Genomic DNA, 72089 nt, shown 5'->3' on the forward strand with positions numbered 1-72089 from the left:
TACACCATTACGGCCACTGCTGTGTTGAGTTTGACTGCAAGTTTTGTCCAGAAGTACTTGTATTGTGATGGAACTGATAGAAATAAAATTTAAATGTTAACAACTTAAACAAAAGTTACACTGAACAAAATTATAAACGCAACACTTTTGTTTTTTTGGGGTCTGAAAACCAGTCAGTATCTGGTGTGACCACCATTTGCCTCACGCAGTGCAACACATCTCCTTCGCATAGAGTTGATCAGGTTGTTGATTGTGGCCTGTGGAATGTTGGTTCACTCCTCTTCAGTGACTGTGCGAAGTTGCTGGATATTGGCAAGAACTGGAACACACTGTCATATACGCCGATCAAGAGCATCCCAAACATGCTCAATGGGTGACATCTCCGGTGAGTATGCTGGCCATGTTTTCAGCTTCCAGGAATTGTGTACAGATGCCGTCTATTATCATGCTGCAACATGAGGTGATGGTCGTGGATGAATGGCAGAACAGTGGGCCTCAGGATCTCATCATGGTATCTCTGTGCATTCAAAATGCCATCAATAAAATGCACCTGTGTTCGTTGTCCATAACATACTCCTGCCCATACCATAACCCCACTGCCACCATGGGCCACTCGATCCACAACGTTGACATCCGGGTGGCTGGTCTCAGACGATCTTGGAGGTGAAGATGCTGGATGTGGAGGTCCTGGGCTGGTGTGGTCACACGTGATCTGTGGTTGTGAGGCCGGTTGGATGTACTGCCAAATTCTCTGAAACGCCTTTGGAGATGGCTTATGGTAGAGAAATGAACATTCAATTCAGGGGCAGCAGCTCTGGTGGACATTCCTGCAGTCAGCATGCCAATTGCGCACTCCCTCAAAACTTGTGACATCTGTAGCATTGTGCTGTGTGATAAAACTGCACATTTTAGAGTGGCCTTTTATTGTGGCCAGTCTAAAGCACACCTGTGCAATAATCACACTGTCTAATCAGCATCTTGATATGCCACACCTGTGAGGTGGATGGATAGGATAAGTGCTCACTAACACAGATTTAGACAAATTTGTGAACAATATTTGAGAGAAATGGGCCTTTTGTGTACATAGAAAAAGTCTTAGATCTGTGAGTTCAGCTCATGAAAAATGGGGGCAAAAACAAAAGTGTTGCATTTATAATTTTTGTTAAGTGTAGAAATATTGCATTGACAACTTACAGCAAAAAAGTAGTAAAATCACTAAAACTGCAGTAAAAATAAAGCTATATAAGAATATAAAAAAAGAATAAGATGACAAAAGCATATCAAATTACAAAAACTAAAATTAAAATTGAACATGTTTAGGCACTTGAGTGTCAAAAGCGCTATGTAATGAGTTATTAAAATACTAAAAAAGCTAATTCAAAATATTAATAAATTTGATAAAAACCTATATAAATATTAAAATAACACTTTAGAATGGTGATTTTCAATTTGAGTAAAACGAGACTTTGAGGAGATGTGCTGCTTTTTTTTTTTTTTTTTTTTTTAAAGTACATTTTGACTAATCCGTCAACTGTTGTAGTCCTTATATAGCATCTTGTTAGCAACTTGCATTTTATCAAAAACACGGCAGTTTGACAATCTCTTTGAATAATTTTAACTGCAGACCTTTTTAACTCATAAATCAAAACCAAAAAGGAATATTTGGCAAATAAGCCTTGCAGGCCCATAAATGTAAGGGTTTTGAGAGAACAGCTCCATCGTCTGCTGCATATCTGGATATTTTACACATTGAACAATAACAATTTGTGTCGGCATATAGTTATGAGTCATAAAATGGATGGTAAACACATTATATACTAGATAACTGTACTAGATACAGAATAGCAGTTAACAGGCGGTTGCTTGTGTACTTCTAAAAGATGAAAACTGCTATAAATAAAAACTATTAGAAAGACTGAAATATTTATTGTAAAATGGACTTTAAAATGTACTAACCTTTATTTAAAACTTAAAAAACACCACTTGTTTTAAAGTGCTAAAAATTCAAATGACAAAAATGAGTAAATGACTGAAGAGCGTGAGTGTTCAGAGTGACAAAACAGAGCAGACAAATCTGTAAATAGTCATTTTGGGTGAACTATCCTTCTAAGAATATGCTTTAAAATGACACAATGTTTTTCAGGTGACATTTTAAAAGTTTATATGACATGATATTGACATGCTAAAGATCTTCACAAACATGTTTTTCTCCAGAATGGCACAGATGGAAACTGTTTTGGCTGCTGCGTTTGCATCTGAAGGTTGTTGAGAAGGTCTCTGTGGTGTTATTGTAGAGCCAGAGAACCAGGAGGACATTGTTTTTGTAGGAGCTCTGAGGAGCGGTTAGATAACAGGCTCTTCTGCTGTAGTTTACACTTTGCAGTGTGCTACTGTGCGGACAGATGCTGAAGTGTTTAGGCAAACTGTTTGTACGGCCGGGGCACGTGTGCAGGAAAGGAGATCTGTTTAAGGCGTTATGCAACCATGTTGAAGAGTTATGCTGCGATTATTCAACTAACTGTATCCAGATTTCTGTTCTCTCTATCTTGTCACTCTTTCTATGAGCACTCGCTCACTCTCGCTTTGTCTGTTTCTCTCTGTCTGTCTTTGTTGGTCTTTTGTCTGTTGGCAGAGATTATGTGTGACTGGCTGACTCAACAGGTGAGTAAAGCAGAACTGTGCTCCAAGCAATGGCAGCGCTCCAGTGAGGGGAACCATTCACACGCAAACCCTGCAGAGCAGCACTAAAGTGCAAAACAGTGTCACACAGGCTGCACTCACTGATCAGACAGCTCATACTACTCATTTCTGACCATTAATTCATTTATGGGAAATCAGCATCTTCATGCATACATGATTAAATGATTGTTCTTTTGATATTAAAGTCTCAAAAACATGTTGAGGTCACAAATAAATGTATGTATGTATTTTTAAATAACATTTATTTAAAAAAAAAAACTATAGATTTTAAAAATCACTTTTCACCCCTCAAATTCTCATTCCTCTAATTGTCAGTCATTCTCATAACCATTTTTTGCATTTTGTTTTCTATTGCCTACAGTACTTAAAGGGGTCATATGATGTGATTTTCAAATTTTCCTTTCTCTTTGGAGTGTTACAAGCTTTTGGTGAATAAAGATCTGTGAAGTTGCAAAGACTAAAGTCTCAAATCCAAAGATATATTCTTTATAAAAGTTAACACTCGTCCAGGCCCCCTTGAAACGGCTCGTTCTAACACGCCCCCACATATCTACGTCAGCAAATTTTAATATAACTACAACCACACCCACACGCAAACAAAAAAAACAAACCCATAACTCTCATTCTAGTATTATTATTGCCGCCGCCGCCATGTCGTATAGACGCTGTGTGTGTCACTGTGAAGGTGAAACTACTTTGTTTGGCCTTCCAAAAGAAGACACCACTAGAAATCATGTTTATAATGGGTTTTATGTTTTTGTCTCGTCGCTCTGGCTGGACAAGGCATCACAATATCACCTGAGAGTCTTAAGAGGCTTAAACATTTGTCGTCAACACGCTTGAGGCACCAAAAGAATCACAAAATCATGCTGGATAGCTGGCCAATCACAGCACTCCTCGCTCTTCAGAGCGATGAGCCTTGTAAAAATCGAAAAGTTTCAGAAGGCGGGGCATAGAGGAGAAACAATGTACAGTATGTGGAAAATGTGTTTGTTTGTTTTTTTTTAACCTTAAACCACATAAACACATTTCATTACACCAAATACACAAAATAATGTTCTTTTTAGCAGCATCATATGACCCCTTTAAAGAAATATAACTTTAAAATTGGTAAAATAAAGCAATATTATGGATAATTTAGCCAGAATTAATGGTTTGAGTTGGAATCAATGATTTGTTGCTTTGCAGCCTGCAAACGAAGATGGATAGTTTTCATTATGGTGTATGGAGTGTAGATTAATGTGGGAAAAAAGTTAAAGTAGTTTAACAGTCTGCAACATAAAACATGAATAAAATGAAAGGGTATGAATACTTTTAATAGGAACTACATATATATAATTAAAGCATTAGAACAAACAATTGATAAAAAAAAATATTTTCAATTGCATTAATTGGGAAGGTAAATTTTGCCAATTTATTTTGTTTTACGGTTTTGTTTTGTTTTTTATTTTATGAAACATGACCCAGGCTTGTTCTTGACAGGTTATGCGAGTTCATCAGTACATTTATTCTTTTTAGTGACTGTTTAATTGACTGTGGATTGATTGCCCTCTTTTTACCTCTCTCAGACCTGTACTCTCTGTCCTGTTTGATAACTCTTGCTCTGTCTCTGTTGGTTTGCTTTGGCCGTCTCTGTGTTTTTTGACCAGTTTGCTCTGCTGTGGTCACTGATTCATGGACAGAACAATTATGAATCTTATCTGCCTTCCCGGCAATGCATGATGGGAGGTTTATCTGAGAATCACTGCTGCAGGCTAAAACATTTCAGAGCACGGAAGATGACTATGCAGTTCAGCTAAATGACTGACCGCAGCCTCAACAGACACAACACTCACTTTCACACAAACATAAGCGATATAGTGGCAGATGAGTCAATGTCACACTGACAGTTTAGCATAACCCTTAATTCTCTTGGAAGACAGTGGATTTGCAATATTCTGCCCAACACCTCATAACAAATCAAATGGCATCATCTTATTAAACACTAGACCTTTAGTTCTTGGAAGTAACCTTACTGTCACTCTGATCTGACAGTAATCATCTCAGTGGGCAAATTAGATGACTAAATGTTCACTCTGTGTATTCTTAATGCACTATATAGGGAATAAGGAGTGATTTGAACACTGATCTTCAAGTAATAAATTTCTGTTCTCAAGGAACACAATCTCAGGTGTCATTAGTCTGCTAAATGCAGAGCAGTATGCTAGGAATGAGGAAAATAGAAGTATGAAACTCTGAGGACTGTTCATGCATGCATAACTATAAATGTGCCATTAGCTGTTAAATATTGTGGTTGTAAAAACACAGTCTCAAGGAGTTTGAAATCCCTGCTTTGTCACCATTATTAAAGAAATTGTTACATGGCCAAATGACCAAGCATCCAAGTTTTAAGTTTTAAGACCTAGGTTTACATTTGAGGTTTATGAGAAGGTTGTCATGATGAAGGAAGTTCAGGTCAAAGTGTCGGTCCGGGATGCAAGCTTCTGGATTAATTGAACAAAAACAACTATTTGTTTATTTATTTGATTAACTGATTTTGAGTTAATTTAAGTTGTTTATGCATTACTTAACTAATGGCAAAATGCAAATATAAAACTGATTCATTTTATCACTAGATATTCACTACTAAAATTACACCTAAAGAGATTTTCACTTAAAGTGAACATAACTAATGTAATTTCTGTACCACTAGTATCATAAAAATGGAATACAGCAAAAGTACATTATTTCAGTTCCATTCTTCCATTGTTCAGACAAATATTGTTTAGTTGAATCAATGCTGCTCTGTCAAGCTGGTTGGGAGTTTGATTAAAACTAAAATACTAAGGATAGTTTTAATAGTCATTTTATTTAGAGAGACTGTTTTGGGATGGAAAGATGGTGGAAGATACTCAATGTATCATGGCATTCTTTTAAAGGGAATAAAGAAATGGAGATAATGCTAGATAAGAATGTATAGAAAGACACTACAGCCAAACCCATTTAGAGAGAGATGAGCACCTGATGGCATTGCTGAGATCTGTTCAGTCTTGTCTTAGTTCTGCACTCACGTCAGGAACACATAATTTGAGCTTTAGGATGAATTCTTCTCTCTTTGATGTTTTCCATGAGACTGATTGAGAGTGCTGGCCTGGAAGAGGCTCTGGACCACTTGTGTAACACACCTTTAGATAGTTAGAACCATTCGTTTCTAACAGAGAGAAAGGGAAAGATTCCTTTGAGGTTGCTGTCTGTCTACGTAGTTGGGAAAAATTCCCTGATTGTGTAAACCTGCACAATTCTCTTAATTTTCCCATAATTTGTAGGCCCTCTGGGCCCTCTGAACAGACAGATTGGAGTCGGTGGATGCTGAGGTCACAGGAGAACAATAGTTCAGGGTCTTCATCACTGTTTAAACCCCTAAATCTGTTTCAACAGGAAGAGAGAATGATTCTCTTACAGGGAAAACAGACCCCCCAGTGCTGTGTGTGTTTGATTTGGGCCTGGTTCAATCAACAGATCTAGCTGTCCGACTCCACCCAGGCCCTGTGTCTCCCTCCTCTCCAAACAATTACAATCTCACCATCTCGGTTTTAAATTTTGCTCTTTATCCCAATCTTCTCAAGATATTGCATAATTAATGACTATTTTTAGATTCTAGGAATTGAGACACTCTATGGAATTGGAATGGGTGGTCTGGCAATGATCATAGTTTCAATCTTTTTGGTCTGCCTAAAAGCTTTGGTCTGTTTTATGGCGTGTTTTGTGCCAGAAGTACATTTAAGAAGAGCTGAATGTCTGCTGTTTATGAGCTGATGCCATCAGCCCTGCATGTGCACTTACATAATCATAACACTGACACAAACCATTTACATCAAACTCTTTCTACAAAGGATACAAATACACACAAGTGAAAAGGTTTTCTGTTGTTCAGCTACCTTAATTTTCAAAATCTGAATGAACTTTGGGAGGGTTATAATGGAGAAAAGTAATGATGAAAAAGACATTTCGTGATTTATTTAATCCATAAATTAAGGGACCATAAATAAGACGTACAATCTATTTGTGTAAAATGGAAAATTAAATGGTAATTTCCAGGACATTTCATATGATGAAATTAATGTACTTTATTTTGTGTTCTATTACTTGTCAGTTTGTAATTTTTATTTTACATAAATACATAACCTTGTGTGCCTTATTTGCTTTTGCATTCAATTAAATGAATATAATTCATAATATTAAAAGCTTCTAGATGTGATGTTTGTATAATTTGAGATATACATTTGTAGATATTTGAGATATATTCCTCCACAACTTTATAAAGAGTTCTGTTTTTCTCACATGAATAACCAGCAATTGTTATGGTAAACTTATTTTAGTCTCCCTGACCTTAAGTACATGTAATACAATGGTTTTTGGTTCATTTGGAGTTGAACATGACTGAATCTAATGACTTGTTGTGGTTCAGATCACAGACCAATTAGCTGAGTGAGCAAATCATTAGATTGATTCCAACTGATATAGAGAATTTAGTTTATAGTTGTAAAGAGTTGCAAAGTTTAACGTTAAACTGCCCACAAGTCTGGTGCACAGTGAAGATCAATAGGAAATACAGCACAGAGGTGGCCACATTTTGTTTTCTCCAATGAGTGTGTTTTTATGTAACTCTTACCAAAAGATAAGGCTCTACACAAAGTCTTGCAAGTCTAGAATCGCTAGCAGATGTAGTCCAAATCTATGTAGTATGCTACATAAGGCAAAGGTAACATTGAGGTAGATAGTGTGTAAGACGAGGGCTACGTGCGCATTTTGTTATTCCAGATGGAACACTGAGTGTTTGTGTACAGACATAGGAGGGTTATCCTCGTTTATCCTCGTGTCTTTAACTGATGGTGGATGAAAACACAATGTTAGGCCAAAGGTCCCACCCAAAACCAAAGCCACGGCTTTACAGTTTTCTAAGCCATCAGGTATTCAAGGAGGAAAGGAAAGTACAGCAGGATCTGGTTGCTTTTGTAATAAAAAAAAAAACATAATTCACTCAACTGAAGCCGCAGAACATTGTGTTTTGTGCAATAGTGTGTGATTAAAAAAACATGCACAAATTTGCTGATTTTACCTAACTGAAGGGGAAAAAAAGGCTAAAATTACAAGTTACATCGGCATGATTAATTTAATGTTATCTTGCACAGTATTTTTTTGAGCAAAGAGAATATCTAATACTTGATTTATTGGGCCCATAATGATCCTCTAATGAGTCTGTCATCTTTCCAGTGTAATTCTTTCAGAAAGAAAGGACTCCTCATAATTTGCATTTATTAAAATAAATGTGGAGGAAAAAATGGATCAGAACACAATATGAAATTATTATGATGCAATCAGTATCGGATTAATATCGAAGTGTTCAAAAAATAAAACAGTTAATCACAAATATCACACCTACATAGTACATCATTAGTTTTTGCAGTTTCAGACATTTTATAAATCTTGTCTCTCCTGTCCTCTCATTAAGTGCCTAAGTAATTCTGCTGTTTTAACTGGTGTATTAGCATGCTAATATACACACATTTACTGTAAGACTGAACTACATTATTCATTACGTAATTGTTTCATAAGTTGAGAGTACAGTAGGTGTGGTCCTGAGATTTGACAATAGTGCACAACAAAACAATGAGCAGCATTAATTATAGATAATGAAATATAGTTTCTACAACACGAGAACAAAACCAAGATACACATAGTTAAACGATGAAATAACTAAATGTTTTGTGTGTATATAAAATCATAAAAATGAAAATCATGTGGTGCAGCATGAAAGACCAGCATAAGTGTATACTAACTGTATAAATGTAATTTTATACATAACTAAACAATGCATACTGATGGAAATGTAGTATGTCGCAATCACCCGTGAAAAGAGATAACTGAAATTTGTAGATTTCCTGGAACGGTGTCCGCCTCACTGACAGAACTGACTCATAGTTTGGCTATAACTCCTGTCAGGAATAGATCTTCTTGCATAAACTGAAGATTTTGCACATTTTATGGCATCATAGCCTTTAAACAAATATCATAAATTATGCAATAAGTGATATTTTGGAATAATATATTCAAATACCATTATCTGTCTTGGATTAAGTTGGTTGTATGATTGACAAGAATGGCTCATTTTGCAATTTTGGATTACAGAAGGGTGAGAAGTTGAAGCCTTACTGACACCAGTGATGTTATAAATTCCAATTTGCTTAATGGCCTGTAAGCCAAAATGACCAGAGATGTTGTGTGTGTGTGTGTTCCTGATATTCCCTATGTTATGTGGACCGAATGTCCCCACAAGGATATTAATATTTGTACATTTTGTCCTTTTTTTTTTTTTTTTTTTGTCCCATGAGGAAAACATCTTATAAATCATACAGAATGACGTTTTTTACAAACCTAAAAATGCAGAAACTTTTGTGTGATGGGTAGGGTAAGAGTAAGGGGATAGAAAATACAGTTTGTGCAGTATAAAAACAGGAATGCCTGTGTGTATTTATTAATTTATTTATTTTTAATTTAACTTGCCATTTCATTCATGCATTCATTCATGTAGCTGCCTGTACTTCTGTGACTGTTGCCTGCATAGAAAGACGATGCAGAGGTGATGCCAAGATGTGACTGACTTGTCTTCATAGGGACTTTGAAATGACGGAAGAAATTGTAATCTAGCATGTGAACATTTTAATGTATAAGAAACAGGAAAGATTATTAAATAGGAAGCTAATCTTTGACTAGTATTGTGTGATTCACAGCATAAATAAGAAGTTGACATCAGTTCCCAGTTTAAGCTCAGAAGCTACGGTTTTGTGTATCAAGCTGTTCTTCTCTGTAGAACCTCTGGGTGAATGAAGTCATGTTCTTTCAACCATTCAAGTGTACCAGAGTTGGGTATCTGAGTGCTAAGTGCATGCACGCAAGCTTATGTCAGTCAGTCTTTAACACAAATTACTGATTAAAAACAGTAATGTAACAATGTATGCAGATGTGATACTAACTGTTAATTTAGATATGCCTCGATGCCTTTCTGCAACTATACTATGTTTCAATTCCCTTTTTTCAGGTTTCAGAAACAAACAAAAAAGATGTCCAAACATTAGCCTTTGTCGTTCTGCTGTAGCTTTAGGTTAATAATGTTGATGCTGTGTGAATATAAGCCATTTCAGTGCTTCAAGATCATCATAAAATTATAATTTTACCATTTGACTATATCATTGAAAACACCACCAAGATCTGATTTCCCGAATGAATTAAGACGTAATCCAAACCAAAGATCTATTACACCCAAGGTTTGTAGGTCTGGCTCCATCACTATCCATAACAATATAAAGATGTTGACCCGTCAGCTTCTTATTGCAAGATTACAGCTCTGTTAGTTTTTGTCAAATGTTACATAACCCCAATCACACAGTGAAGACACATTTACTTATGTAACCATAATGATTTACCATGGAGCCAAGAGTCCTTACATTTGTTTAGTGACTTAAGGGGGTAGGTGCTAATTCAGAGACTGTTCAAGAGGCTGTTTAGACAACATGTCTTCGTTAGTGTAATATCAGGTCATTTTCACACACAAAATTAGATCTAAACGTTGATAAATTAAGGATGGTTTTATGAAAAGGTCATCCTCTCCCAAACCCCTTCTGGATGGACTCAATTACTGGTAAATGTTTGGTCTGTTCACAGTTGAAAACTGACCATCATCTGTTTGTTTGACTTCCTCCCAGTAGACTCAATAAATGCTGTGTGTGTCCTCCCTTACAGTGAGGAACAATGTAGTGTTGCTTCACAATACAGATCCTCTTTATGATAACCCGACTCGCTCGTAAATGCTAACGCCCATTCACTGACCCTGAAAAGGATACGTGTCTGCATTAATCGTGTTTAATAAAGTAAATCTGCAACAGCAGGCAGCCTCCTCGGGCAAAATGAACGAACGTTTGGAGAATTCCGTTATCCCTAAAAGGCAGACATGAGGCAATTTCTCCATAAAACCTGAACCCATTAAAACGCGGCCTTGCCAAGCACAGAAAGGCCATTTTGAGCATGCAAGAGCCAAATGACTTAATGCACGTAAAATCAATCCATGAACTCACTGGTTGGGATTAACTTTAAAGAAGAACCAATCTCATTATTTAGACCCGTCGTCAGCGTTCACACACAAGCTCTCTGATTGACCGTCAGCCAAACAAAGCGATTGTGTGTTATTTGAATCCAGACTCCAAAGCGCGTCAACGGACGTGCTAAGTAACTCCTGACAGCCCATTTGTTTTGGGCCTCCCACTAAAGAGATTACCAGAGGCAAATACCATCAGTGAAGGGGGTTCACAGAGATAAATGAAGGTATTTGTTTAATACAGACTTGCTTTATACAGCTTCCAAGTTGTAGATGAAATGGAGAGGGGGTTTAGGGCAGTGGAGCTGGATAAGACACAGATTCAGGGTAGGAAAATCATCCAAATGCTAAAAATGGAAGATGATTTGGGCATGTTGCCAACATTGGGGGATTTGTTTAAAGCGCTTTTGAGTGATTCATTGTCAGTGGAGAAAAACACAGAAGTACTTTGACTAATTAACCTGTGTATGGGTGAATTTGTGGCTGTATGTTTATTGAATGCCTGTCTACCTGGAATTTATGGAAACAATTTCAAGATAGCTTTTTCATAATCACATCGGCATGTGTTAAGGTTAGGTTTTGCAATGTTTCACAAATGCCTTTGGAAAGCTTTGATGGGTTTATTAATGGGTTGTAGTGTAGAACAGCAATTTACATCAGAAGAAGAGAAGGAACTCTGTTGTCAGATGCAAATCTTACACAGACCTTTATTGTTCTTTTAATAGTTGATTTTTACACCACATACTGTACATACAGGCCACCGCAGTCCTTCTCAATAATGTACATCCTTTCTTCTAATTTACAAACATTTACAGTACTCATAACATACTTTAACCTTCTAATTTCTCCTAAAAATACTTTCATTTTCCTTCTCAAAACGACACCTTGGCTTTTAAACCAGTGTATCAAACCTTTCTACTTTATGAAGACACTACGAAAATAAAAAATAACAGCAAACCAATGTCAATGAATGGTTGCTAATTGTAGCGCCAATCATCAAGTCCATCTAGTTGTATCCAACTCTATTCCAAAGTTCCTTCTAAATCTCACATCATCATTTCTCAAGCCCTCATTTAACATTCAACTTTTCTTCTACCCAACTGTCCATTTCTACATCAACTTTGTGCTTTGACAAGCATGTACATGCACTGGGCCCTCATGATAATACAGGCAGGACTCGACAAGTAAAGCTCCATGCAAGATGCTACATTGAAATATTCATCCATCATTTTCAGGGGTGGAAAACATACGGCTCAGGTTAGATTTTTTTGCATTAACAAAATAGCAAATTTTCCATTTGGACAGTTTAAAATCATATTGCTACAAAACATATCATTTTGTCTTGATAAAAATGAAACCATCTGATTTAAATATAAAATGGAGCTGATAAAGCATCTGTTTTATGGGAATGTACTTGTAAGACTTGCCTTCCAGTAGGGCTAAGAATCAGACTTTTACAAAGTATTCATTGCTTTGGATATTTCATATTTTTTTCTCAGTGGGTATCTTCCCTTCTAAAAGCTAAACACAGTGCTTTTAATAAAAACAAAAAAGAGCTACAGTAAATATCTTATTGAGAATGTTTTTAAAAAAAAGTAAAACTTTAAATCACAAAAAAAATCAATATTAATAAAATAAAACAAAGTATTACCAAACTAACAGTAAACAAGACTATATGTGTGATCTTGCGCTTTCACACAAATCAGCATGGTGATTAAAAGTGTGCGGGATGTGTCTTCAATCCCTTGAGATCCACACAGTCGCCTCACAAATACTGTCTTTCTGGTACTGGTGCGGCCCACATGGACCTGGGAGGGTTTTGGGGGGATGGATTGGTAATAATAGCTGCCATTGTGGACAGTTACACAAAAACACTGCTGTAGAAACACACAGTCCATACACACATATAAATACAAGTCCTCTGCACCATGTGCACCCTGGAATAGCTCAGTCTTTACACCATGGTCTCCTTCCTCTTACCCAATGAACAGATTGAACGCTTGTCCTTTTTGGATTTGTGGGGCTGGAAGGGGGCGGAAATCGAAGATGATGAAGAGGACGAGGAGAGGGTGGAGGTTGCAGAGGGTGTGGGACTCGGGGGCTCCTCGGAGCTGGGGGAAGAAGGGACGGAAGCCGCGGCTCGTGGACAGTTCTCATCTGTCTCTTCCATATGATTGATGGCGGAGACAGAAGACGAGCGCCGTTTGGTGCAAACGTCATTACTTGCAGGGGTGGACAAGGATTCGTTCTCATGGAGTGGCGAATCTTTCTGGGTCGACATGGCAGTGCGGAGGCAGTTGAGCCATTGCTGCTTGTGGAAGACGTCATTGACCTGCAGTGTATGGGACTGGCCCTGAGATGGGTCCTGGAAGCGTACCCGGAAGATGTTCTTGGCTAAAGGGGGGAAAAAAAAAGATATTCCAATGAGCAAAAGGAAACAAAAAAATGACTAAAGGAAAATGTGTGATCAGCTTGACGTTGAGAGTTGTCAACCTTACCTTTATCGCCATTACTAAAAGCCCCTCGGAATGAGCCGCCCATGCGGACGTCTCCGTCCTGCAGGTCTTCCAATATGAGATCCTGCACTGGGATTGGCTGGCGGTACACCTGGAAACAATGCCGATCATTCCGCATCACAGGCCGGGTCAAGACCAGAACCTCCGTAAAGAGGAACACATGCAACTTCTAAAAAGAGGTCAAAGGAAAAAGAGAGATCAGGTTATTGACATTTTGTTTGAACGTTGGACTGATTTGCAAGTATTCACAGTTTCTCTCCTGGCGCTCTCAACAATTCCCCTGTCATTATGTCATGTGTCTGAGAGACAAAGGGAGCTAATTCCTTCCCTCTAATGGCCTTATTTGGAATATGGTTGCTTTTGTGTTTATTTTTCCAAAGATTAATAGACAGAAGTAATTTTCTCCCCTTCGGTTCGGGCTGTTATGGGTGTGTGAGTATGGAAGACAAAAACTCACCGTGCCACTTTTGTTGCGAAGTTCCCCATGGCAAAGCAGGCTCTTGCACTGCTCTATGTGAGGGTCTTTCTGTCTGTCATCCAAATATTCCAGCTTATCGATATAGTATTGACACTCGGACTCTCCTTTCTTCATGTTTATGTCAGCCAACACGGCCTGAATGATGCTTATCTGGAGACAAGGAACAAAAGCAGCATTAACACCAAATGTCACCTAAACGACTCCAGTTGAAAGTCTACAGTTGCTAGATCTGTGTTCGTAACTTACCGCCTGCTCAAGGCTTCCTGTGTCTGGGTGATCTGGTGGTGTGTGTCTTAAAATCTCTTTCAGAAGAAGGGGGTATTTGACCAGTCGTGAACGAGGGATGTCTAAGAAGCTCCACAAGTCTAGTTTCCTGCTGAAAGGTGACTCAAGGCAGCGCTGTAGGAAGTCCTGAACTCTTGGGTCCTGTTTCTTCTGATCAAGCAAGGCTTTGGCGGCCAGCTGGTTACTGCAATATTCCCTGTACGCATTTAACCTTGGCAGCTGTGGGGGAAAGCGAGAGTTAGTCTTAACAGTCTAACGATGCTCACCAGCTAATGTGTCTTTCATAATAATGAAAAGACTATAAAGAGAATAGATATTTACCCAGTCCACAACAATCTTGCCGATCTGTCCCACTGTGCCATCTGGGCCTGTAGCCATCGCCAACTGAGCGAGAAGATCTGATTGGGTAAAGAATAAGTTAGCACTACTTGTCATCATACATAATAAAATAAATAAGATGTTGTGTACAATATTCACCTTCATGAAGAGGAATATAAGCATCCAAGTCTCCAAAGATGGCTGTCAACTCCTCCTCGGACATGATAGAAAGTTTTAGCATTGGGTCATGGTAAGCCTGGACACACAAAATGAGAAAATGAGTAAATAACAGCAGCGTCTAATTTTACAGAGAGACATTTTTGGCTATAAATGGAGGAGGGAAGCGAGCCAACGTATCTGACTCAAAGCACAGCCAAGAGCTTTTTCAGTCTGTTTGTTTTGAATGTTCTAGCAAAAAAATTTGAAATGGACAAACCTTTCTGGCTAATTTCAGGTCTTCAATCAGGTCCTGTTCACCTCGAGACAGTTCAAAAATAGCCTGGAAAGACAAAATGATCACATTGACAACCAAGAAAATTGTTTGGGTATTTTTAGTCAAGCCCCTACAAAGCTGTCTGATTCCTCTCTTTGGTGGGAAATATTTGAGGGGCTCACAGTTTGCTGAAATGTCTGATTACTAGTTCTAGCTGTGAATGAGACGTGGAGGCTTTGTGTGTCAGACTGGCCAGTCTGTGTTAGCACTGTACGTCTGACTCTGAGCCGGACTCTCTCTGCTCCATTCCACTGTGTGCCAAGAACACATGGCAAAAAAACACAGCCAGACGGAGAGAGGTAGAGCGAGGCAGAATAAAAACAGAGTGAGAGGAAGAACAGGGCTCTTTCCAAGCCCCAAGCCCTTTAGGTTTAATAAGTCACACAGGCCTGATTCAGTAGTGTCTGGCAGGGGGACTGAAAGTGGATTTAATAGTCTGGGTTTCTCAGTGCTGTCTGGATTCCATAGCTCCGACTGTACTCACCTCTTGTCTCTTAATCTCTTTGGTGGAAAAGGTTCCTTTCTGATGGACGTCCAGGGTCTCGGACCAGAGCGTGCTGTTGCGTCGCTTGGGTGGCGTGGGAGCCGCGGCCTTGCTGCAGGGTTTCTGCTGGGGCACGCTCGGAGACCGCCCGTCACCCCGAAATGAGGCCTGGAGGGTCTGGCCGAAGCGACGGACGGCCCCATTCTTCACGGGAGAGATGAGGTTCGCCAGCGAGGTCACTCGGCCGAGAGGCCGCACACGCTTAGTACAGGGTTCCTATGAAACACAAGGATGGAAATAGATGTTAAAACTTAATCACCCACTACTGACCACAACAGATTCATTAACTGCACAACTGCCAACACGAGAAGGCTAAAATCAAGAATAGAGCACAAGTTGCTGCTTCATGTAAGCAGAGGCTATCGTAAGAGTCACTGTATACACACTCCACTGTTGCGGGTGTAAAGGGGTCAACCGGAGGTCAGGATGATTGGTGTTTCCTGGGTGACAGACAGCTAGGCGGAAGCTCCAGCCTCTGGAGTGAGCAGCTGTTATGCCAGTCATGTGAGATTGACCCCCTCAGCAATAAATAAATATATATAATATATATTTTACATACAAACATGAACAAAGAGCTCTCTATGACTGCGACCCTGGAGACCCAGGTTTCAAGAGGCATGACTGGAATGTAGGAGACTCCAGTCAGCTGTCCCACTCTGATGACCCACACACACTCGACATCATAGCCTAACTATAGCAAACAGCCCCCCTGATAAGGGTGGTTGTTCACTTAACAGAGATGAATTTGCTCTCTCAAGGAGAAGTTTAAGAGCTGTTCGTTGTGTGTATTTATGTGAGTCAGATGGACCACCACGGGGAGTTACAGATTTGACCCAGGTCTTTAAACAAGGTGCACTCTACTCCCCTCTACCCTGCTGCTCTCCCTCCTTTCCTCCATTTAGATCTGTTTATGGCTTCGTGTTGAGGCAGGCCCTCTAGCCCTTGCGTGAGAGAGACAGGCACACCTGAACCCCCTGGAAGAGGGGGAGGTGAGCAATCTCAAACCCTATATCCATACTGACTGGGCCTCCAGCCAACTTCAACAGACCTGAGATGGGGGGAAAAATCAAAGCAAATGAGATCTGAGACATTGATCCTACACTCTAGAAATCTGACTGAAAAATTCTCCTAGCATTCCTGGAACAATGTGAGCTTTGTCATCAAAAAAGTGTTTGCGTCTTTCAAATAGTGGGAACAAAAAGCACTATGTGCTTGCACTTTTAAAAAATGCACATTTCAATAGATTTTCCAATGCTGGATGGTTTTCCAGCTGCTGAAAGTATATAAAAAAGGATTTGTTGTTCTCATCTTGGCAAAGCAAAACCAAGGAACCATTTCACTGACCAGCGGACACAGCTGCCGAGCAGATCTACAAACTCATTTTAGCAGGAACTGCAACTGTGGCCCAAGCCCAACTGGACTTGGCCACCCAGATCCGCCTGCCCACCCTTCCTTTGCTGTAACATATGCAAGTAAACATGAAGACCACATCTGAACCTTCTCTACCGGTGGTCAAAAACACAAGATTTTGGGGAGACTAACCTCACAGGAAGCAGTCTGGCTAAAAATTTATTTCAAATGAGCACAGCAGTACCTGTGTGAGCCATCACTGTCTCTAAGCAAATAATCACAGTGTTGTTGCTGCCCATTGCACTCTTCCTGCTGTTTAGGGAAACCCTGCAATAATAAACACTCCTGCTCTCTCTCTCTCTCTCTCCCTTTTTTGAAATTATAGATTATCTAGTGGAAAGAGCAACATGTAGGCAGACAGATAGACTGATAGTGTGGCTATTTCTGGTTGTGCTGAGTCTTAGGGACCCCCTGGGAGAGTTGAATTGGGAGAACATAGCAGGGAGAAGCCTCCCCCACAGGAACCAATGTTTAGACTACTGCTGAAATGTGTGTGTGTGTGTGTGTTTGCTTAACTATATTTTGTGGACAAAAATGTTAATAGAAGTTGCCTAAATCTGATAAAACTTTCCATTAGGAATGACCTCCAAAAATAAAGGAAAACTGAGTAAAATAAGTCTTTTTTTTTTTTTTTTTTTAATTATTCTAAACATGCAAAAGATTTTATTTTAAAGGTGCATTTAATATTTTGTTATTATTAGCTGTACCTAAACAGGAGAAGTCTATGGTATTTTAACTGTTCTTTCCTCAAAATCCATATGATGGACATTAAATTAAATTCTTACTGGCAAGCCATGCAAATACCTGGGAGTCAAACAAAAATTTGTGATTTTAAAAAAAATGAACGAGGAGAACCAAATTGTAGTTGAACTGTCCCTGAGCCTTGAGCCACAACTTCTTAAAAATCTCCTGATTCATTCATAATTTGCTACTTCTGCTTTAGCCTTCCCGACAACTAAAACATTTCTGTGGCCACTTCCGAATCAGAGTTGAAACCGCAAATAGGAACAGCAGCCCGCTGAAGAGAAGTGAAATAAAAGCCTCTTTCTGGGTCTTAAATGCATTTCTAAATACTAAGAACAGGGCTCAAGCACACCTGAGCTATGGGCTGTGATTGCTTTCAGACAGCTGGAATGTTCTCCATCTCAGCACGCTCTCACACCTATAAAAACCAAAAAAAAAAATAACCCCCAAGGGGTCCCTCAAACCATTAATATACCTGCAAATCTTTTGCTCAGTTGTACAGCAAACCAACACAGGCTTTAAACTTCCTGTATAGGCACATTTAGCCACCACAATGACAAACTGACAAAGACCATTTCAAAAAAAGTTAAAATGTAAACCAGTAACCTCGATGACTATAGGTGAGAAGCCTTTAGCCTTGTTGATTTGCCGATCACTCACTCAAGTCTCACACCCTTGAGAAACACACCTGTGCCTTACTCCTTTAAAGGCAAGTGTGTGAACGAGATAACAACAGGGCAAGGTTCTGACTTGGCTGATAAAGTAGGTGAAGGGAACTCAAACGTTTTTATCAAGCAAGACAAGGAGCAAAAGAAACAAAAGGACAGAATTTGTGATTAATCGCCTTTGGGTCTCACCTCTAGTTCTTTGTAAGTCTGGTACTGGTAGTCTATCTTCTGTAAAGTCCGTTTGATAGGTACCACACAAGGTTCATCGTAAGCCACCATTTCTTTCAATAAAATCCACTGGTTGGTTTCTGTTATTTCCAAGGGTCTGCAGTAATCCACAAGTGATTCTTAAATAAATATGTGATTTAACATAAGGGGTCTGAAATCTTCACCTTCCCCCCAACTCGCGATTGTCCGCCTGAGCGGAGCTTTCGAACTTCTAAACACACTCTTGGTGTGTGTGCTCTAACAAGCTCTAACTTTGTTCTAGGGATGTGAGGGGTAGGGAGTGCTCATATACAGAGAGTTTTGAAAGGGGGCGGAGTCAGTGTGTAAACTCACCAATGGCAGAGGAGGGGATATGTAAAAGAATCTGAAGAAACAAAGTCTGAGAAAACCTGCCTATCTCTGCAACCTCAAGTCAACAAAGCAAAATTGTGTCTACTAGATATTACCAAATCAGAAATGTATTATCAAAACATTTCACGGTGCATAAAGCTGGAGAGTTTCTAAACCTTATGTAAAATCTTGTTTATTAAATAATCATTTTAATTTTTATAAACTCATTTTTTGTCTCCAAAACTTTGTTTTAAGGTCCAACATTTTTAAATTAAGGTTTTAATCTAACCAACCAACCAAACCTCCCATATTCCCCAGTTTACAGTAAAAGTTTTCAGATAAAATGGAGAACTGTCCAGCTTTGTGGTGAGTGAAAGCAAGTCTGTTTCTATTTGCAATGTGGATTGGTTTATGTATGTCTTTGAGTTGCATGAAGGGTGTAAAGTACAGGCATATTTGAAGAACTGAGTCGTTATCACCCACTCATCAGCATGGGAGGGCTGGGGGTGATCAATTACAATATCAATCAGGGCTGAGGGAGCCTCAGTGCACTGGTGGCTGTCTGCATAATGGAGGTGTGTGGGGAGGTGTGATAAATCCAAAAGTTTCACTGGTCCGAACCAGAAACTGACCCAGACCATGCCATGAACAAATCCTGCTTAACAAAAGCTGATTTTCTCTATTTTTCTCAGTGTACACAAAACAGCAAAGCCATTGACCTTCACATTTGGGTGACCAAAAAGCCACTTAAGGGGATGTTCACTACAGACCCAAATCTTTTACTGCTACCTTCCCACACTGTCAGCAGAGGTATTAACTTCTTCAGCTGCGCAAAGGACTAGCATAATGCGTCAGCGTGTTTTAGGAATGATTTGTGTTAAAAAGTGTGAAAGGATTGGGGTGCGTGCTAAGCAAATGGAGATGAACGATGTGCAGACTCTAAGCTCTCCCTCCTGTGTCAATACAAGAGTGTGAAACAGGACATGCATTAGTGTGTTTAGATCAAGACATCTTCCACTTCTCAGTGGACGGTCAAACGGAAGCAGGGTTATTTGCTAATAAGGCTGCATTCAGTTTACATGTTATGCTATTATTTAAAAACATTATACTACATATTTTCACAACTACAGTTTACAGTTGTGTGTGTGTGTGTGTGTGTGTGTGTATTATAAATAAGATTCAGATCTACAAATATAGATTACATATAACTTATTTTCAGATACACTGTGTAATAAATTGCACTATTCTGGACAACGTCTGAAATTGTATTGCCAACACATGTTATTTCCTCCTTATGATAAATCATTTGTATTCCTCATTTCTAAGTCACTTTGGATAAAAGTGCTAATGATTAAATATAAATCTCAAAAAAAAAAAAAAAAAAAAAAAAAACGGAAGAAATTAAACAAAAGTATATGATTTTAATAATACTTTTTTGACCCATCTTTGCCATAAGTATATTAGATGTTGGTGGAAGCAATTCATAGCTGATTTAGCAGCAGTTAGTGGCTTTAATCATGTGGCCACTCGGCACATAATGGTTGTGCACAAAAAACAACAACAAAAAAAGAATATGCATTGCTCAAAACTGAGATACAAATCAAATAACAGGGTTCCCTTCTTTACTTATCCCATATGGAGACACTTTCATACTGTTCTTGGCGTGTTTTGACGAGAGGTGTGGCAGCCATATTGCATGAGAGCTCAGCCTGCACCCCCTGCGGGCTAACACCTCGACACACATGACAGCTGGACATCTGGGTGTGAAGCACAAACACAGCACTCCTACTTCAGTGAAAAACACCATCACACAAGAGTGACTCACTTCATGCGGGCCGTGTGTGAGCTTGCCTAAAGAGAAAATATGTGCTAACTTGCTACAATCTGATAAACCTCTGCTGAATAGGCAGTGAGTGGAAGGTGTGCAGTGGATTGTGGTGCTGCCCCCTGGTGGATAATTCAATGGTACTTTAGACCAGATGACTGATGGCATTTCAAATTTTAATTCTTTGTGACTGGATGTTCCAGGACGCATCATCTATACTTGTACAGACTTTGATTATCAACATAAAGAACACCTTACGACAGTGATCCTCAAATCTGGCTCGCGAGATCCACTTTCCTGCAGAGTTTAGCTCTAACCCTAATCAAACACACCTGAGTTTGCTAATCAGTGTCTTCAGGGTCATTAGAAAATCACAGGTAGGTTTGTTTGATTAGGGTTGGAGCTAAACTCGGCAGGAAAGTGGATCTCCCGAGCCAGATTTGAGGATCACTGCCTTACAATAATACTCTCTAGATGATCTCTTCTGTCCAAGTTCTTTGAAAGTGTTCTGTTTCTCATCAGTGTTATAGGAAACCGTGTTTCACAAGGTACCAAGTATTCATGCACCTTAACAAAGGTGTGGCTACAAGACAAGCGTGTACTGGAAATAGGCTGTAGTAGCATGTGACGTCTGAGTATGCAGGTGTACACCAACACAGGAACACCAACTGTTTTTCTCTGGAATCACTCTATCAATTGCTTCATGACCCATCCGCCATTCATTCATCTTCTGTTTGGGATCTTATCTGTCTTTTTCCTCCACGATTCTTACAAAATGTAAATATGAAACCCATCATGTAAATGTAAAAATTCCACACCAGCATGGCATTCCAAACCTGTATAAATTTCTTCTGTGGAACGAAAATAAGACATTTTGAAGAAAGTAGTTGATTTAAAAGCTATCATATGGGTTCTGAAGACTTGGAATATAGCACAAAAATCATATGCTCATACTGCTTTTCTACCGGGAACTGTACCAGAGCTGGAGCCCAACTGGGATAAAAAATCCTGGTTCTGCACTGACCCCAAAACCTTGCTGGTCTTGAACAAGACAACATATGATTTCAGTAGGCAGAGCTTCCACTACAGAACGCAGTTTGAACGACGCTATTTTTAAAAGCTGTCGGAGTTCAGGTAAATTAATGACAACAATTAAATATGTCCACCCTTTGCAGAGCACCAGCTCCAGCCCCAGTGGAAAAGTGGCAGTTTTATATAGGCTAAAGTGAGTTTGACATTGTATTTTGTTGTTGCATTCAAGCATTTGATGCCTAATTGCCGCTAATGAACGGAATTAAGCTATTTAAAAGCAAAGGAAAGCAAGGAAAAGAGGGAAAATTCAAACAAACTAAAAACAATTGCTTTACGCCGATTTGAAAGTGAAAGTAAAATGCGCACGCAACTTTTACAAGCTATTTAAAAGTGAAAGAGAGGAAAGAGGGAATGCCCCTGCCCTGCGGTGGTACTGGTATTACCGGTGCTATCACACATTGATTAACCGGTGGGAAAATTGCCACACAACCCTAGTTACCGGAGAAACCACTATTTCTGCCGCTCTAAAAGTGTAACCTAGTTGCAAGAAATGAATTTGCATTTTCAAAAAGTCCGTTTTCTGTTTTTGTTCAGACCAATGCGAAAATTGACCATGTTTTCATGCAGCAAACACGTACAGTTGTAAATGTGATGTAAAAAAGTCATCGGAGAGTGTGCGCGGACATCCGCGTGCCTCCTATTTTTTGTGACCGTGTGGACAAGTACGATAAGTAGGCCTCAAAAGCACTAATTGCACATGCGTAGGCTGTGTGAAGAAGCCCGTTGCTACTCAAACCTGTACAATCCGTCGATATAAAGACAGCCAGATGTGCAATAATTTTTGGGCAATTGTTTGTTCACATGTTTGTTGTGGAGCAGACCATGAGCATACACTTTCGGTAGTATAAATACAAGTAGTCCGCGCTGTCCATGTACACGTCTGGATTGCTCATATGGAAAGTATAACACGGGCTCAAAAATCAAAACTATTAAGACAGTAAGATTTTTGTTTTAAATTTTAATATAATAATTAATATTTATATACAGCAGAAATGTGATGTTTATCATTTTTGTTTAGGAAAACCTGTCTCTGAACTGTAAATGTCCTTTTATGGTTTAATGTTACCACACATTCCCTACCCCACTCATAAATTGTTTATGCAGGTCATAAAAAGGGTCATAAAAGGCAGGGTTTCCCATACATTGATTTTTTTTTTTTTTTTGTGGCGGGCCGCCCCAATATCAAAACTGACTGCCACAAATAGATTTCCCAAAAGGCTTTGACTTCGTTGAATAAACATGAGCACTACAAGTAACAAAATCAAAAACCGTTTTCAGAAAATTTTCGATGTCATTTTCATTCCATCTTGCGAGTAATGCCCGATAAATCAGCTCAGCGCTGCTTTGTATACAGCCGTTACCGGAGAAACCTCTATTGCCCTGTCCCAAATGGCACACTCCGGACTTGTGGACTTCCTCAGAGTCCACACTTTGGTGACGTCATGTAGTGCAGACCTATAGGGCCCTTGGCGCGAGTCCACGAGGGCGCATTGAGAGGTATTTTTGGGACAGACTCGATCGTCGCGCCGGAAATAACGGTCTGGTTGTTTTTTGACAGGAACTGCAGGTTCGGGGAATATGCTGCCTATTTTTGTTGTCGTTTTTATGTTGTTGTTTTTACCATTGTGTTTGCGAGATGGCTTGCCATGCAGAGAAATCATATATTTGCGTTCACTATTTATTTAATGAATCAATGTGATCATATTATTCAACGATGGCTTCGCGGAAGACCGCTTCAAAGGTACAAAGGGGGCACTGCTGAGCACACTTCAGAGCATTAAAATGCTGAATGGGACAGCCTACGGACTCGTAGACTCGGCGAGCATGCGCAATTTAAGTCCACGAGACAAAAATGTCCACACGAAGTTCGCCATTTGGGACAGGGCCTGTCTCTCCTTTTCTAATAGCGCCTCCGGCTGGTAGAAAAATAATCTGCATATTTATGTATGGGGGTGGGGGAGTGCTGCCACAAATAGAGTGCAAGGCTGTGGGAAACACTGAAAGGCCATACATTTGAATAAAAATAAAAAATTAAAAAAAAAACATGTAAATAGTAAAATAAAATTCCTTCCTTGATATCTGTATTTTGAAAATGTTTTTGACTGATGTTCTGAGAATTTTTTTTTTCTTCTAAATTCGGGATAGTTAAATTTATTTCGGCCGAGGAAATGACATGGTTTTTCATTTTAAGGCACATCTCTATAATAATCCATCTCAGTTCCTGACAGTCACTTGCAACATCCTCTTATAAATACAGAAAATGAAACTGAAACACAACTGAAAAACAGATAAAAATCACATACATCTTTACCTCAAGTACATTTAACTACAATTGAGTCAATGCACCCTCAACAGAGGTGGTTGCCACCAAACAGAGCAGGTAACTAATAACACACCCCTCGGTCCAGACACAAAACAGAGTCAGGACACATCCCACACGCGTACAGCCTCTTTCCTTCCCATTCTCACAGACTTAAACAATATATCGCAATCTGATCAGACCTCAAGCTACGCAAGTTAAATTAGTCAGTCATGGAGTAAGACCTTTAACTGTGACCATTTAAAGACAACATTATGACACTTCTTAATTTGTGCAAATTCGGCGGCTGGATTAATCAGTCTCAGGATGACAATGTAAACTCATCAGAACAAGGCCCTGAGGGGGAGTGCAGACTGAATTAAAGATTGTACCTGCAGGACAGGCGATTGTACAAAACCCCACCTTCCCTAATCTCAAAGGTGTGCTGTGGGAAAGGGGAGTCGGGGAACATTTGTTTAATGGACTGTCTAGCGAAACAAGTTTCATTCTAAAATAGTCTGGGTCAGAATGAACAAGTGACTGAAACATTTGAAAGATGTGAATAGAAGGAACTGAGGCCTCATTCCTCAATTCATTCCTGGGACTTTTTTCTTTAGTTGATCTATCTGATGATTTATAATCTATTCTAGTAATATTATACTAAAAAATGGATTTGCCAATGCTGGGCATTTTGTTATGAGTTGTTGTTTGTGTAATAACCTTCAGCTTTTTTCCATTCCTTAAGGCATGAAGGCTCTGGTGAATCAGAGCTCTCTCATCTTGCAGGCGCAAGACTGATGAAAGTCATTTCAGTTATATTGTTCTCCTGTCTGTCAAAGTACAGAAGATCTGGGTGTGCTCTGTGGGACCTCCTACTAAACTGTAAAAAACACTGGGTTGCTATAGATGTGTATTAATAAGTCAACTGTTTCCTTTCAGATGGAGAAAAGTATGAAAATAAAACGGAGAGGAGTCAAGATCAGTGCGGAGTCAAATTACACAACTTTAGTTTACACATCAGCGCATCTTAATTAAGTCCTTACTAAAATGAGGATAATTGCTGACAGTAATCATGGAAAGTTTACGGGTTTGAGAGAAATGATCATTCAGATTATCAGTGAAAAGATTTTCTACGATTAAATTCCTCTAGTTCAAGGTTAAAAGGCTTTGATTTCTGCCACAAACAAGTGATTTCATCTAGGATTCTTGCTTAAAATGGCTTTGATTTTGCTGACAAATATGGCAGAGGGAGGCTTTTTTTTTAGTTAGGTCTTTCATGGTGGTGTTATCATGGGACTTTGTTGTTTTGAGACATGCTGAGGACAGACTGACTTCAGGGAGTAATTTTAAAAGCAAGACCTCTTGATTTGTGTTTTTCGATAAATCTGCTGTGCCAAATCTGCCCTTGCAAAACCCATGTTGTTTTGCTAGTTTTCTTACCTTGAAGTCAAAGCTGCATAGACTGACTGCATCTGCATCGTCCTTCTCTCTGCGCTTGCGTTTCTGCAAAAAGAAAACAGCCTATAAGAATCTGTTGCACAATAAACATTTAAACTAAAAGGGGAGATTTACAAAGAATATAAAAACTTTCTGGCTCTGAGAGGGGAAGGCATTCTTTTGTCAACTTCTACACTTTTCCTTTAGTTTCCTGAAGAATATACAAAGTGCTACCTCAAAAGCTGGCATTATTATGGGTTACTATAGCTCCTAAGGAGGTCCAGCAAGAGTCAGGAAGGACATCATTATCCTTGATGCCTTTTAGCACCTGTGTGTGTGTATAGTCGGGGGCTGGTGGGGCATCTGGCTAGTGAAAATTCTACCTGTGGAGTGTGTGCAGTGTGTGAAGAGGTTATAAATATTTTTTGCAATACTGCGGTGGCCACCGAGAGGCCTGCTCTGTTATTGTCCTAATGCTGTTTTTCCCGGACTTTTCCCAAAACCACTTTACAAAATCGCTCAATACAGGCCATTCAAGACAGTTTAGTTGGTAGCAGAGTTATAGCTTAATGAAACTCCCAAGAAGACATCAGCCCCTCCATATAACTAGGCCTACATGGAATCTGCATGTTTTTTTCTGCATGAAACCACATTTTGTATTTTATTTAATAATAATAATGTAATAGTAATTAATTACTTTGCATGTAATAGACAAAGTATCATTATTAAACCCACAACTCAAATGGGAGGTTTCTGAATGCTAGTAAATCTTGACTATTCATCCAGATTGAGGCTACATATTTAAAAACATGTAGTAGTTTTAACCCAAATGTGCCCATAATCTACATTGTCCCCAACATTTCCCAAACAGGGATAGTTTGTAAGTCGATTAAGGTTTTCTTTATAAGACCAGTATCAATTGAAAAACTCCTATTCATGATGTTGCTGTCGCTAACAGAAGTAATGTCTTGATGAGCTCTTTGTTTTCCTATAAGGTGAAAGCAATTTGTAAAGTCATGTGATCAAAACCAAACACCCTATAGCAAGCTCACCTCAAGTTCCACTGAAGCAATGTGTAGATAAGGCTAATTTAACATCATACCCATTCATGGCAAACAAGTTGGCAAACACACTAAAACAATAAATGACAAGCTATCATTTAGCAAATCCCCATTCACAGACAATGGGAGAGAATTAATCAAGACCTTGATTGGAGGGTTTTAGTTGACAGTAATGATTGCTGGCCAATCACAAGCTGAGCTACTGAGTGAATCACAGGTTACTCATGGTGTTTGGTTTTGAATTTTTTAATGGATAACGCAAAGAAGTGGTTGCTTTTGTGTGTTATCCGAGGGTGGAGAAAGGCTAATGGTCTGTAAGATTACAAGTGGCACCGATATTGCTAGTGTATTTTGATAAAAATTTATGTAAAATTAAAAATTAGGTCAACATAGGAAAGAAAAAAAATCACTCAAAAGAATAAAACTAAAGCTTCAAAATAAGAAAGAAAACTGAGAGCAACAGAGAAAAGATCAAAGTGATAGACAGGCCGTGTATTTTGGCTCCAAACTGCATGTTCCTGATGGACAAACCATAAATGGATGTTACTGCAAAGAATTTATGAGACCAAACAGCTGCTGGCACTGAAAACATGAGATTATTACAACAAGCTCAAAGTCATGTTTTTTTGGACACAATGCATATTGCAGGGGTCAGAAAGATCTAGGATGAAGAGTTTGTGCACATGATGGCCAAGACATGTGGTTTGCATACTGTGATTTTGAAAGATCTGGACAAAAATTTATATGCATGAAGCCCATCTGTTAAAGAAAGAGCACTGATTACCAAGCAATGAGGGGGAAAAGTCTAAAAGGCAAAAAAAAAAAAAAAAAAAAAAAAAAAAAAAAATGGATAACATGAAATGGTGTTTGCAACCCATTTATCTTCTGTAATGTGACTTTTCCAAGTAAAACTGGATATTCAATTAGAGAACAAGCAGACTTCCAATCAGACTGACTGGATATGAACAGTGGACTCATGGTGTTTGGTAGAAAGGAGCTGAAAAAAGTTGCTTCAGAGAAGAAAATGAAATCTTTAAAGTTAGAATTTGAAACACAGAATTTGAACAATTTTCCAAACGGGTTTCCCAAACACTCCTCAGTCTACTAATTGTTCAGGTATTCTCGTGAGCTCGAAAGCATGTCAATGTTACAAAAAAGACTTAATGGCACAGTTTTTATTTAAAATAAAATGAAAGTAGAATGTTCACTAGTCTCAAGCTGCTTCCTGTCTTCTGCAATCAGTCTGACTCACATTGTAACAGTAATACAGAAGCTACAGAAGCAAAACAACAAATCATTTTTATAAGAACAAGGTTAGGCCCAAAGGATTAGTTCAATAATCCTTATCCTTTTAATAGAATATCCTTTTGTTTTCAGTCACAAAGAAATTAAGGTTTTTGAGGAAAACATTTCCAGGATTTTTCTTACTGGAAATGACTTAAATGGTGGCCAACGGGTTGAAGGTCCAAATTGCAGTTTCAAAGGGTTCTACACAATCCCAGATGAGGAACTGGGTCTTATTCAGCGAAACAATCAGTCATTTTCTAAAAAAAAATTAAAATGTATATACTTTTTAACCCCAAATGCAAGTCTTGCACTAGCTCTTTGATACGCATCCACAAATTCACACATTACGTAATCACGTTGGAAAGGTCATGTCGGGTTAAAATTTAAACATTGAAAGTGCAGTTTGGACCTTCAACCCATTGGCCTCCATTGAAGTCCATTATATGGAGAAAAATCCTGGAATCCTAGAAAGACATGAACATCTTGGATGACATGGGGATGAGAAAATTATCAGAATTTTTATTCTGGAAGTGAACTGATCCTTTAATACTTAATTGAATTACTTGCACCTGTTTCACACCACAAGCTTGAGCTGAGTCACAGCAGTGGCTCCAAAGCTACATATTTTTTACAAAGACAACTATAAATTTGTTTTTAGAAGTTGGTCGGTTATAAACTTGAAAGTTTTAAAGTCTTGAAAGTTTGTTAACATGGGGATTTGCACGTTAAAGGGGTCACATGACGTATAATTTGGTGTATTTGATGTAATGGAATGTGTTTATGCATTATTGTTTCTCCGATTTTTACAAAGCTCATCGTTCTGAGAAAGCAAGGTTTATCCTGATTGGCCGAATGCCTCAAACGTGTGACGGAAATGTTACGCCCCTTAACAAACTGTGATGCCGTCTCCCAGCAGGACGAGACTCAGTCCAGCTGCTCTGCTCGTGCACATCCCATCCTCGGTATTCTTTTAGCAGTTCAGTCAATGTACTGTTAGGAGTAACTGAATAACTCGGGATATTGGTTTATTTCGCGTCAGAGGGAGTGTCAGGCACGTTTATAAACCGAATAACTTATGTAATTTGTGGATTAGTGCGTACTGGAGATGCGAACCGTTTTAAACAATTCAGTTCGATTTGGTTAACTGGTTCGACCGGTTCACTAAGAAGATCTGGTTAAATAGAAAGATTCGTTTGCAATCCGGACATCACTAGACGAGACAAAACCAATAAAACCCATTACAAACAAGGCATTTGTTGCATCCAATGGGGACATAATTACTGATTAAAATGACTTATACTGTCTTTTTACACGTTGCGTTGTGTATCGTGCCGTGTAAACATAAAACATGTCTGCATTTGTAATCAGAGAAACAACAAGCCTACTCTACACTGCTCAAAACTCATGTTTGAATCATCGACATGATTTAAATATTAAAAAAAACGTAACGTTACTTACAGGCTGTGAGTCAAAAGCACAATATGTCCTTGCAAAGTAGGAACTGCCCAACTTTATAGAAACAGCCTTTGTGCCACAGACGCATTGTAGGCTACTGGTTCAGGAAACAGTCCTCATCCTCCATAAAATGTGCAGCACACATCTGAATATTTTGGTTCTGGAACAGTGTTGTAAATACAACTTAACCACTGATTTCTAGTTGTGTCCTCTTTTGGAAGACCAAACATAGTAGTTTTACTTTCACAAGGAAACACAGCGTCTCCACAACATGGCGGCGGCAACAGCGATAATAAAAGTTACGCCTTCTTTCTTTGCATGAACATTTGGGTGGTGTTATGCAAATCTTCCCACATCGTGACGTCGACATGTTGGGGTCGTGTTAGAACGAGCCGTTTTAGGAGGGCATGGACAAGTCTTAACTTTTATAAAGAATATCTCTTTGGATTGAAGACTTTAGTCTTTGCAACTTTACAGATCTTCTTTATGCAACAAGAGCTTGTCACAGAGAAAGGAAAAAGGAAGAGAAAGGAAAATTTTTAAATCGCATCATATGACCCCTTTAACACAGGGAATTGCATGTAAATGGTAAACAACAACAAAAAATGAATACACCATACTTTAACCTAAACTGAATAATTAAAAAAATAATTAAACTGACTCTACATTTTCTTTTCTGACATACAATTCTTGTTAAAACTTATTCTGTGCAGTTTTAGCACTTTTTGTTTAAAACCATATTTATTCTGTCCATGAAAAGTGTTGTCACTTTAATAGAGCATGAGGGGCACAGCAAAAATAGACTCTGTGCCAAAACCATGGCTTCAGCGCTGCTCACGCGACGCTCCTGCTCCCAGTGTGAAACCAGCCTTAATGACATAACAAAAACCTTCAAATTATCCAACAAAAATTTACATATTAGAAGACAATGAAACCAGATGTCTGAACATGTCTGAGACTGATTTTTTTCAAATCGTCTTCGCATGTTGGCACAACAAGCTGTCAAAATTAAATCACAGAGGTCTGCAGGCCACTTCTTGCATAATCCATCTGTTGTTGCATAACCTTGTTCACCCTGCAGCTATGCAGACAGTCTTAACCGGAAGAACTACTTCCACATTAAAGACAAAGATTTTATGCTTTCATGTTCCAGGAGTCTGAGAAGGAATAAGAGAGATGAATAATCTCTCATCTCAGCAGGGTTTTGAAGGTGAGATAATGGTGCTCGGGCTGGAAGCCTAATGAGGCACATGTGCCTGCTAGATTAGCTAATGTGTGTGTATTCATGAAAAAATAAATTACATATCAAAGGAACATTCTGGCAAGGGATAAAGTGGTCCGTCGTCTCTCAAGCCTTTCCAGTTTTCTTACAGATGAGAGATGGATTGCATTTTGCTTGGCCTTCATAAACTTTGGAATGCTCTAATCGGACTCTATTCTCTCGTTTTCTATCACAAACTAGCTTGCATTTACTGCTTAACTGATTCAGTGGAAATAAGGACTTTAGATAGTTTGGTGGAAATGTGTGGGAGGAGAGAGATGCTTGGGGAATTGGGAGGCAATTTGTGCATCAGCTGAACCAGAGGCATACGATGCCATGAGAGGATTGACATGTCATCAGTTGGCAACAATGTGCTGGTTGAGTGGAAAACTTTTTCTGCCAAAATGTTCATAAAGGGCAAGGGAAAAGTATGCTTGCCAACTTGCGCAAAGGAAAAGGATGGAAGGTTTTAACAAAAATGACCTTATGGGTGTAGTATTAGAGTTTCTGAGGCATGAAAACTGGTGAAACGTAGCAAAGCACCATTAATGAGGCTACAGCATTCACGTAATTTAATATACAAAGGTGACCTGTTGTGTGTCCAATTTTTTATATTAAAATTTTGGTCCCGCTTACAGGGAGTAATGTGAAAGTGAATAGAACAGTCTAATTTCCTTGTGGCATTAATTGATATTAGGGAGATTACATCAATGAACACCATTAAAGCTGGGGTTAAAAATTACTTCTTGTCACTGGCCTTCAAGGAGCTGGGCTAGTTGGTGTGTATTTTTTTTTGTGTGTGTGTGTTTATGTATTGTATGTTGATTCTACAGCACTTTGGTCTGCAGGTGCAGTTGTAAAGTGCTTTATAAATATAAGGAAAAGGAATTAATTAAAAACAGTAATATAGTTAAACAGAATCGCCTAAAAAGATTCTGTTCAGCAATCTTCTGAGAAGGCAACACTAGAATGTCCTGCAATGAGTTATAAAAGACTGTGGCCAAATCAAGAAAAATCCTAGCTAGTAGTTAGTTCAGTATCAAAGTATTGATAAAGTATTGGTAAATTTAATCCAATTTAATTAAAATGTATTGTTTCAGCTAATTCTGGTTGAAACTAATAATTATTCAGATATTTCGGTTTATTACATCCTTGATTAGGCCGATTTAAAAAAAAAAAAAAAAAAAAAAAAAAGACAGCATTTTTCAGCATTTTATTTTTTAAAAGTTCTTACATCCTGCCCAATGTTGTCCTCCAAATAGTGTGCAAACTGAAGAGTGTAGGTTATGCTATACCTCCTACAGCTAATATGTGTTTGCATAATAATTATAGTGATGTTATCACAGCAACATGCTAATGTCAAACTCTACTTTCAGAATCCTACCAACCAGGATTCAAATCTGTCTTTTGATTTAATGGAGAGTTGCTGTGAAGACTGTGTTTCAAATCACTTATTCAATGACACTTACCATGCTACCTTAGTAGCTAGCTGCCTATATTGACAGAGGACAGCAAGGTGGCTAGAAACAGAGCTACCGGGTGTTTTGTATGCTTGAAAGAGTCATATGGATGTCATTAGCTACTCACCAGCGTGAAGTCCCACTGAGGTCCAGGTGTCAGGAAGATAAAAGAACTTCCTCGTCTCAAAGACGGCCTACAGCAAGAAAAACACAACATAAGATTCTCAAAACAATTCTATTTCTAAAGCCATTCGAATAAAACGAAACTAAACAAAAAAAAAAAACATGTAATCCCATCTTCATACAGAAACCCAGACAAATACAAAGCATTCAACCAGACCTCTGGTTGTGCAGTAATGTAGACTGTGCAGCCAAACCTTGTAGAACCATTAGTATGTCCATAACCCAACAATGTCAGTGTGTCCACAAGAAGAGCCCGTTAATGTAAAGACACATCCTGTACGTACCACACACCAAGCCTGGTGTTGCTCTGTCTCCCGTGACACTGCATCATGGTCTGCAGAACCGATACAGAGAGAGCGTCACTTAGCCCCGATCTCTCTAACTTGCACCAAGACACTCAGTTTCTGCTGTCTTTTAGCCACGTGCCCTTTCCTTTAGTCTCTATCCATCATGTCCTCTTTTACTCACAAATGCACTGCCCCTCATTGTTGGCTGAGCTCTTATTTGGGGACTGGTGACAACTGCCTCAGCGAGGTCATGTTTACCCAGGGTTCCTTTTTGAGAAGAGCTGCTTCTTTTTTCAGCCACTGTAATGGGACAGCCTCACCAAATCTCTTATAAAAAGCCTTTAAAAAATATTAAGATCATCTACAGAACTAGGATTAAATCATCATTAACAGAGTTATGTGGTATTGCCATCGGATCGTTCATTTTAGCAACACTGCACAGACTAAATGAATTACCCTGAAGCGTATGTCAGCAAATGTTGTTCTCTGCCTCTCAAATCACTCTGAAATCATTTTTGTTTGCTGATGTAATGAAGGAAAATTATTTTCAACAATATATTACATACACTATCATATGGCTACTGGCCAAATAAATACACTACTGATCAAAAGATTTAGTTTTTTGAAAAGTCTCTTACGCTCACCAAGTTTACATTTATTTGATCAGAAATAAAGTAAAAAGTTATATTGTAGAATACTAATACACCTTAAAATAACAGTTTTCTGTTTTAATACTGTACTGTATATGTTAATGTAATTCATCTCTGATGACAGCTGAATCTTCAGCAGTCGTTACTCCAGTCTTAGTGTCACATGATCCTTCAGAATTCATTCTAATATGCTGATTTGGTTCTTGATGAGAACAGTTGTGCTGCCCAGTATTTCTCTGGAAACAGTGATAAAATAAGTCTTTACTGTCACTGTTGATCAATTTAATGTGTCATTGCTAAATAAAAGTATTACTTTCTTTAAAAAAAAACTGTACTGACTCCAAACTTTTGAACGGTAGTGTAAATAAAATACATACATATTGGAATTTTCAACTCAATACTTTGAAAGGATATTTTGCATAGGGAAACACTACCAGTTTAGCAGTCATTTTTCAGAAATATTTGACACCAGGATGGCGTTATTGACCAATCAGAATAAAGTTATAAATTATTAAATATATATATGTTTAAATCAGAAATATTTAATATTGCACACATTTATTAGCGGTGAAAGCAGTCCTGAATGCATGAGGATGAGTCTGGGTTTATATTTAAAGCAAATTTCATCACATTGAATCATCACTAAAACTGTGGAAAACAAAATGAAGACACATTTATTCTCTGGTTGCCATCTACCTTAGGGTCTGGCAGAGGTGTGGGCACTTGTATGTTTGGGCAAATTTCTCTAATTCAGTCTGATGTGGTTCATCTCCCATCTCTCTCTCTTTCCATCAGTTGTCTATTATTTCTTGGAAATGAGTGCAGATGTCAGACTAATTTAAGACTGTATGTGTGTATGAGAGAACAGGTAATTACAGTAAAATAATCCTACAGAGAAAGAATGTTTCAGGGAAGTGAGAAGCTGGTTCTCAGAAAGACTTGTTCAAATGTGACTCATTTAACTAAGGCATTTTACAACTGAAAAATGTCTGAAGCCGTAGGGGGTTCAGTTGGATGTTTCTAAATAGCAATGCAATGTAAAAATACAGTGATGCAATGAGCAGAATATTGAGAAGCTGGGTGATGCTGTGTGCGATTGTATCTGACTAGACAGAGGGTGCGAGTGTGTTAACGGAGTACAGACTCTATATCAGTGTCCACTAGAAAAAGACTACTGTGGGTGGTCTCGACTGCTAAAGACAACAGGTGCCTAAAAATGTAGGACAAGTGACGCTGCCAATAGCATGATGGAGTGTCCTCCGTTCCATGCTGCCCTGCTGAGGAATAGGCCATAGTTACGACAAGTAGACAGCATATTTATTTTATACAGATAAAAACAAACCTGGTTATGACTGGGCCAATACATAATGTACTTAACAGATGACTGGGAGTAGCGCTCCAATATTGGGACATGCTGTCACTGAATAAAACACCATACAACCTCTTGTCACACACTGTTTGTGTTTGTATGTAAACATTAGCTAATTTCATTACCTTAAAATTCATAATAGAAAAAATATTAGATTTGGAAGCTTTTCTGGCCCCTTTCCTTCAACAGAAAATCTTCCAATGACAGCATCACAACAACTCTGCCGTTGTTGTAGGCAGTAATAGTCTAATAATTATTAAAAAGTAATATTGTAAAATATTTTAATTTTAAATAACTGTTTTCTATTTTAATACTTTTAAAATGTAATGACTTTTCTGTCACCTTTGAGCAATTTTATGCACTTTGGCTGAATGAAGGTATTAATTTACTTAAAAAAAAAAAAATCACTAAATTCAAACTTTTGAATGGTGGTGTAGTATTTATAACTTACTATTTAGATATACTCATTCTAATCCGTCATACTATTTTAGACCGGACAGCATGCGTGAATACAAACCAACCGTCTTGTTAAAAGGAAAAAATATGAACTAAATGATTGTGGTAATGACCTTAAGGCAGAATAAAACAAACCCCTGACCATATTATGTAAAATTCCTACAGCAGCTTTTCCCAAGCCTGAAGGCCCTCAGCAATAATCAAACACACCCGAATCCACTCATCAGCTCAATATCAAACACTCCAATGCCTGAAACAGGTGTATCAGATAAGAGAAGCATCCTAAATGGGTGCTATTTGGGAGCTTCAAGAACTGAGCAGGGATTCTGTGAGTGTGTATTGCTTCCAAAACATGTCTGGAATGCCGAGGTGTTGTCTGAAACGCTGGACATCGGCATGGCAAATATGGACCAAATAGCACACACACCCTGTGATGGTTACATCAACACAAACACCAGTCTCTCACGGGCAATGTAACAGACTACACAAATAGACCAAGAATGAGGCCTGCCCTGTTCTTAGAGCTCCACAGGACATTACATCACTGTTACCACCGTCGAGTGTCAGCTGATCCGATACAAGTGTGGGAACATGCAAGATGCTACTTTGTGTTCGCAGGTTGACGTCATAGTTGCGCTGGTCATTTTGATGTGTGGAAATTCATATAAACGCAATTGTACTTTGTGTACCGTATTCTGAATTTTGGACGTCCTAAGTAGTCACAATGTACTAGACAATCCGATATTTAGTGTTTAAGGGGACGGTCAATGTTTGTTTCAGGTGTGTTTTCATTTTCTTCAGTCACTGAGAACGCAATCCCTCTGACGTTAAGGTGGGAAAACATTGAAGGGGACTCAGGTTAAGATAAGTAGGTTTGGTTTCACCGTGCTTTACGTAGCAAACAAAGGAGAGGCCTTGGAGGAATGATATGTCACTTACTCATCCATATCACTCCACAGCGGCTTCAAAAGCTCTCTTTGTTGTGGTCTCCACTGTCAAATATGAGACATCATATATAGGAACCTGTAGAAGGCCATGCAAAGGGCTTGAGTGTCAAAACGGCACGGAGAATAGATAATCTGAAATTGGATAACGGTTGCCTTAAACACCTATGACGTCCTGCTATGAGCAAAGCGGTGACGTTGTGCTCTTATCTGAACTGTATCTGGTTTTCAGTGCGTATGATATTAAATGGGTTATTGTCGAATAAATCCTTGGGGATTACTGGACAAAACAAGCCATTTAATAAAAGTCTATTTTGCTTTTCCGTGACACAACACTACGTCAAAACCTATGGTGGGCTGTTCAAGTCACAAGCTTTTTTTTTTTTTTCGCTCATAGTTCATAAAAGGCAAGTATTACGGCCCACTTAGACCAAGAACTATAAAGATAAATAGATTAGAGTCCACACTAAGGGACGTTAACGTTCTATTTATTATGAGTGCAAGTTGCAGTTATGTCATCTGCCAATTTAAATGCTCAAGCACTTTAAAGCAAGATGGATTCTAAATGGCTGTTAGCGCTTTTATCGTTCATCAAATGAAAAAAAAAAATGCTTTGAATTACTTCAAGTTTCTCATATTATATTTGTGGTGTGTACTGTGCTATTCTTTAAAATTTAGAACAATTTTAAAAACCATCCTTGTTGATATTATTATATTTAGAATGCTTGATGTGAATGGGCCTTTACTGCTTTAATCAACTAGGGCTGGGTGACATTTCTTTGAGCTTTAATTTCATTCAACGATATATGTGTGTGTGTGTGTATGTATATATATATATATGTATATGTGTGTGTATATATATATATGGATTTACAATATATATTATATATATGTATAAAACAAAATTAGAATTGAAAAACTTAATAAAAGAAAAAAACAATAAACCACTTTTTTATAACCATTTGATGCCAAAATCAGAATTGAAAAACTTAATAAAAGAACAAATCATGCAGCTTCTTGTAAAGAGATGCTATTACATTTAAGCGATGACCTTTGACCTTATGGATGATAAATCAGGTGAAACAAATCCCCCAGTCTTTCATTAGAGTAACTGCGTACTATTACTCTCTATAAAGCGTTCCCTTGAAAGATATCCAATTCAGAGTACTCTTTGTGTCTGAACGCTTCCTTGTGAACATTGCGTATGATTCTACTTTGTCTATTTACAGGGTGACGTCACTGTCAGGTTGGTGCTGTAGATGTGTATTGTGTGTGGTGCTCGGGTAAGAATTTATTTAAACACAGTTATACTTCCTAAAAGCCATAGCTGCGGAGCAGTTAATAATTATTATAAACTGGTCCGCAGCTATGGCTTTCAGGAAGTATAACTGTTTAAATAAATATTATTAATATCTAGGAAAGGGCTCTTTTTGACTTCGGCCATGAAGCAACAGCCTCGCAACACCCAAACAACCACCCTGGCAACTGCATAGCAACACTCTGAAAACATTTAGAATATCATAGTGTCCACATAGCAATACCTTTGCATCATAGTGGCAAGCAGCACTCAAATTTTCCACAAAATGTAAAAATAAATTTTCCATGCCATTTTTGTTATTTGGGGTCACATTTCCCGGTGCTCCAATAAGACAGAAGGCTTGGCATGAGAGAAAGAAAACCAGACCCTCTGCCAAAATAAACTGTTGTTATTTTAGCCAGCGATAAAAGCGCATTTGATGCTCTCTGGCTTCTTTCTCTGGGTTTATGCGAAATATCTTGTATATATTTGGCATGGTCTATTTATATGTGGTACCTTGGACACATTATCAGATGTCCTCTTAGTATAATATTGGGGAAATGGCTATACACCAAGACTTGACTGTGACAGTCATCCATCCAGCCATTCATTCATTCTAACCTTAATTAAAACGATGAAAGAGGATTTGAAAATCAAAATCAATGTCTTCGAATATAATTAAATCACTGAGTGCACATCTGAAGCAGGTGTGTTGGAGCTATGAGCTGAACTTTTTTCATGTTATGAACGCCGCTCTCATTTAGTGTGAAACCAGCGCCATCGTGTGGTGGGATTAAACGTTGCAGTAATAACAAACTCCTCTGCTTGTCATGCTTTGTTTTCATAAGTCGACATATTGCGGAAGTTTTTCTCACTTTGAAAAAACACCAAACTCATACATCCGTACTCACCCGTTTAGATGCATGCTACAGAATAACTCATTAGATGTGGTTTATAATATATAGATAAAACAGCTTAAATCAATCAACTAATACATTTTTATTACCAGATCAAAGTGCAGTTCGCTCCACTGCAAAAAGAGTGGGATATTTGGCTACGGGTTACACAGGGATGCGAGGACCACAATAGTGCTAGCTATAAAATAATAATAAAGAACAACAACGACAAATAGGAAGTGTGTGATATGATCTTCCTGACCGTTTGAAATTGCGTTCTGGGGATCCGTCGAGATCCGCCACCGAAGACTTCCTCTTGTTCCTCCTCGGTCTGTCGTTCACCGGCTCTGCCACCGGCGCGGGAGATCCGTCGGTTTCCTCCATTTGGAAATGTGGACCTGGAATGCGCTACTGTAGACGGTGTATACAAAACGTAATACGATTAAAATGAGTTATTTTGGGGGGTGGATTGAAAGGGGGAAGTTCGCGATATTCAACGGATCGGACGGATTTTGAATATGGTGGAAATCTGAAGTTGTAGCCAATCAGGAGTGGGCAGGGGGGGCACGATTGCTAGGAAACGGGCGAAAAGGGAGGGATTTAAGGCGACTAGTGACGAAACACTTGCGCGACTGCTCTGTCTCGTGCAGTGTACTATGTAAAATAACAGAAAAGTATTTGTTTTGTTTTTTCTTCTCATTTTTGTATTCAAATGTATCCAAGTAATGTATTTTGCATCTAAATGTATTAATACAACTGAGCAGTAAACGATCTCTGCATCTAAAAAACAAAGATGTAAAAGCTAAAAACAAAAAACTAATTATATTTTAAATGTAAATATTTTTTCAACACTTGACTTTGTGTAGGCTACTATTAGATATTATAGGCTATCATTGTAATAGGCTATGTCTAAATAAAAAATATAAAGATAGATATAAATAAGTGCAATATGAAAGATGGAAAACCCTTCGACATAAGATTTTCATTATTAAATTTCTAAAGGTTGCTCACTGAATGGAAACGTTTATTATTGGGAATTTGGGACAGTTCCTGCTTTGTTAAAATTCATTAAATAATTGACATTCACTATGGATGCATCATTTACTTTTTTAGAAAACAGAAATGAGACTGCAGTCAGGAAATTCAAGTCAGATGGAAGAAATAAAACATAAAAAACATTTTAAATGTCCCTCTTATTTTTTTTTTTTTAAGCAGAATATAAAGCTGAAAATATGAATACAATTAAAGTTATTTATTAATAAAACATGGTTACCATTTTAAATGTCCCTCTTATTATTTTTTTTAGCCTATTTGTTGCTTGTGTTATAGTCACATTTTTAATATATTGTAGAGTTCATTTTTATTAATATTTTGATTTCTGAATATTCAGATTTCATCAAATTTAATGTTAACACATGTTCTTTCAGTTGTTTGGAATTTCACACATGAATTGAGATGAGGATTTACACATGATTTGTTTTACTCATAACCTCTAGGTTATATAATTTAGGGTTTGTTAAATATGTTGTTAAATATGTTTGTCTGATAACGTGTTAATATATCATGTGTTTTCTAATTAAAATGCAGATTTTATTTATAAATGAATGGCCCTCTTTACCTGAAAATCCATTTTTTGAAAAGAAAATGTTTGAAAAGAAATGAGTGCATGATCTCAAAATGTTTATTGGTATATAGCTTGCAAATAACACTTTATATGGACTGTATTCAAATTTTAATATTATAGCTCGACCTTAAAATTAACAAAAGTAATAAAGAAAAGATAATAATAATAAACATCTAGGTATCTAAATTACATGTTTTACAGAAAGTGTCCCTGAATTCTCTACCTGAATTCACCCTAGGCTGATATGTATACATATTGAGTACCAATATTCTACAAAAATGAACAATTCTGAAAATATTCTGGCCTTTGTGGGGACATAAGTAAAAGATGTTATGCTGTTCATGTAGTTTGTGTAAGGTCAGATAAGAGCAGTTAGTTTTGAACTTTTTGTTTGGAGGCTGATTTATTTCTCACAATAGTCCAGACCTCATTAGAGCTGAAAACGTTAAGCTTGTTTACTGCAAACTAATGATGCCTATTCTGTAAGGCAGTTCAAGCATTGTATATGCACAAAGGAAAGCTTGACAGTTCCCAACGAGTAAACTTTTTGTAACTATGAGTCAGTAAACCCCTTTTTTGTGTGAGAAATGCTTGCTCATTACTCATGGTAAACTTAAATACAAACAAATTCTTTGCTGTTGTAGGTCCGGTTTTATTTATTATACACCATACACATTATTATAATAATTTTATTAGTATCAGTCAACACATTCCATTCCCATAATGTTCAATATAAAGCAAATATAAACTGAACCAAATACCAGGCTCTGCACATATGCACAGAATAACAGGAAGGATACTTCACATTCACATTTGATGGTGAAACAATAGTTAATAATTCCCTAAGCGTACACATCTTTATCATGTTGTTAGTTCCTTTTGAACTATTAACATGAACTATATAATCATCACCCAACTGCTAAATGCGATTATTAGGCATGAAGATATTAAGAAATAAACATTTGATTTTCTTTTATATTGTAAAAAGTGCTTAAAACTTAAAATGACTTGACTTTAACTATTTTAATGACCATTATTCAGCACATATTAACTACAATTCGAAATTTTAGCTTGTAGTGTCTCCTTCCAACCAACAGAAGGCAGACTTAAACTGCAAATTAAGTCAGTTTGGGAGCGGGTATTCTTTGGAGTGTAGATTACAGCCTTTTTATTTGGTGATGAATACATAGCTGGGGCTCCTCAAAATAGCAACAAAGCTAATTGAAATTCAGAATTCAAACTCAAATTCAGTTGAAAAAGAAAACATTTCTGTTTTCCACAAAATTTGCAATAACCTCTTCAAAGGCCTAAACACACATACATACTGTAGGAAAAGGGCATTGGTGGTCCTTTAAATGCAATGGGAAGCCGAAGAATTGATCCCCAGTCATTATAACCGATTTCATATGGTGCTAGATGATAAAAGGGACTCCAAGCACCAGAGGAAATCAGTCATCCTTTGGTGGGGAGAGATGGGGGCAGGAACAGCCAGAGAGGGAGAAAGAGCTTCAGAGAACACGATCTCTCTTTACTAGCCCTCTCAGGCATAGTTAGCAGTTCAAATGAGAGAATGAAAAACAAATACACACCACAATTCATATAAAAAGACAAGCAGACCCATGCACACAAACTCTTTAACGATGTATTCATACAATAAATAGGCTACAGCCTACTCTGTGAGCAGTGTAGTTAGTAAATCAATCCTATATTTAAGACCTGTTAATGCAAAGTATTAAAAACTAAAGCTTGAACATAAATTAAAAAGAAAATAGAAAACAAAAGCTAATTTAAAGTATTAATAAATACCATAATTGCACATAAATACTAAAATAGCATTGCTCTTGCAGTCACACATTTATAAATTCATACCCTGTTGTAATGCAAGATATTGCATCATATTCATGTTGCATCATTCACGTACATAGCTTCATCCAAACACATGATAACATCTGAAGATAATCAGACCTCACCGAAACACTTAAAACAAGATTTAACACTGATGTTTTAGACTAAAAACAAAACAACTTAACATTAAACACTACACAATTACTAACAACAAATTAACTTTTATTAATATAAAATTAACTTATATAACAAGAAAAATATTTTTAATTTAAATTTTTTTTTTTTAAATTTTATGTTTAAGTGAAAAGATACATTTTTAAATTTTGAATTACATTTTTTTTCACGATTTATAGTAGAAAAACATACGCAACGTATGATTTCATGATTTCACGGCAAATTCATTTAACCAATTTTAACTTCATTTAAAAGTTAAAATAACTTGTACAGCATATTTGACCATACTTAAAAATAGGTGATTTTTTTTTTTACAGTGACTTACAGTTGATCATATTTTTACAGTATACAGCAGTATTTTCCTTGTGAGACCGGGCTGGCTTGTTCACACCACATTCATTTGAGGTCATCAAGCGCTAAGGGCAAGCTATGAGCACTATCTGGTTCTCCTGTGATTCAATAGATGCACTTCCCTCACTTCTCTTGAAAAGCCACTCCACCCACTAAAGATTCCTTGTCCCGTTTGTAATTGTTTGACTTCTCTTGGGATTATCCATCGCTGCGAAATGTGACCCAGTGGCAATTCCCTCCCCAAGAACACTGATTTCAAATGGTGCTAGACACAGGTAGAATACATCTAAACCACCATGTGAAACCAGCATCTGGAGGAAGCGTCCAGGAGTGCGAACGAAGAAGTCTCTGTGTCACTGGCTGGGTTGATGATTAACATAACAGGAAAGGCAAAAGGTCGAAACAGCAGTGGGCATGCTTTACCAGGAAGTGACTCTGTCGAAACAAATGTCAGGGTCATGGTCACCATGCCATTGTGGTTTTGAATAGTGAAGTCCAGTTTTCTCCATTGATACCAGACTTTGTAAAGCCAGTTGTTGATCAGTTAAATAAGAACATGCCTGCATCTTATTGCATAACACACACAGTGTGGTTTGATGTATGGTGTGTTTGTGTATAAATAGACCCTTGATTGCCCAGAAAGGATCCCTGCATTGGTTTTGTCTGTGGAAGGATGACGTCAACCCTTTTTCAAAGAAGGACTGCTGGGAGATGGAAATTATGAGTCACCGGAAGATCTCTAAACAGTGTCATCATTCAAAGTAGCCGCCAAATGTGAACAGGATTGGTCAATCACCTGCGGCCGGCCCACTGAAGTTCCTTGTAGTTAATTCGCATTCTTACCACCAACACAGCACTGATGTAATCTCAGACCCACTCGGAATTTCGGAAATGACTGATTTCATGACACGCTGTCTGTAAAAGTGTGAAAATGAACCACACCTTTCTGCTCCTCATTTACCACTCAGCCTATGGCTGATCGCGGAAATGATGTCATTGCTAGTCACCTCACCACCCATTAAATCATCGTCTCCATCAGTGCATATAAGTGCTTTTTTTATGTACTATGATGGAATTACTATTTTGAATTAGTTTTATATTTTCAGTTTTCACTTTAAATTAAACATTTTAATAATAAAAAAAAAAAAAGTATAGCCTGAATGCACTGTAAGTCGCTTTGGATAAAAGTGTCTGCTAAACGCGTAAATGTAAATTGTGGTTTAAATTTTTTTTTAGTAATTTGATGTGTTTTTTTTCTTTATTTTTATTAGCTTTATTTATTTCTATATAGCTTTTTCAATTTTAGTGATTTTAGTACCTCATCTTAAACTTTTTACAGTTAGCTGTCAAGGCAACATTTCTTATTTACTTTTAAGTAATATAATTTCAGATTCATTTCAGCTACCAAAAAGTTAGTTTAGTTATTATTATATTGAATTAGCTTTTATTTTCATATTTTCACTTTACACTTTATTTTTAGTTTTAGTCATTTTATGTGCTTTTGTCATTTTAGCCATTTAATTTATTTAGCTTTCATTTATTTTAGTTTTAGGAATTTTAGTACTTTAACTTTTGAATTTCAGCTTTATTCCAAAGGAATAAAGAAAACCGAAAGGAATCATTTCTAATTTGTTTTATGTTCCTGTTTTTCATCTATTATTTTATATAAATCTATTTTAATTCAGCTTTATTTGAATTAACAAAACTATTTTTAGTTTAACTAAAACCACAGAGACCGTGGTTATCGGTGTTAAAACTGATATTAGTAATATTAGTAACTGGCATCATATTTGACTCAATCAAGGAGTTCACCTAAAATTAAAACACTCACCATTATGTTGCTCCAAACCTGCATGACTTGTGAAACACAAAAGACATTTTTGTCCATACAGGGAAACCAAAACAACCTCATTAGACCCTATTGAATGTATGGACAGAAACATTTTTTTTAAAATATCATCTTTCAGTTCCACAGAAGAAAGTCATAGGTTTAAAACAACATGAGAATGAAAAAATGATGAGAGATTACTGTCCTTTTAAAACCTTAGGGTTAGCAGCTATATTTTGGCCAAGAAATATGTTGTTGACTGTTTGTGCTGGAGGCATGTATTTTACTTCCTTATATTTCTCACTAAGAATAATCAAGAATGCCTGTAGCAAAATGCTGTGCACTACTGTCATCCTTACTTTCTTCTAGCGGCTTGCATAATTCTCATGTGAATGCTAAGAATCCCACACATATTTGGCTTGCTGTGTATTATTACACCTTATTATCGGTTTCTCACACCCTGGAATCCACAGGAGGTGCCTGATTTAATGGCCTAAGTCACTCAGCATGGATAAGAGGAGAGAAATGTAGCCATGATTTTCACACAACGTGACAGTTAACTGTCTTCTGTTAACTGGCGCTAGCTTTGGTGTTCTGATTTGTCAGTTTAATTGGACAGAAAATATCATCTTGTATAACATACACTATTCAAAATAGCACAGCACTAGCAGCTGGCAAAGCTTATTAAAGGTCCTGTAAGCAATTCAAATTTTTTTTTACAGCTACATATTACTGAAATGGCTGTCCTGAGAAATCACATCTGTCTCTATAGCAGCATTAAGCTCTGAAAATGGCAAATAACAATGTGACTGTGGTCCACTGAGGTTACTCAGTTAGAAAACTTTGAGATGGCTCGTTGTAAACCACAACTAGTGGCATGAGTTTGGAACAGGACTACCTGTAGATGAGACAATGGCTGATGGAGGAAGCGTTTCAGAAGCTTGTTTGGAATTAACGATTACTTCTGCAATTCCATTAAATGCCACTAAAAAAAAAAGCTTAAACAGCTTTTAAAGATTTTTTTTTTTTTGAACAATAGAATAAAAATGATTAGCCCAGATATCTTCGGAAATTTTCCACTTTTTTTCCCTTAAAGAATATATAATATAATATAATATAATATAATACAATATAATATATAGATAGGTTGACTGTAAGAGCAACTTACCATATCCAATTAGAAAACCAGGAGTCGAACATTTCTCTGCATCTCTGAAAGCAAACAGAAGAGGGCAGTGTTTCAGTACATCTCATTCAGACACAAGCACCCAGCAAAAACAGGGCAGAGCTGAAGGGACTCCTGCCAATTCACTGAATACACAAACACACATGTGAGTCCTGCTTTCTAGTGTGTGTGTGAAAAGCCCACCATGGAGGCGTTGTTCTTTGCACCCTGTCACTCCACTTCCTGCTCTATTCAATCCCAGGAAGTGGCATGCAGAAGACAGAAACTCGCTCTTGTGCGCGCACATACACAGAAACCCACAAAAATGAATGGACTGCATGATTGCCCGTCGCTACCAGTGATGACATCACCCCCTCCCATCCCATTGCCTCCTAGGCCTGATTTTAAAAAGAGAATGACACAAGCTACTATTTCTGCTTTGAGCATGCTCTCCATCTCGGTTGCTCACTCGACATGTTTCTCTCTGTTATCGATTTATTTTTTACTAGCCAAGCCCTGCCACCAAAAAGGACAGCTGAATGTTTTCGTGTCTGTGAATGTGTTTGGGCGAAAAGAAACACCTGTCCTCTTTGGTGGCTTGGCTGGAGTGAGCTCTGTAATGACGTGGCCCAGAAGTGATTAGTCTGTCCAGCCACGTGAGTGTTTCTCACTGCTGAATCTCACTGCTGAAGAGGCAGTGTGAAGCTGCTTTATAGTGATTAGTCTTTGAGAAGTGAAAATGTGCAGCTTAAGGAGATATTTTGACCTGAATCTGACTTTTAAACATCTTCTCATTTCTTTTTTTAATAGAACAGTTTCCTAAACTAAGATAATATTAAAAACCTTAGATTAAAAATAATAAATAAATAAAATATTTCATATGTTTTGTTTGTCTATTTATGGTATAATATGTGTTGGTGCAGTTATTTATGACCAAAAAGTAAGATGAAATTCTCATAGCTTGAAATGCAAATCGATGAGATTTGTATAACTGTATGGCAGACTACTTACATAAATGCATATAAATTTCACTTTATATCTCCCAATTATGTCTTGGTAAGATGATATTTAAATGCTTAGTTTTATAATCAACTCTGTTATTTTAATTGTGGGGGACATAACATATAAAGCAATGCAATGCTATTATATTAAAAGGACTTGGACGGAAATGTATTTGATAGGGTTAAAATAAATAAAATGGTATCATTTATATTCTTAATAAAAAATATCGGTCCTTTGTGCACAATTTATCAATGCATATTATTTAAAATCATTTTTAAAGGTCTTTAATAAAAATAACTTGAATAACTTTAGTAATAACACACATGCTGCATTCTTATATCTAACATCATCTTTTCCCAATCCAATCGATTCCTGATGGATAAAATAAGTCCCACCCATAATTTTTCTTCCTTTTTCACTGACATATGCATCAGATAATGGGTGATTAGCTTTAAAAATTCATTTTGTTGCTCCAAATTGTTATATAATGACTAATAAAAACCAGTTGATAAACATATATTTTTAGGTTATCTGACATATTTAACAGTGTATCATCCATTAAAGTGACTGTGGTTTCAAATCTACAAGCTGATGGGGAAAAAACTAAAAACAGCAAGCACTACAGAACATGCGTCAAAGCAGGTCGTAGAGCATCACGAGAATCTGCCCACCACTGTACAGAGCCTATTTTTAATTTATAAATGTATACAACATAAGCACACACATACAGCTGTGGTGTATTTATTTCTCCATCAAACGTTTTAAACCCAACTGTGCGCTCTGCCCTAAGGGATAGTGACTCATCACATTTCCACCTCGATTAGTCCCACACACACTCTTTTCCAGCAGAAATAAGTGCTTCAGCAAACACTCTGCGACACCATTCAATACTCATATAATTAGTCCTTATTATATCAGACTCTTCCCAGTCCATTCTTTCATGGGGCAAGTAGTTTTAAACATTTAAAATGAGTCTGTGCTGGTCATGATGTGGGGTTAAGAGAGACAGAGCGAGAGATATGATGGGATGTATGGATGTTTTACCTGATGAGTCAGATGTGAATCATAGGAGGCAAGTGTGTTTTATTTTAATCCTGTCAAACTATGACAAATGTACACAAGCACAGTTAAATTAAAGTGCCCCTATTATGCCCTTTTTAAGTTTCCTAATATTGTTTTGGGAGTCTGCTACAGTAAGTTTACATGCATGCAAGGTCCAAAAAGTTTTTTTCTCAAAATATGCATTTAATATTACATTTAGCATCGACTCTCAAACAATTCATTCGAAGCAGTTCAAAGATTCAGTCTCTCTAAACGCCTCCTTTCCGTGAGCCTATGCTGCTCTGATTGGTCACATGACCTAGTCTGTTGTGATTGGTCTACCGCAAACAGTGTATATCAGAAATGATACGCCCATTGCTATTGTTCCATATTTTGAAAACTTGATAGAAAATAATATTATTAATATCTATTATTTATCATAGATACAGATTGTGATTCAGTGGAGCCAGCTGGTCCAAATAAACTGGATACTGAGTCATCTTTCAAGAGCAAGCGTTTTTGTGAACTCCCCATAAAAAATTAAATGTAAAAATCAGAAAATTGACGGGAACACCAAAAGCCTAACTTTCGGAAGTGAAAATAAAACTAATTTACTTTCGCAGCTAGGACACAGTATCTTCTCGAAATTAAGAAGCTACAGTGTTTGAGGGCATGGTGAAGTTGTTCGCGGCTGGCCAACGTAGAATATAGATGGGAATTATGGAAATGTGTTACCCCGTGATGTGTAGCAATCACAGAAGTGGGATCCGAACTACTGATGACTCGTTTAGGCTGTAGAGAGTCGATTCTTGTTGGGAGACAATAACTTTATTTATTGTACACTTTTGGCTTTACAAATTTGCAGATTGCTTACATTCACATACAGCTACATTAAAGCCAATATTCGAAAAGGCACAATAGGGGCACTTTAAATAAATCTGTGTAAAAAGGGATTTTGACAAAGTTGTCGTCTGTCCGTGAAAAACGCAAAGTAAATTTTTTCTGTTTTAGCACATTGTTGTCATGAAAATGTACTCTAAATATCCTCTGTGGCCTGACTGCACACTGCAGTTGCCTGTCTGAAGTCCTGCAGAGAGATACATGAGTGCAGCCAAATTCTCTCTGTAAAGACTCTGAGATGAAAAGAACAGCATGAGAGTGCTGTGAGGATAGATGGTTTTAACACTGCTGTGTGTGTAAGAGCGAGAAGTTAATGCAGATCAGTCAATAGAGTTCAGCATGGTGTTAATATGGCTTAGCATGTTCTCCTGAGTTCACGCATGGGGCACGGAGAGTGATGGCTATAATGGCAGCAGGTCACACATTAATTCTCTCTCTCTCTCTCCCTTTCTTTAATGAGAATCCATTCTGAAGGAGACTGCCACCTATTAATAAATCAAGGCTGAAAAGTGGTGCTACATTGCGAGTTTTATTAAATCCACAGGATGCAACAACGCTGCAGCACACAGCAAATTCAACAAAATAAAAATTAATATACAACTGGGTCATAAAGTCTAGGGGAAATGTCTATTTTGCATTTTTGTAATGTACTAAATTTATTTATTTCAAAATACATTAGTAGAATAACAGTTCTAAAAAAGCTAGATCTTTGATTCAATGTAAGGAAAAACTATTTTAACTTATTTCTAAGTCACTAAACAAAAATAAAAAAAAATATATAAAATTTGAAATATTTTAAAGTCATAAAACTCGAGTTATTCCTGGTTAAATTCATCTTTGAATCGCAGATGTGCTCTCAGAATTTTGGACTCCCCTGTATATATTTTTATGGAAGCAGTATTTGTACGTAAATACATAAGCATGTGCCCACACATAACTATACATAACACAACACATTGCTTTCATAATAACCAAAATATGTTTTTCCCTCTAAGTCTCCTGGCATTATCATCAGGCATTTTGGCAGTGCATCGGCCCAAAGCATGCACTTGTGCACAAGTTCTCTGGAATTCTTGGACATTTTGTGGGGAATTTCAGACATCTGGCTGTTCCTTTTGATCTATTTACAGGAAGAGGCTGAACTTTGGCCCACTTGTACACGCGCAGTGTGACACAGCCACAGGAGAATGTTCATTTCTGGGCAAATACAGATAAACAACCTTAACAACCGTATCAGAAGAGTGAGCCAAATTTAGAGAGCAAGTTAATACCTTAGGAAAACAAAGTGGGAAAGACAGAAAAATAAGGTAGGGAGAATGAGGATAAGTGATGATGGGGACAAGTTTCCAGGAACCATTTTTGGTTCTGTTCTTTTTTGGCAATAACACACAAACACATAGACTGGCTCTGAAGGCTTTAGCGATTTGTGGTATGACGTGAAAGGAAGTGATGCTAACCTGAGTCACGCTAAATACAAGGGGCCTTTTTATTAAGCTCGCAATACTGTGCTTGTTTATTTTTGGTATATCACTTCAGTTGAACCACCTGACAAATAAGTGATTCTACCAAGTGGGTTTTGATGAAGGAAGAAGAAAATTATAGTGACCTGTGAATACAAATTCCCAGGACGTCCTGAGCTAAATGAGCTGCTCTGAGAAGCACTCCTGGGAAACTTGGCCTGCGCTCATCTGGCCAACAGAAACACCACTGCGCAAATCGGTAATTTTACATTTCCTCACCGCAGTGTGCAGCTTATTACGCATGTCTGCTCTCTGATAACCTCTAAACCACCATTACCTGCTCTCACACACAGCACACTCACTCGGATGCAGCGTTTACCAGACAGTTTTATCCTAAATGATTTCTTTGTAAAGAAACCTGGTATTAAAAGACTAGTTCACCCAATAATGAAAACTGTCATTTACTCACTTTGTTATTTCAAACCTGTATGGATTACTTTCTTCAACACAAAAGAAGATGCTAAGAACAATGTTCACACTGCTCCCTTCTGTCCTGTGAAAACAAGTTGGTATATTTGTATTTGTGCGTATTTTAAAGCTGTGAATCATGAATTACGATTAATCATTTGTTCTGCATGTCAGTGTGAGAATAGAACCCCACACTCAAAAAAAAAATAGGGAAAAACATTAGCATCTGGAATAGAAAATTATGCTTTATTAATTAAAGTCATTAAACAATTCACATTAATCACAGAAATTAACACATTCATCTCCGCAGTTCTAGTACATTTTAAATATGATGTTTAAAGTCAATGACATGCTGCATTGGCCATTTCAAAAGTATTAATATATATAGTCCTTAATGCTAATTTAACATGCTAAATGCTCTAAATGCTAATTTAGAGTTTTGAGCGCTATGGCAGAAGAGAAAATGTTGAGGGACTTACTAAGTAATAGAATACAGAGCCCCAAAAGGAACATGGTGATAGGAAAATAACGAGATTTCTAAATTATCATAAATAATAACAATTGTATTCTCTGGCAGAAGTTTTCTGGTCGTCTAAATAACGTTACTGCAATATTTTTGCATTATTTTGTGAGTGAACTCAAATTTTCTTGGGAATGCAAAAGTTTTGCAAGTGAATGCAAAAACACAATATAATTTTTCTAATTGTCCCCTATAGTATGAGTTCAGAAGACTTGGAAAATACCGTACAAGTCTATGAATTATGTGGTGCTGTTGTGTTGCTTTTTTCCATCATGGGAGCAGCATGAACATTTTGCTGAACATCTCATTTGGTTTTTAATGTATAAAAGTTTTTAATGACAAGCGGGTCAGTAAATCATGACACAATTTGCATTTTTTTTTTTTTTTTTTTGCTAAATTAACCCTTTTTTTGCTAAATTACGCTTGCTAAGGGGCACAGCTGTGTTGTCTGACTCACTTGTGGGACTGAACCAGCAACCTTCCAAATACCAATCCTGAGTTTTAACCACCACATCCTATGAAGGGGCTTAAGGGGTTGCGAATTACCACAAACTTAACACAATGTGTGATCATCACCACGTTTATATTTAAACAATAGCGTTTTCCGAGAAATTACACATTTCTGTCAAATGACTGAATAGCTTCTTGGAAGTCTCATAGGCCTTGATATTACTGTACTGTATGCATAATTGAATAAATACCATGAGTCGCACTGACTCACGTCTAGCCGTTGGCTGCGGCTCATGTAACTCAGTGCTCCCCCCGCAATCCTAAGGGATGTCTGTTACCCCCCTCCCTTTTACAGTGCACATTTGTTCTTCATTTCTCTGCACTTGCGCTTAAGTATACGTCCTCTGACTCATGCCACAAACAGGCCTTAAATCAGATCATCTGTCACAGGGTCCATCTCAGCGGCGATTAACAGCAAAGGAAAAAAAATACCTCCGCTGCAGTTTCCTGCGTGTTCTTGTCAGCAGCATAGGGTCAGACTTCCAGCTAACCACAGGAGAGAGTCATAAAGCAGAGAACTCTTAACAGAGGACCCAGGGCCAAGACTGCTTCCCAAAACTTAAGTGCTGAAGAAGAAAAAAAGAAAAAGACATTTTACAGTAAACGTGACTTTAGTTCCCAGAAACCTAGCGTGGGGCCCCGGTGACATTACAGTTCAGTGCACACAACAGAAACGCTCTACTAGGAGTTGCACTGTGTGAGGTGAGATAAGCACTAAGTCAGGCTAATTATTGTGTGTGGGTAAAAACCCAAACATATCAATGTCTGCTTATGTATTTAACGGCTAATGATTCAAGCTTTGAATGTAAAACTCAGAACCCAAGTGGGCCAAAAATGAACTGTGTGAAGAATCAAGTTTTCTTTGAATTCACACTATCCTTGGCCTTTAAAGTGGGGTCAGATCTTATTATGGTACATTTTATTATTCCTGATTTCAATTAAGAAAAAAATATATAAATATAAAAATAGGATGCAGAATTGCAATTCAAATCATTTTTATGGTATCCATGATGGATTGATATATGGATGGACTGATATATAAATGGATTTATAATTAGATGTGTATATATATAGATGGATGAATTTATAGATGATGGATAAACAGGTGGATGAATGAATGGATGGATGGATAGATGGATACTGTAGCAAAATGTATAGACAGATATATGGATGGGCAGTAGATAGGGCTGGGTAGCAAGTTCGATACTTTATAGGCACCGACCGAATTCTCGATACCATAGAGTATGGAAAAATGTCTTGTCATTCAGTACCAAGTTTTTTTTACCTAAGGGGTTAATCTCGTCAACATCAGTGAGCCAATAAGCATGCAGCATGCTTGATGTGCCGAAATCAAGTGTTGGTGATTGGCTCTGGTGAGGCATCAAGGAAAAACAGTAGTTTACACCGGTCACACCCAGAAATGTGGCTCACACATGATCTGTAGTAAGCATCCAAACCTCATAGATGTAAGGCTACGTTTACACTAGTGCATTTTCATTTTAAAACAGCATTATAAAATGAAATCAATCCTCGTCCATACTGGTGTTTCCACTGCATTTCAAAAAAGATCTCCATCCACAATACATGATTGAAAATGCATTCATGCACACTGTAGACAGATGGATAGATAGATGGCTAGATGGATACTATAGATGGATGGATGGATAGACAGATAGACTGATTACATTTCAACTATAAAAACTTGTATTTAATTTTGTTTTATTTTTCTTCATATTTAATAAATTAACTTGTGTGAACCAGGGTGGAAAGGCATTTTAATTTCCCAGAATAAATTACCTGTTAAAACTGTAGTTCAGTAAATTCAAGTTCCAAATCAACTTCCTATGGAGTGTGTCCAATTAATACTAAGAACTGAATCTCCATATCACACCACTTCAGTTGTAAACTCATCGCTGAGTGCTTGAAATTTAAAAACAGCTGTGACATGATTATGCTGCTGGGTAATTTTGTGAATTAGGTTAGCACCTACCTCATGTTTCATTATGGCCGCCTGATAACATCCCATGCAATGATGAAACTAAATCTGCCAAGGATCCACACTATCGGAGACATGCAATATAAACCAGAATGACTGCCGCTGTTACTTCCTTCTGGATAATTGTAACCTGTCTTTTAACCAATAGACTGATGACTCCTCTGTGTTTTCAAATGGTCCTCAACCTCTTTCTCCTTTCTCTGAGTGATTTCTTTCAGTGCCAATCCCACAATGACGTCTTCAATGACTTCACAGATCTGACATCAATCAATAACACCACAAAACAGATTAGTTTTTCAATCTCTCCCAGTGATAATTAAATAAGATTGTTTAATGATTGTGAACGGTATGCTTCTGAATTCAAGATATTGATGGGTTGTGCTCTAGATAAAAGATGAAAAAACATTGAATTAATTCAATACAATCGTAACAGTCTGAGGCTAGCGAGAGAGTGAGAAGAGGAGGAAGCATTAATCTAGCTTTCTTAAGAAAGACTGGGCATCACGCCAGCCATGGACTGCAGTGTACTTCATTGTCCACTGGCACATAATGCACATGCTTCCTTAATGTTATGTTTTGAGAGGGCAAAGTCCTTCATTGTGGATTTTATCCAATGGAACATAAAATATGAGTAAACCCATAAAAACTAAAGACCAAAAATTTGGTCTTATGTTTACAAGATTGAATTGTGATTGTATTTCTAGCTCTGAAAGAACCTGAGATGATGTCATGGTTTTATAGAGCCATTATCAAACAAACCAAGCCCATTTTTGACCCAGCTACCTACTGACCTCCACAGAACAATTGTGCTGTGCTGAAAATTCTTTACCTAATTTGGTGTTTATGCATTGATGCATTTTTTCTTTATATCCGGTGTAATCAATCTTTTTCAGGAGGATTACTAGACATACAAAGCCAAAGCCCGGAGGCATACCATACCAGAAACACACACAAAAACCACACACACTCTCATGTTTTTGCTCTGCCCCACCATTGGCCACTAAAGCAGTGATGTAATTGTCTTGTCATTTTCTCACAGCACAAATAGTAGAAGCCAATTACTGAACGTACCTATACATCGCAAAACATGTTTTCTCCAATCTTCCCAGGGCATGATTTGTCTGCATAGCGAAGCACAAAAACATTCAATGCTGTTTGCCCAGGAGCACATGGGAGAGGAGGCGTGACACATTGGCATGTACGTCAGAGTTACGGCTTCATCTTGAGTTGATATTTTATTTTCTCTCTCTATTTTACACCTTTATACATGTTAGGCCTGGCTCACTGTTAAACCTTACCGTTTCCGTCACACACAAAAGCATACAGCCGGAGCAGGTATTCTCTCTGCATCTATGCACTGAGACGTGGCACTGCAGCGGAATGGCTCACAGCTGCCCAGATTGAGTTACCTTCCTTTTGACGTACTTTCAGCTCTCAGTTTCTGTCTGTCTCTCTCTCTCACATGCACATACAGTACACAATTTGTGCCTTAACTGTCCAACACACAATAGTTCCAGAACCTACTGAGCTGCCTAGCAAAACAGAGCATCACCTAACTTGAAAGACTTTGCCAAAAATCAAAGGTAGCGTCACAAGTATCCTTTGAGAATAAAGCAATCCCAGTTTTGACAAGCTAATTCCTTCCAAAAAAAAAAAAAAAATCCAAGATGATTAGTAAAATACACTTTCTTCAATAATGAAAAGTATCAAAACAATCCAGCCTAAGTTAAAACAGACTGTTTATCTTTATTTTGTCTGTTATTAGCTTTTATTCTGCTGTCATTAGCTTAGCAACATGTTAACATCAAATTCCTGGAATTTTACCTTTCGCTATTCAAGTAAATAGTGCTATTTTGAGTAGCAAGTTGAGTTGATGCCCATGTAAATCCTTCAAATCATTTAAATTAGGATGATACCTTGGTATTTGTTTGCGTAACTAGCTCGCTAATGTCTTGACTTATTTCCCTACACCTGCACAGTCATTGGTACATTCACAAACGCACTTTGCAGTTTCTAAGAGCATTTTAGGATTACATCTTACCTTAACTTGGATAATGTGCCCTAGGCAGCGCTTGTTCACCCCGACAGCCTCTTTCACTGGTCTTACTGCATTTATAGACATACAGGCATCCCTCCAAAGCTCCAAGCACCTGTGACCCAGAAAGCACCTGCCCCGGGACCACCAACACAGCTGCACTGGAAAAGAGGGCAAGTTAATTCACATGAAGATCTTGCTCTATAACAGAGGGTGTGTCCCTGTAAGCCCTCCCAATCACACACGGACGCGCACACAAATACATGAAAAAATGTAAAAAGGAAGCACACACCCTTGAGAAAAAAAATCAGAAACCTGGCGCTCCAATAAAGGGAAAGAATTCTAGCTCTTGGCCTCTCGCTGGTACTGCTGCCGGTTTCTTCAAAACACTAGACACTGTAAGTGCACTCAACCAAAAGTTCACAGTGTCAACATTACTATGAGACTTGTAGCCAAGATTCAGGATGGCGTTTGTGTGGTAATGGAGGGATTTGGGCTCTACAGGTGGGCAAGTACAGCTCACACACTTCACAATGGTCCCATTAGATACGGGTGCATCTCAATAAATTAGAATGTCATGGAAAAGTTCATTTATTTCAGTTATTCAACTCAAATTGTGAAAGAAGACATGGCACCCCAAATCTTCACAGACTGTGGAAACTTAACACTGGACTTCAAGCAACTTGGGCTATGAGCTTCTCCACCCTTCCTCCAGACTCTAGGACCTTGGTTTCCAAATGAAATACCAAACTTGCTCTCATCTGAAAAGAGGACTTTGGACCACTGGGCAACAGTCCAGTTCTTCTTCTCCTTAACCCAGTTAAGACTCCTCTGACGTTGTCTGTGGTTCAGGAGTGGCTTAACAAGAGGAATACGACAACTGTAGCCAAATTCCTTGACACGTCTGTGTGTGGTGGCTCTTGATGCCTTGACTCCTTGTGAAGTTCACTGAAATTCTTGAATTGATTTTGCTTGACAATCATCATAAGGCTGCGGTTCTCTTGGTTGGTTGTGCATATTTTTCTTCCACACTTTTTCCTTCCACTCAACTTTCTGTTAACATGCTTGGATACAGCATTCTGTGAACAGCCAGCTTCTTTGGCAATGAATGTTTGTGGCTTACCCTCCTTGTGAAGGGTGTCAATGATTGTCTTCTGGACAACTGTCAGATCAGCAGTCTTCCCCATGATTGTTTAGCCCAGTGAACCAAACTGAGAGACCATTTTGAAGGCTCCTGAAACCTTTGCAGGTGTTTTGAGTTGATTAGCTAATTGACGTCACCATATTCTAATTTGTTGAGATAGTGAATTCGTGGGTTTTTGTTAAATGTGAGCCAAAATCATCAAAATTAAAGAACCACAGACTTAAACTACTTCAGTCTGTGTGCATTGAATTTATTTAATACACAAGTTTCACAATTTGAGTTGAATTACTGAAATAAATGAACTTTTCCACGACATTCTAATTTGAGATGCACCTGTATGATAAGACCCATCATTTAGGTCAGATGCCAAAAGAAAAGAAAATGTCTCATAGACAGCAATGAGATTACATGAAGTAAGTTGAGACTTACTGGCTAAAATGGATTGCTCAGCCAAAAATTTTCATCATTTACTCAACCTCACATTGTTACCTAAAGAATAGTCTATCTTCTGTGAAACACAAAGATATTTTGAAAGATAAAGGGGTCTAAAACCACACTGGACCTTACCGATGTTCACTGTATGGACACAAAGCCCTGAGACATTTATCCTATTTTTTGGGTGAACTTTAAAATTAGATTTGTCATCTGTTCATATTTTTCTCGCTAATGACGTGACTGCGCTCAGGTCTGTAATCATGTTTTTCAGCAAATTTCTTTTCAGAAATCTAAATTATCTAAACCAGGGATTTCTAACCCTGCTCCTGGAGTGCTACCGTGTAGAAAGTGTCCCCCTTCGATACATGGACTTTTCCAGTCACCCCTGTTGCTTTGTGCAAAATGGAAATGCATTGTATTGGACACCCATTATAATATTGTAAGATTGTAATATTGTATGTTATATTTTGCCTTTATTAATCAGTGTTTTTACCACTTAATTTTTATTAATTTTGTGTTGTTTACATATATTCTTATATTCATAGTTATGTTTGTACTTAATATTTACAGAACTACACATTTCTGCATATTTAATAAAGATAAAGATTAGGATTATAACCTGAGTGAGACATCATTGTTCTGGACAAACTGTAGCCTCCATCCAAATTTGGACTCGCAATTCAAATAGAGATTCGCAAGATTTTCATACTGTCCTGCAGACTTCAGTTTCAACCCTGCTCCAACACGCCTGTCTGTGATTATCAAGTAGCCCTGAACACCTTGATTAGCTGGTTCAGGTGTGTTTAATTGGTGTTGCAGCTGAAATCCGCAAGACTGTAGATTACCAGGAGCGGGGAAGACCTCTGATCTAAGCTATTCTATCCATTTGGATTTTTTAGCATATATAGCAAAATTATAACACATGGGAACAATTTGTACATTTGTGTGTTTTTATCTCTCCTAAGTAATTACTTTAAACAACACAGACTTTAAGTCTCCTGAGCTATAAGAGAGCAGTCTCTAAGTAACAACACTGTCCTCTGGATTCCCCTAATATACACACACAAACACATTCACAGATATTCCACACCCATCACTTTACTTATTCTCATTCAGCTTTAAATGTTAAGAAACATGGCAGTGTTTAAATGTCGGCCCGGTCACGCACTCAAACACTGAGTAACTGTAATTGTGGCACCCAAGCTTGTTACCGTGGAGACCGGGGAGGAGAGGGAGTCTGCTTCACTCCTGAATCCTTTGCGACCATCTTTGTTCAAACTGTGCCTGTTACATTCATCTCCTAACTCATTTTAAACACTCATACATATCGTAGAATGGAAAAACCGCTGACCCGCAGCATTCTTCATCCTGATCTTGCAACATTAAAACCATCATTGATTAAACTCTGGCCTGACCTAGAATATTTCAGCGGCAGTGACCTCACCTGTCGACGTCAGCATGAGTCTCATTGGAGCCGTGCTGATTAAGGTGCCTAGTAGTGCTGAAATATGAGTTAACGTGGCGCAAATGAGCATGAACTATTCAAACACTCCTACCATGAATCAGCAAAGCGGACAGAATAAGGCCTTCAAGAATGCAAACACACACAAAGTTACTGTATGCAAATATGCACTCTTTCAACAGTACACTGTCATATGTACACAGCAAATGAACACAACACTGTACTTCTGGTGACGTATGTTTAGACAAACCATAAAATATGCTACCAGTCAAAAATTTTGAACACACCTTTGCTTCTCATATTCTTAAAGGGACAGTTCTTATACAAAGTCAATGGGGTCCAAACCTACAAAGTTTTGGACCCCATGGAGTTACACTGTATTTTAAAGTATCTTTTGTGTTTCACAGAAGAAAGAACATCATACAGGTTTGGAACAACATGAAGTTATGTAAATATTAACAGAATCCTCATAGTTTTGATGACTTTACTATAATTTTTAATTGTAGAAAAAAGTAATACAAAAGAATGAACAGGTGTGTCCAAACTATTGTCTGGTAGTTTGTACGTGGGTGGTGATAAAGATGGTAATAAAGCTGATAAAGATTTACAGGTGGGCAGGTGGACATAATGGGTCAAGGTGCGTCCTGGCCACACCTACAGCTGCATTCACCAACATCAGTGAGCCAAAGTGTGGGCAGATGCCACAAGACAAACTAACAATTGCAATTTATATGCATGACAAAATGAGATCGAAAGAGAAAAGAAACATGACAAGTCTTAGTGGAATCAATCCAAGCAGGAAATTGTATTTAAATACTTTACATTTCTCGAAACTGTACTATTGGAATGAACATTCACATTTCTTAAAGCACACTTTGTTTGAAACTCTACTATGGGAATGTTCATTCACATTTCTTAAAGTAGATTTTAAGGTTAGTTACATTCCACACAGAATAAAACAACATTAACATTTTTAAATGTTTAGTGAGTTCACATGCTTAAGAACATCATCCTCACATTCTTGTTTCAGTTTCTATTCCTGTAGCTTGATTGACGCAATCAACATTTAGATCATTTAGATCAAGTTGGATTCTCTGGGAACACACACTGAAAAGATAAACCTTTGAGTCCCTTTGTTTATTAGTATCTGCTAATAGAATCGGGTTACAAATGTGCTGTTTATCTAGTAGTTAAACACCAACAAACTACTTACTCCAATGCCAGTACACCTGTACGCTGAAGCCTTCTGGTCCAAGAAACACTGCGCTGACACAAGCATACTCCCCGTATCTCAGTAAAAGCTTCAATATGACCGATTGATGATTTACAGATTTTAAAAGTAACACTCACTGTCACGCAGACATCTCCTGACTTCGTACACCATCCAACAACAACTGAGAGAAACTCCAATAAGTTCCTGTGAAGGAACCTTGCTGCTCTACTTTCCACAACAGAGTGATCCCAAGCAGCCTCTTCTGTTACTTTCACTCACTGCGTCTGTCGGTGTCTGTGCGTGCGTGATTTGCACAGTCATATACGACACATCCAGTCGAGCGATTCCTGCCAAATGAGTCCGCAGGAAAGCCAATCTCACTTTCTCTCTCTTCCTCCTCCCTCCCCTCTTCTCTCTCAGTCTCTCCTTCAGTAAATGCTTCATGTGTCATCTATCAGGCACTAATTCATTCGTAGCCGCAGTACTAAAAATGCCACTGGGGTGTGCTGTTTCACAAGGTTCCTTCGAGGAAAAAAAAAAAAAAAGCACTTGATTACGAAGGAGCGTTGTTTTGTGGTTGAGGACACGTTGCTTTGAGGTTGAGGACACGTTGCTTTGAGGTTGCTGAGAGGAAAAGGGAGGGGCTATGGTAATGGATGAGCTCAATCAAAAACAACTTGTCACAGCAACAGATGTTTTGAAGAAAAATTTATTTATTTTTTTCACAATGCTTGCTGCTTGTAATCATCTGAAAAGCTTGAGGGAATTTTTTGCCCAAACTAGTTGTAGAATAAACACCACTGCTTCAGTAAAAGCTAATGAGTTGTAATTCAAAATCAGAAGGTACTATATTGCGATATCCAATGCGCAGAGAATTCACTTACAAATAATTAAGGCAATACAGATATCCCCATAACCTGAATTACACATCAAGCACAACTCTCATAACATGCAACCTAACCAAGATAAGTTTGTCCACACTGAAAGTGAAACTTATGATCGCAGCCAATCAGAACATTTTTAATCTTTGATATATACTTACGTGGAGTAGAATTTTAAACCAGTTACATTTACAGTGGGGGAAGCTACATAATTAGAACCCAGTTGATCACAAAACATCCTGTTGCTTGAGGCTTCTTGCTGCAAATGCAAATTAAAACATGCTTAATCAGTTAACTAAAAATCAAAGGCACATGATTGAGTGCAAATTTACCAGCAGAGCTAATTCTGAGAGTGAAAATAAAAGTGTAATAACAGTAAAGGGCAGGCAGTCCATCTCTCGGTTTCTTTCTGATTCTTTCGGTACTCAAGGGGAATTCCACAAGTGCAAGGCGGGGGTTGCTATAATAACCCCTTTATTATAGAACTGTGCTATAATAACCCCTATAAATACAACACATTAAATACATTGGCTATAAAAAGTTTAAAAGAGACAGAAATGTAGATGTTTCTGAAAGATGTTTTCTGTTTTGGAGGGATGTTAATTTTTAAATCATTCCCTATTAATTGCATCAAAATTTGTTAATACTTTACTATAGTTAGGGGTGGATAATTTTATCAGTTGTTTATTATTCATGCAACAATCCATATAGCTGTTTTTATTAATAACCATTGTTATATAGCTGATAACTTTGTCTAGTGCTTCTATAGGATGATTTGTGAAAATTTAACTACTATAGGCTGTAACCTACTTGTTCTACAGATCTCTGCACTAGTTTTACATGCTACTGTTTCTGACAGCGTTGATAATGTTTTTTGACAGATGATATTTTTGTGTGTGTCCCTTAATGTGCTATCCTGTAAGCAATAACCTGTCCATTGGCTTTTTAGAATACAACCTTTCAATTCCCTTTATACAATACTGCCATATATTGCCCTTAAAACAAACATAAAAAATAAAACTAATAAAAAAAAAATAAAAATCCCAAAACCAAATAAATTATTTCATACAACTCCAAAAAATAAGAAAAAGATATCGCTGACCCTAAACTGCAACATACTACTTTATTAAATTTCTAAAGTGTTTAATTAAGCGTAAAAGACAAGTCCAAAAAGGCTTATAATAGCTGGATCTGGCAATACGGAGGCTGCGCCCGCGCCCCCACTCACACCTCTTTTAAGAATACTCGTTCACTCTGGCAGCGTCTCGCAGCAAACACTGTCATACCACGGACGCTAAACATTTTTACAAACAGTCTAAACTGAATTATACATGATATGCAGACATTCAAATGAGGAGTTTAACAGAAAATTAGTCATTCAGAGAACAAATTTAATTTCTGAACATGAAAGATTTACCGAAGTCCGGACCTCTGTGACCTCATAGCTGGCTACGGGCCTCAGTGCACATGCTCATCGCCGCCACAGAATGGATCCAGTAACAGGAAAGTGGTAATTGTTGCAGGTGCCAGTTACACTCACAGCATAGGAATCCGGTGGCACACCTCACACAAGGGCAGACGGAGTCAATAGTGGCGCCGCACTGCGACGAGATCACAGGCTTGGACGCTCGACTCATACTACTGTCATTTCCCTCAACTCACAGGAAAGTGATGGTAAGTGTGTGTGTGTGTGTGATATACACTCATCTGCTCTTGCTCTGCTGACCCTTCACCCAGTCTTGCATCTCATCCTCCTTCACGAATGAGTGACTCACTTGATCCTTCACTTTCACTCACCCTAATTTGTCAGTCACTACCCACAACCCTCTAGCAACTCTCTCTGTAGGAATCTGCCAAAATGGGCCACTTCCTCCTTGTCCTCCTGCTGCTTAATCAACCCTCATCCTTTTACATGCCATTATCCCAGACCCTCCAACATCACAACAAGACCTCCCACAGCAATCCACCATCAGTTTTACTGTAATTATCACTCCTATCTGGACATAAAAGGACATTTCCTACTTATCCCCCGTTTAGACTGAAAACAGCTATTGAAAATGATTATAAATGAGGGTTTGTATTAAAAAATGTCATTCTATTTTGACAAGGAATCAATTGCTGTTACAAAGTAATGAAAGGGAAAGCATTTGTATATTAACTGCAGCAGTGCGATGTCGCGATCACAAGAAAATTAAGTTGTGATGAGAAAACAATAGAAAAAAATATATAAATCATTTAATATATATAATCCATAGCCTCTTAGGGCTTCAAATAAATGTAAAAAAAAAAAATAATAATTTGGTGTCTTTGTTGTGGCAGATAGCTATCGGCATGAACGCCCCATCAGTGTGCTGTTCTCCTGAAATAAATTCTGATTGGTTGAGAGGGTAACATGTTCTAGTTTGAACAGCTTATCTTGGCATCAGCAACCACAAACACATCAGCAGTTTGTTTTGAGATCCGTCCGGCTCTCCTTTTTCCACACTTTGCTCTTTTCACCAAAAACTAACAGTGAAACTTTTCTGTCACCACTCAGCCATCAACTGCTTCTCATCAGAAGTAAAGGTGTGGTATGGGATAGTGCAAGAATGCCATTATGACCAGGTTTCACAACACGTACAATCACGCAAATGCTGGCCCACACATCCGCAAACACGGCACACATTCCTGACGTTCCCCACACCAGGTAAACAAACGAGCCATTGCACACACAGGGCATTTATCATTTCTGTTGGCAGAGGAACTGTTTGAATCATCTGTGCAGACAAACTACATAGTGACCCCTGAAACATAGCCATGACACCTCATTCACATAAGTAAGTTTGCCAAGACTAGTATCACTACACTGCATAACAGTGTTCTGGCAGCTGCCCAAACATGCTCTTCTTATCCAACTAACCTTGACTAGACATAGCATAACTTTGATACACACACATGAATCTCCACAACAACCTTCTTCACAAAGCAAAAACGCTCTCATCTGAAAGTCAATATTTATATGTATATATATTTTACTGTGCTAAATATCAAGAGCATCCATTATCTAGCAAATTACATAACTTTGTCAGATAACAGACCTTTTAGCTCTTCATTTGTTGAATAATTGAGGTTCTGAGATGTTTATTAAACTGTAACCATAGAGATAAAGACATACAATTATATAAGTATGAGATGTGTTTCTGAGTCATACTTCCTAATTTTTAGGCATTGGCAGCGTAGACAAGACCAAACGATCTTCATTTAATAACGCAGAAGCAGTCAAACACCTGTCCTATATGATGTTCACATTTTTAAATGGTGCTTCCCCATGCAATACTTGCCACAATGATGTTAGAATGTTTTTGCTAGAGATTGATTACTGTCCCAAGTCAAAAGTTTAACATGATTGTCATGAACCAAGCCAATTCTGTTGACTCAACATTACAATAATATTCTGGTCCCTCTTTAATGTAGTTGTTTTATTGTACGTCATGTGGAAATTATTAGCTACTATTCACATCCGTAGCACTAGTAGCGTTTAATAGTGAAAAAATTGTAATAGCTATGCTTGTCAGCAAGCACCACTGCAATTACGTTTTGTGCAAGAACATACAAACACGTAAATATAACCCCATATTTCAGGGTTACAAGAAAGCCGCCACTGTCTAAGGTGTGTCATTTTAATGCTCCACTGACGTTTTTAAGCGTTCAAGCTGTATAATCAGAGATAATATTAAAATGTCAGTCATACTTTCACATGCAACAGCACACCTTACAGGTCCTCTAGCATCAATGTGTGAAATGAAGAATATCACACACCTTGCAGAGACACATTCATGCACTTGACATAATCTAAAGTGCTGACCTCATGGGAGGTCAAGTCTTTCCATAGTGCTCTGACACCCGTAAAACTGATGAGTCAGTCTCTCATCACCACAGTGTTCTGTCACAATTTAGAAGTGTTAACATAATGGCTGTCCCACCATGCATCTTCTTTCAGTATGGCTTGCTTGGAAGTCACCACTAGGCCACTCAGTCGAGAAATTACTTTTTATGGAAGTTAAGTCAATACTAGACCAGAGGATATGACTAAATATGTATCAGTTTTCATCTCTGTAAATGTGAGACTCCGTGAGACTCATAATAATGTCACAGAATTAATGAGTTAAATGCATTAGGTGAAATTTATTAGATTTATAGAGGGAAATGTAGATTTATAATATATATGGGCAGACCTGCACATCCACATAAACTTTTTTCCATCTTGCCTTTTTGAAGGAAATGGGAAATGAACCAGATTCTGAGTCAGATTAAATATTTACTATTATGTGAAAAGGTGCAGTGAGTCTGTGTGGGCTTATATATTATGTTTAGTATATTAATACAGCTTTCAATCTAGCATTTTCATATAACGTGTGTGTGTTTGCTTACCAAGACTAAGCATACTTTAATATTAATCATACTTTCATATGCTGATTTGGTGCTTAAACATTTCTTATCAATGTTGTAAACAGTTGTGCTACTTAATATTTTTGCAGAAACAGTGATACATTTATCAGGATTCTTTGATGAATAGAAAGTTGAAAGTTCAAAAGAAAAGCCTTTATTTGAAACTTTTTTTGTATTGACCAACCAGCATTCAGTCCAGATAGTCCATTTTATAACACTTTATATGAAGTCGAACTGGTTTGAAAACTGTATTAAAACTGTTGAAAGCTGTGTCCCTACATGCCACTGTAGGCGGTAGATGACTTGGTTTTCTTGAAAGGAGTGCTACAGTACAAACCTCTATTCAGTGAGCTGAACACATTACTTTCTCTTGAAGGGTGGTTCTGAAAGCTCAGAGGAATTCAAGAGAAGAACCATGTAACATCAATGCTGCAGAGCTTATATTCCTGACAAGCCCATAAAACCCAGCAAGGCCAAACCCACATTAAGCGAATATAGATATGCATGTGACTTTGCTGACGGACAACCCACATGAGCAGTTAACTGAACGGTCCAGCCTGGGCCTGATGGTTGTAAAACAAAATTTTTGGCGTACCGAGCAATTACCACACTAACCACTAGAGAACGCCCATGTGTACATATGCAGACGGGATGCCAGTTAGCACCAAAGCAACCAATCCTCACCATCCCAGCATGTTTGCCAAAAGTAGCCTCTCCCCAGGGTGTGCTGCGTCCACTGTGCCACTAATGACTCCTGGTATAGCCTGGTCACCGCAGTGCTCTTAATAGGCTCATTAAAAGACCTTTCACTGCTGAGCGGTCCCCCCACTCTGGGTAATGACACTGCGGCAGTGGATTACACATGCACACCGCCATGTTTTCTTCATAACAGAGTGCTTTCTCATTCTCATTGGCATTTAAGTTCAGAAAGTGTCTGAACTTTCAGTTCTGGAGGGTGCATATGGAAACAGGATTATAAATTGGGTTTGAAGCAGCCCGTAGCTCCTAAATCAATGGTTATAACTGGGAACTCATCAGAATTTGTTCAAAGAGCATAACTGGAGAGCATTAAAAGAGACATCCAAAAATTAAAAGATGATTCCATACCTAAATGACTGACTTTCTTCTGTAGATCATAATATTTTGAGAAGATACTTTGGCCACCAAAAGTCAATGGTCACCAACATTATTGAGAATAACCTCCTTTTTTTTTTTTTCTTTAGTTCAAGGAACACTCCGACTTTTTGGGACTTTAGCTTATTCACAAAATCCCCCAAAAATATATAAATCCAAGAGTGTTGACGCTACCATCTTGTGGTTAGTTAAAAAAACTACATGACCGATCAAAAATAGGTGTTTACATGTCCTTAAAAATTTTGACAGGTGCTTGTCTGTGCCACTATCATGCTAGAGTGTCATAGGTCATTGCAGAGGTGTTGCTACACGATTGCTAAGGTGTTCTGAGTGGCTTTTAACATATTGCTATGCTATGCTACATGCCCAGCTTTATATATCAATGTTATTCTGGTCCAGGTTTATCAGGTTCCTATGGTATTTTTCAGACTGTTTTGTCATTCACAAGGCAGAAAAATCTAATTAATTATAAATGTACTAGCACAACTCTTAATCAAGTCATATGATTTGAAGTATTATTCACTTGTAGCACAAAAATTACGCATGAGTCACGCACTCATAATATTAGGTGTTTTTATTGAAATAACTAACCCTGAGTAATAGTACTATGAATAAGTCTGACCCCACTAGGTTTCAACTATCAGTTTGGAGCTGCCCATGATGACTGATGCTGTAGCTTAAGGAAAATTATGCTGGTCAGCCTATACAACGTGTTGGGCTTATCTTGTGTGACAGTCCACTTCCTGGTAATCGCTGTCATAAAGTGAAATAAAATGAGTCACAGAATAATAGAGTGAAACAGGAAATTGATTTAGCTTTTGTTTAAACAGAGAAATAGTTCTGTTCACTTTTTTCAGGGGATCTCTGTGGCATTTTCTGGACACACGTGATTCTTGTTTATCATTGCAGTGCCTCTTGGCAAACACAGAGCTGAACATTGTGTTCTTGAGAGTCTTTTTACAACAACCATCAGCTGGCCAAAGAATGTTCTTTTTCGGCATCACCTTCGCCCCTGCCTCAACAGGACTCCAGGTTTCTCTGCTTCTCCTCACGTTCTTGTCTCTTATCCTTGTGGTTTTTCCCTATTTCCCTCTTATTTTCTATTTCTTTCCCATAAATACAAGTTCTTAAAGTGACGGTTCACCCAAAAATGAAGCTTCTGTAATCATCTCGTCAAACTTACTATATTGCTTTGAAAAGTAACAGCACTATCCACCTTTTTCCTCAACGCGGAAGTAAGCCTATGGGTCAGACTTCCGTTTCACTAGCCTCTATAAGTAAATAACGAGGAGAATAACAATGTGCAGTAAACAGTAAACCTGTTTACAGTACAAACCAGTTTGTTCTTAATTCAGATAACAGGTTAAAATAATATGATAGGGCACATCAAATGTAAATATCAAGCAGTAAAACAAACTGTTTTGTACATCTAAAAATAGCTGGATGCAAATGAGACCGGAAGCTAGACACATAGAATTTACAAATGGCAGCGCCCATTTTTACATCAGGAAAAAGGTGGATACTGTATGATTTATGGTTTCAGTCTTGTCCATATAGCACAACTTATGTGTCAAAGTTTAATTCAATCTTCATATCCATATTCACAAGTCATATTCCCTCTCCACTTGAATTTGTCTTCACCTTGTTTCGATTTACATATTTCTGAATCATTTCCCAATGCCTCTTCTTTATAACTGCTTTGAAGGAGTTTTCATTTATGTTTAAAAACTCAACTCAAAACCTATGATAAAAGTCAAATGATAAAAACAACACTTTCTGTCACAAAGTTTGATCTGGCTTTGAGTACGGGACACTTTCAGATGTTTTCAAAAGCATTACATTTCACACAACTCAGTCCCCCGGAAACCCCAGACAGCACATTGCTTTCCTACGAAAGCGGTAAAATCCCCACCCGAGGTCTGGCAATCGGCCAGGGACGTGCCATCCAACCAAAAAACACTATGTTTGAGAGACACGTCCTTCAGCCAATCACGTCGCCCAGGCATCCTGGAGCTGGTTTATTGTTACAGATTCATTTTAGTATTCGTCACAGTGCTTCCTCTGCCTTTCTGACTTTGCGTGATATCCTAACCACACAAACACACAGAGTGGTGAACTGACTGACTTCACTACAATCTTTGGTAGTGCTCTTTTATAGTTGAGAGACTTTGAATATCAACTTAGTCTCAGATATTTCTTGTGGAACGTGGAATTTTCTTTGCTGTGTAGGAGAAACAACTGAGATATTAAAGACATCTCGTAAATATGAATATTTATATTACATCCAAGCTGTTGGAAACATTATTTTGTACAACTGCTTTCATGCAGGAGGGTGCGCAGTGCACACCGGGGTACCGAACCCGAGACAACTTGAATGAGGTGGTCTGAATTTGACTGCACTCTAATTGTGGCTAGGTTCCTTCTGAGTGCAGGATTTCAGTTCATTGCGGCGTAGTGTGTTACCAATATTTTGCTTGGTGACTGTGGTCCCAACTGCCTTAAGATCATTAACAAGCTCCTCCCGTGTAGTTCGGGCTTCTGTAGAGCTACAGACCAAGGCCTACTGATGGTTGTCTTGTATTTCTTCCATTTCCGAATAATCACACCAGCAGTTGTCTCCTCCTTACCAAGCTTCTTGCGATGGTCCCATTCAAGCATTGTGCAGATCTACAATCTTGACTCTGACATCATTTGACAGCTCCTTGATGTTGCCCATGGTGGTGGGAGAGAAATGGTGAAATGAAAGATACAGATTGTGTGGACAGGTGTCTTATACAACTTACGAGCTGACATTAGGAGTAACTTAAAGTTGCAGGACTAATCTGTGTTCCACATGGGCACATAACCCAACTGTGGGAGCCAGAATTCTTGCTGGTTGGTAGGGGATCAAATACTTATTTCACTAACTGAAATGCAAATCAGTTTCTAACTTTATATAATGTGATTTTTTTGGGGGGGATTTTTTGGTTGATATTATGTCTCTATCCATTAAAATAAACCTACCATAAAAATTACAGACCTTTCATTTCTTTGTAAGTGAGCAAACTTACAAAATCAGCAGGGGATCAAATAAATATTTTCCCAACTGTATAACATAACTGGGAATACAATGAGCATGTTGTCTTTCACAAACTCTGAGTAATTCTGTCTGAGCATAATTTAATCCCATTTTACATCATTCGAAAAAATTACCAAAGCTAAACATGTCACAAGCCTCAAAGAGGTTTTTCGCCAAAATCACTTCAGCAGTTTGCATATGCAAATCTATTTAAGTTCAACAACCCACAAATGTATGTGTTAAAGGACAAATTCTCTAAAGGAAGTCAGGAGCGTCAGCCCATGTGAGTGTAAATGTCCCAGACACATAAACACTCCAGCACAAGCCAACAGTGGGGATAAAAAGCACACAGGACAGATCAAAACAATGTGTGTGGACAATGTGTACTCACCTCCTTCTCTCTCTTCTCTCTGTCTGCCTCTCTCTCTCTCTCTCTCTCTCTCTCTCTCTCTCTCTCTCTCTCTCTCTCTCTCTCTCTCTCTCTCTCAATCCATCCAGTCATGTTGACAATCAGGTGCTAGAAAGAAAGAAAAAAAGAGAACCGACAAGTGTTCATTGCCATTTCCCCTCTTCAAATGAGCAATCACATCACTCTCTTGTCTTCTCATTCTCGGTTTCGTTTCAGTTGCGCTGCATCCATTTCTCCCGGTAATGAAACTGACGCACACGCACATTACCGCAGATATAGCTGCGCAATCTTTCTTGTGATGTCCTCCAAAGTCCAGTGTCTTGTGTAGTGCTCCTTTGAATAACTATTTTTATGACCTGTTGCCCAATGATTCATGCTGGTTGCACAACCAGGCAAAGTGCACAGCAGTACACATCTGGATATGTATACACACGTTCACTCAAACACACAACGGTGAGTGTGACAATGGGTCAGCAAACTCCCACACATAAAAAAGGAGAGATGGAGCAGGTAGAAAACAGCTCAGGCTGAAGTTTATCTGGCCAACTTATGGCAGGAGCGATCTACTCGATCTAGTCTATATGTTGAGACTTGTATGTGTGCGTGCCATGAAAACATCAGATGTGATGGCATGAGAGTTTAGGGAGTAATTTGATTCTCATATTGGCCAATTTGAGTTGGGCTGATGCAATTCAGTGTCATGTTTAAACACAACAACACAGCCATGAGAGAAAAAACTAGTTTTGAGAAGGGTAGGAGGTGGAATTGTGCTCCGAGAAAATTTTTAGTAAGTATTGATGCACAGATTCAGCTGTAGCCTATTATCTTGACCATGGAAGTAACTGCGTCATGGTAAAAATAATAATTGACTTTTCTCCAAAGTGTTAAATGAATGAACCGGGTTCAATACATGTTTAGCTCTATTGACAGCATCACACAGAAAATTGACAGAGAAAACGGCCTCATTACTCAATTTGTAAAATATGTTAGCAGTAATGTACTTACAATGGACGTCAATAGTGCAAGGCATTGCTAAGGATTAATGTTAGTGTTTTTAAAAGTTTAGCCCTTGACTTAAACATTATACATGTTAACGTGAGACTAGAGTCAATAAAATAGTTTACCAACCAATATTCCTGTCACAACCATGTGTTTTTTAATTAATTTGGTGCTATTATGCACAGCAGAGTAAACAACATATGGGTTTACTGTATTTCTGTCATGACAACTCTCGGAGGGATTGGCATGGTAATGTACATGATAATTTTAATGTATTTGATCTTGGCAGAATAGATCTGCTACGCTGCTGCTGCGGCAGAGCAAGTACCGAGACTTGCTACTGTCAAAACATCCACAACATGCTGCTGTGAGCATGAAAGAATATTGCTGCTGCAAATATAACATACATAAAAAAAAAAACAATAGGATACATGAATCACCTCGTAGCAGATCTATCAGGTGGTGCTGGGGAAGATGGAGGGTTTCTGAAGCAAGCTGCACTGCTACTGCTACCTATCAGACTGCACCTTCAGGGTTTCATGCCAGAACTCTGTATTTCTGTCATGACAACTCACAGAGGGATTGCCATGTTAATGTTCATGACCACGTTAATGCATTTGGTCTTGTCAGAATAGATCTGCTAAGCTGCTGCTGCTGCGGCAGAGCAAGTACCGAGACTTGCTACTGCCAGTACATCACAACATGGTGCTGTATGTAAGAATATTGCTGCTGCAAATGTAACATACATGAAATAACCCCTACAAAGCAGGAGACATAGAAGGAACAATACAAGCCAAAACAAAAACAAAACACCCCCCAACAAGCAGATCTATCGCCAAGACATATGTACTGCTGCTGCTCTGAAGAGCCATGTGAACTGCATGTATTACTATCTATGTGTGCCTGGGCTACCATGCCGACCGGCTTAATGCTAGTGGCCTATGTCTATGTGAGCCTTGGATACCACGCCAACTGGCTTAACACTAGTGGCCTATGGCTATGTGAGCCTTGGCTACCACGCCGATTGGCTTAACAATAGTGGGCTTATGACTATATGAGCCTGAGCTACCACGCCAACTGGCTTAACTCTATTTAGATGAACACTGTGTGTTATGTTTAATAAACAAAATGAATATACGTTGCAATCAGATAGAAAAGACCCCAACACCCACCTGAGCAAATATCATAATTTAGTTATTTGATAACTGCTGTTACTTTCTTCGCTTCATCTGTCCCAGCGGCTGCTTAACAGCTTGTTAATTCATATTCATGCAGTGGTGATTATGCACAAAGTTATCTGATGCATGCCATTTTACTCTGTTGTGCAGATAAAAGTTGTCAAAGTTGCAGTGCACAAAAACCCCTGGGTGGACTGACCTGAATGAACTGAATGATGTTCTTTCTCCATTGCTAAATTACACAGCACAGCAAGAGCACACATTGCACGAGCAAATTTCTCCAAACTGCCCTACCCGTTATGCATTTCACTTGGAACTGCTGTAGATCATGGCTGCACGATTAACCTTATTTTTAACCTTGATAACAATATCCACCCTTCTCGAATAATTAAAACAATCGTCACGATATTGGCCGGCTCGTTATTTATCCTGAAACATGTTGTTTTTTTTGTTTTTTTAGGCATTTGCATTTTATTGCATTGTTAACAAGTCTTCACTACAATAGAGTTCATGCTTGTGGTTGCCAGATGTGAAGACCTTTAGTCCCCAAACAAAGCTTTTCTCCTTTAAGGATACACTTTCTGCTGGGTGTTTTACTTAATCTGTGCAATCTGGCAACCCTGTCATGGTGGAACAAGAGCTTTAGTGATCTCTCCACAGCGATATTCTGCTTAAGTTACATGGAAGTGTCATTCAGCCAATGTGTGTTTTTCTCATTATCCAGA

General features: G+C 38.1%; 1 protein-coding gene across 2 annotated transcripts; it reads right to left on the minus strand.

Moving 5' to 3' along the window:
- Positions 1–11513: 11513 nt before the first annotated feature.
- On the minus strand, positions 11514–38623 carry LOC109089148 (neuroepithelial cell-transforming gene 1 protein-like). Of its 2 annotated transcripts, XM_042748996.1 has the most exons (11): positions 38367–38623; positions 32150–32216; positions 25502–25564; positions 15406–15681; positions 14865–14927; positions 14588–14684; positions 14432–14508; positions 14072–14329; positions 13805–13975; positions 13330–13516; positions 11514–13225 (listed from the first exon to the last, which is right to left on the minus strand). In XM_042748996.1, the coding sequence occupies exons 1-11, from the start codon at positions 38486–38488 to the stop codon at positions 12786–12788; spliced, it is 1821 nt and encodes a 606-aa protein (XP_042604930.1). In that variant the 5' UTR covers positions 38489–38623; the 3' UTR covers positions 11514–12785. The 2 variants fall into 2 exon arrangements, with proteins under 2 accessions (XP_042604930.1, XP_042604939.1); XM_042749005.1 differs by lacking the exons at positions 25502–25564; positions 32150–32216; positions 38367–38623 and adding an exon at positions 18477–18786.
- Between the last annotated feature and the right edge of the window lie 33466 nt (positions 38624–72089).

The sequence above is a fragment of the Cyprinus carpio genome, chromosome A4 (assembly GCF_018340385.1).
Source record: "Cyprinus carpio isolate SPL01 chromosome A4, ASM1834038v1, whole genome shotgun sequence".
Classification (NCBI taxonomy): Eukaryota; Metazoa; Chordata; class Actinopteri; order Cypriniformes; family Cyprinidae; genus Cyprinus; species Cyprinus carpio.

What these genes read in the sequence shown, in the direction of transcription:
- LOC109089148 (XM_042748996.1), bottom strand. Translation starts at nt 38,488, where the DNA reads ATGGAGGAAACCGACGGATCTCCCGCGCCGGTGGCAGAGCCGGTGAAC. An exon ending in GCAAGATTGTTGTGGACTGG is followed by an intron (nt 14,330 to 14,431) that starts GTAAATATCTAT and finishes TTTCCCCCACAG; the next exon opens with CTGCCAAGGTTAAATGCGTA. An exon ending in CAGGAAGCCTTGAGCAGGCG is followed by an intron (nt 13,976 to 14,071) that starts GTAAGTTACGAA and finishes CCTTGTCTCCAG; the next exon opens with ATAAGCATCATTCAGGCCGT.